Consider the following 72,089-nt stretch of genomic DNA (forward strand, 5'->3'; position numbering starts at 1 on the left):
GAACTGAAGTCATTATTGTTTAGCGCTACGTGCAGGGGTGGAAACCCCCTTGCACAGAAGGACGTACGCTTGGGAAATTCAGTTCTGCTAAAGAAAATCAAAGTCAGTATGTTTTACGGGGATAAATAACTCTGAATGCTGTGAGGATTTTCTACTTTGTGTGGAATAACCTCCCAACAAAAATATTTAAATGCTCCCTATAAGGAGTATATTGCTGCACTTTCCAGATACTTAATTCTTCTCTTTCTCAGTGTTATCAAAACCAGCAGAAGCATTCGCAGGGAACTTAATGGAAGTCAAAGTCATGAATTGTTCCCATGCTAAACACACCTGAGTGGGTTTAGAGTAGAATGTCCTTAAAGGAAAAAGAAGAGAAAGAAACACTTCTACAGAACAGGCCATGTTGTTAACGTTTATAGAGTTCAGAGAGAAATCTCTTCACCTCCCTGTAATGTCAAAACAGACATTTCCAACTAAATGATTATTCTGCTCTCCTTTTGACTGGCAATGGAAAGGGTGACCTTGAAAGCACATAAATGATCTGTTTCCTCAGAGTTAGACATCAAGATGCCCTTCTTACACTGAGATTGCCTTTATTCCTGCAGACTTTGGGATTATGCCGGTCACTGGAGCCCAACAAAGAAAGGATATGAGAAAGCATTATTGAAAATAGGTAAACAAGAAGTTTCTACCGTACAGCACAGGGGACTATATTCAATACCTTGTAATACCCTATAATGGAAAAGAATATGAAAAAGAACATAAATATATAACTGAATTTCTGTGCTGTACACCTGAAATTAACACAGCATTGTAAATCGACTAGACTTCAATTGACAAGAAAGCATTATTGAAAATGATGTTGTATAAAACACATGTTATTCTCTGCTTGGCCATTTGAAAACCCTAGGTCCCTCTTCTCACTAAAGTTGCCATCGCAACTACATCTCCTTCCCACTACATCTCGGAGGGGCGGCGCAGGTGGGTTTGATGGAAGATGGTAAGAACGCAATGAATGTGCCCCAAGCACAATCAGAGATTGCTCAGAGACAAGCTTAGACCTGCTGCCTCATCGTCCCCAAACCTCCCCAACCCAATGAGGAGCCAGTCTCCCCGCTTCCAGCCCTTCCTTCAACAATCCTGATCACTCCAAGAGCCCTGGTGAGGACGACAGTGGACTGGCCCTTCCTCCGATGGTTTCCCTAATCAAATTGTGGGAATGGAAGAATCTGGAATCCCATTCCACCATCCTAGCTGTCAGAAGCATCACTGTGTCAGCAGGAGAAAAACAGGACTTCAGCAAACAGTCCTTTACTGGGCAAAACCTGTCCTGAGGTCACTCCATTCTAAACTGTTCATTTACAAGAATCTGGACATTTAAGAAAAACAAAAACATTAACACTGATGACAGCATCGCTAGGATATGTAACAAATTGTATATTGAAGTTTCCCTGAGAAACGCCGTCCCTCTCTCATGGATGGAGACAAGCCTGTAAAGCAGCTTTGTGCAAGTGCATGTTAAAGTTCCAGATGACAGCTGCGGAGCCAGCATCTTAAAGTGATCGGAAAATTCACGCACGGGGGCCACAGCTGGACCCATCGATCAAACTGTGTTTTCTCAAACGAGACTCAGTAGTCGTCAGGTAATTAAACAGTGCATGTTCTGGACTTGAGAATTTTAGCCTTGGGAGCTGGATTTGGAAGAAAGCCAACATGCAGAGCTTTCACTGCTGCTTTAGCCCAAGATGAAGCCCTTTAAAGCCCTGTGTGATGCTGGGATGATTCACAGGGTCCGCATTCAGAACTGTGCCTGCACTTGCGATCAGCTCCGTCGGTCACTGAGGTGAAGAGCGTTTAAATGTTGGGGGCTGAGTTAAAATTCACCCCAGTGGAAGTAGAGTGTTCAGTATACGTAAGTTTCTCCCTTCTTCCTGAGCAGGGTCTAAACTGACGTGGACAGAGAAGCCCATGGTAGCAGCCTCTCAGGTGTGACGGAACACCAGGTCCACTCCCTCTGCACTGACGGGCAATCCATGTCATCAAGATGATTTTCACTGGAAGGCAGGGAACACCCTGATTGTAGTGGCCCAGGTCATGACATCAGCTTTAAAAATCTGGTGAAAAAGCGTCTCAAGGCGCTGGCAGCTCCACACGCAGTACAAGTGGGCCTCCGCTCTGCTTGCTGGGGCCCGCTGGGGCCTGCCCCCCGCGCTGACGCTTTGCTTCCAGCTAGCGTTTGTTGACACCACCCGCGCACCAGCTTCAGTCTAAGCGCCTTTTACCTGCGTTACTTCGTGTAATCCTCATAAGGGTCCTACGAGGGAGACCTCTCATTATTCTTGTTTTTCACAAGAGGGGACTTGAGATGCTCATTTATCCTCCAAATATTCACTCTCACCCATTTTCCAGAGAAGGGAAAGGAAGCCCTGAGGGACTCCCCACCTGGCAGGAGCCCTCGTGGCCAGCCAGTGGCAGAGATGGGACTGGAAGCCGGCACTCACTCCAAAGCCCGATTCCTTAACCCTCAGGCCATCGGTCTCCCCTCTGCCAGAGGGAAGAGCAGCTGCAGGGATTCCCTCCCCACCTGACTGTATCTAAGGCAGAGGACGGGCTCAGTCTTGTGAGTTTTTTAAGATCAAGAAGCCCTTTGCCAGAAGCCCTGCAGACCACCCCTCAGGTCTCACCCCCAGAATGGTCGCCCTCGCCCAAGCTGATGACCGTCGGCGGGTGGTCAGCACCTTCGCCCCGTGGAGATGGGAAGCAGCCGGCCCTCCCGGATCCTCCTGGAGAAGGACCCCCAGGGCAACGTGGGTGCTCCCCCAGCAAGGACATGGGTGACAGCGGGCAGCCCGACCACGCTGTGTCTGCCAGAGGCGTCCACCAGGAAAGCCAGGGTCTCAGGATGCTCGAGTGGGGGCCACTTATATGAAATCAAAAGGCCCTGAGCCTTAGTCCTTTCTTTGGAATTTCATATCAGGAAGTTCATCATGCCAGACATGCACCAGAAAAGAAAAATGCCTGAAATAGATTCACTTCTCCCCAACCTGGACACTTCTTAAACCAGAAATCCAGTCTTTCCTGGGACAAAATGTGTATTGAAAACCTTCTAGGATGCCGCATGAAAAGCCTTCATGAAAGCAATGGCCCCTAACTTCACGATGTTTAAAATTAAATAGGAAAAAAATTTTTTTAAAGCATCCATATACATAAATAAATACGCTAATGACTTACAAACAAACAAATACTTCAGACGTAGCTTTGTTGGGAGCACACATGCCCTTAGGGCTGAGACTATCACTGCATTTCTTTCCTTGTTTGTCACAGACCCACTTCTAGAAAGAAAGGCAGGGGCACAGTGTATGGGACCGCTCGGTCACAATGCAGAGGAGTAACCACAGGCGTTCCACCCGAGCAGGATCAGCAGGTCTGTGCGTCATCTGCACACGGGACACACGGTTCAGTCCACATGGTAACATGGCGTTTGTCGGAAATGCTCACTGGGAAAATCCAGTTTGGAAATTCCCAGTGTACAGACACCAGGATCCTGGTGCAGGTTAACTGTCTGTCCTTCCCTAAATAGAATCTTGCCCCACAATTGATTTCTGCCCTAAGGACAGAGACACAACTGCTCAAAGTCCAGACAACTGGGCTGTGTAGACATAGCTGGAGGTAAATTATTGGAGTCGTCCTAACGAGATCCAGCAGGCTATTTAAAATACAAACAAATAGTGATGATCCACTTTTTGTCAGTTTAACTGGATATAATTTTTCAATTTCTAGGTGTATTTTCCAGTTAATCATTGTATCCTCTGTTCAGTAAACGCACCATTTTACTAACCATAACCATTCACCAGTGGGTAAATTAGTCAGGTTTCTGCTGGAAGCACACTAGGGCAAGCATCACCCAAAACAATCCCCTTCCACGTTCACATGTTGGTGGGGCTCTGCTGTTGGGCTGACCTCACTTGGGCTCACCTTTTTTCCAAGCCAGACTGGATCGCAAGCTTCAGACTGGTCCTATCTTCCTTCCAAGATCCAGGCTGAAGAAGCAGCAGCTCCCCAACTTGGGGAAAAGTCAGAATGGGGCAATTTAACTGCGTTATCAGGACGACTCAGCCCACCCCCAGCCCCAGGGCGGCTCCGCACCTGCGAGGTCCTCGTGCTCCGCACCATCCGGAATGCGCTCCTGACTCGGGTGTGCAGCGCCCGCTCCACCTCCATCGGGCTTAGTCTTTTGGCAACAATTCCCCAAACAGCATTTCTTGTGGGTTTAGATCTGGCCTCTGCCTCCGATCTTCACTCTTACCGGATCCTCCGTTTCTGCTCACCCAGCCTGGGTCCATGTTCCCGCTGTGCGACCTCCCGCGTCAGTACCCGGCACCCAGAACCCGACCCCACCTCGAGCGCGTCCTGCCTTTGGCTCATCCAACTTCCAACCAAGGACGTTGACTCTCAAAGCCGGCAAGTCACCAATCAATCAAAATGCATCATGAAGTTAGACTATTAATAACATTTAAAGAAAAATTGCAACTCGATTTTATACATTTCATTTTTATTTGAAGCAAAGATTAAATATAAGCTGTTGGGTTTCCTGAATACCAGAGAAATCATGAAATGTGGTAGAATAAGACAGTTTACGTTTTTATTCTTGCCTGTCATTAAGACTTACAATTACTTTTTTTTTTAATTAAAGTACAGTCAGTTATAATGTGTCCATTTCTGGTGTACAGCACAGTGTCCCAGTCATGCATATGCATTCATATACTCATTTTCATATTCTTCTTCATTAAACATTATTACAAGATATTGAATATAGGTCCCTGTGTTATACAGAGCAAATTTGGTTTTCTAAAGTCCATTTTTATATATAGTGGCTAACATTTGCAAATCTCAAACTCTCAAATTTATCCCTTTTCACCCCCATTTCCCTAGTAACCATAAGATTGCTCACTATGTCTGTGAGTCTGTTTCCGTTTTGTAGATAAGTTCATTAGTGTCCTCTTTTTCTAGATTCCACATAGGAGTGATATCACATAGTATTTTTCTTTCTTTTCCTGGCTTCACTTAGAATGATGATCTCCAGGTCCATCCATATTGCTGCAAATGTCTTTATTTTATTCTTTTTTATGGCTGAGTAGTATTCCATTGTATAAATTTACCACAGCTTCTTTATCCAGTCATCTGTCAGTGGACATACTTTTTACATGATGCGTATTCCTGTATTTGATTTCTTGAGAACCTCACTCAAACGATGGCAGAGTGTGCCTCATGTAATCCTACTCAGGTGACACTAAATGTCTGAGACAAGGTCCCAACATTATCTGTGTTAATTAAAGACACACATATCTTCTATTCAAAACTAATCCCAAAGTCACACACATGCAATCCCTCCCATTTCAAAGTGTAAAAATGCTATACAGATTTAACAAATTCATTCAAATAATGCAGTTTCTGATTTAGACAGCACTAAACTTTTGAAGTTTTACTTGATTATTTAGTCTTGAACCGTGTTTGCAAGTGAGCCTCTGATGCGGGAGTCAAGCTGATGAACTACATTTTCAGATTGCTCTTCTCACTGAACCAGAGTCCATCATTTCAAAGAACATCCCATGATGGTCTAGCACATACAGAGCACTGAACACTCCATAAAACACAAAAATCAACAAAATAGATTTCTGCCTTCCTGGAGATTTGTCTGTAGTTTGCAGATATTTACTGCCAGGGATACAGAGAAAGAGCAAAACTAATTGAAAAGACAGCATATTTTTGGAGAGTTTAATGTTTCGTGAAGAATAAGCTGAGAAGTGGGGTTGAAGATGACCCCCAGTACGTGTGCTGCCTGGATCACGGAGGTCAGGGAGGACACCTGGGCTGAAGTCTAAAGGGAGAAAGGGACACTGTGGATCTCCAGCAATGTGGGGGTTGAGGAGGAGAGACCTCTAGGCTCAGAGGAGAAGACAGGATCCCAGTGTGTGGACAGACGTGTGGGTCCGCGAGACCCAGGAACAGAAGGAAAAGATGCTGATGCCCAGTGAGCAAGGGGGAGCATGGTGCCCGGGGGGGCTCCTCATGGGGGGCAGGTCACCAGGGGAGCTTTGACACAGATGGTGGTGGTTTGCTGGGGGGTTGATTGCCAGGGGGTGCTGGATACAGGCCAACAGAGAAGCTGTTTGCTTGTGAGGGAGCAGCGAGGACTGGGTCTTTGGGGATCTTATTTCTAGTAATCACCCTCTCATTTACTAACCACACCAACTTGCCGCATGAACCGCTCTTAAGGGTCGCATTTGTCTTACCTGTAACATGTCAGAGTCTATGCTGTCAAGGTCCCATTATAGACTTTAAGACATTAAATTAAAAATCTAATGATCTAACATTGACTGACAACTGACACTGTTATCTTAAGCCTCTTTATTCTGAGTGAATCATTCTTGGCACCTGTTCCGTCCTTCAGCCCAGACCTATAATATGCACAGCTTGTGGCTGGACAAAGAAGTATCCTAGCAACCAAAATATAAGTACTGCCTTTGTGCTGTGAGACACCCACATGTAGACGGAAAGAAAAGTGCCAGCTCTCCGACAGAATCAAAAATCCCTTCAAAAGGTAAGTAATTGAATTTACATATTCATTCATCAACACATTCTTGTTAAATCCCCACTAAATGCCAAAAATCTGTGACACTTACTGAGGACTCAAGGTTAGTGCCGGCGTAAGGTAGGGATTTCATGTTTAATAGGTAATTTATTAAGTTAGTGAATAATCCTAACGAGCAAATTGTTGTACAAATGACATTCTGGTTTCATCTGAAAATATATCGAAGAGAACCAAAGTGTCTGTACCGTTCAAGGTTCTCCGGAGAAACAGAACCAATATGACATACTCATGGATTGATTGATTACAAGGAACTGACTCACACAAAAATCCCAAGATCTGCAGGGTAAGTCCACTGAAATCCAAAGACCTGAGACCCAGGAGAGCTGCTGGTGACGTTCTGTTCTGAAGGCTGTCTGGCTTCAGGTCCAGGGAGGGCCAGGGTTTCAGGCTGAGCGTGAGTTGAAAGAAAGCCATCATCCCAGGTTGAAGAAGATCGGGCAGGAGGAATTCTTCTCTACTTGGGAGGATGAGATATTTTGTTCTGATCTTGTTGTTCAGCCTTCAACTGATTGCATGGGGCCCACCCACATCACGGAGGACAATCTGCTTTCCCCAGCCTACTGATGTAAATGTTAATGTCACCCAAAAACACCCTCATGGGAACACCCAGAACCATGTTTCACCAGGCGTCCGGGACCCCTGTGGACCAGGCAAGCTGATGCATAAAATTAAGCATCACAGTGTGCAAAGTTCAAGGCTGACGGGTTAATGCCATGGCATGGTAGTGAGGAGGAGAGAAGGAATTGCAAAGAGGTACAGATATGAGGGAGGACAGGGACGTGGGGACAGCAGGACATGTGCTTACTCACCAGGCTGGGGAAGGGGGTAAGTGTGATGAAGACTGTGGGTGCCAAGTTAAAGCAACTCTCCCCCTACAGGCGTCCCCACGATGATAAGGCCACAGGGATGGATTTTTTGCATGTTTCTGGCTGTTTGTGTGTGTTTGTGTACCTCTGTGGCTGAAAGTGGGATGTGGAGAAAAAGTGGGTTAAAAAAAGGGGGAAATTTCCTAGGCAAAACAGAAGAGTACCCTTCCTTGGCTAGCTCCTGCTTCGTGGAGTCGATGATGCAGTTCCAAGGCAACGCACAGGCACAAGGCTGTGAGCAAAATATTAATGACAACCTTGAGAAGTCACATGGTTCGGTCTCCTGCCTCCAAGCACACACGTCTTCTGGAAATGAGACTCTTCCTTTTTATTTTTCTGTTTCTCCAGGAAGGACCATTCCTGAGGCTAATTCATTAACAGAAATATTCAGTTTCCTCTACGATGCTGCCACACACACGATTAGTGCATAATACAAAGTCTCGGAGCACTTAGGTGCTCTGGTGATGCAGTAACCGTTCTGCTGTTGGTGCTGTGGGGTGTTTCTCTGCCACCATCCACAGACATCATTGTGTAACGGGGGACTTGCTAACTGGCCTCTTCAAACCCAGTTCCCCTAACTGTAAGATGGAAGTCTGGATTAGAGAATCATTATGGAGCCTTCTAGTCTTCTTTAATTTTGTACCTGTGATTTCCATAGCTTTAATACTGCTTTCACCCCCCACCACTCCATCCCTGTCTTAAAAGGTGCCATGCTGCCCTCATGTGGTCAGACTCGAACCGTCACACATTTACTAAAACCAGTAAGTAAGTTTTTGTTTTAATGAACAGCAAGTGAAATCCTACACTTGAAGTTAAAATTCATAAATAAAAACAAAATCAGTTTGGATCACCTATCCAGTGAAAGTGTCAAGGTCTTATCCATTCACCGTGATGCAAAATTCTCATGTAGGAATAATGACACAAATACTAATGTGAGTTCACGTTAACCAGCACTAGCTAAGTGCCAGGCAGGATGGTACTTCACGTACCGCATCTCATGTAACTTTTCAAAGATGGGTTGCTTTGATACAGTATTTTTCAGATATAGACCCTAAAACACCCTCGGGGGAAATGCCAGGGAGTCACAGTAAATAAATGGGAATTGGTCTGTCTGCTAGCTCAAACCGTTTCACCATTTCATCATTCACTCTTTATCCAATCATTTTATCTTTACAAACGCTAATTTTCTAACCTTCTGTTATTTCAAGGGACATTGACAAGGAAATGGACAAAGAATTCTTGAAAATATGATGAGATAATATGGATGGAAACTAGAAATGCATTGCCTACTATGAAAATAAGAACTCAAAAATGTTAACTTATTTTTTAATTACGTAGCCTATTGCTAGTGGTACAATACCGCTGTAATAGCTAACATTCAGTACTAACCAACTGTGATGTGAATCAATAGAGACTGAACATCTTACACCCACCATTGAATACTGATTTTCTCAACAATTCAAACCTTATCCTTGGCAAGTGCAAAATGATCTGTTAAGAATTCTGTGCAGACGGGTTGGTGTTTTTTTTTTTTCAGGTTTATAGCTCTATTTTATGACTGCGTAAGGCAGATCATCAGTGGGTGTGTTTCAAGTTGCAAAAAAGAAAAAAGCACAGTTTAAAAGTGGGAGGGCATGTCCACTCAGAGCAGCAGCACAGGATCTTAGAAGAATGACAGAAGCAATCAACATGTTAAGCTCTGCTCTCCAGGGGCTGGCTATGTAAATTTTAGGAGCTCTCCATCTCATTAGGAAATGTCTCTTCTGCAAACTAAAGAGATTAGACTCTAGATATGTATGTGCTGTACATCCCATGAACCTAGTGATCCTAAAACGTCTTGGGTTCAAATCATCTTCATCTTCAGCCTGCTTTGTTTAATAATATAGTCACTCCTTGACTGTGTGGGTTGAGTTTCAGAAAGCCCCACGGTAGGAGGATATGTGTTTAATTAAGCTTCATTTAACTTCTTCAGTTATTTCTCAACCACCTGCCTAAGGCTTGAGGTTAACAGTGTTATCTTGGTCCAGAATAACTCAATGACAGATCAGGTGCCGTTAGATCCTTTTAATGCATTGCACAGACAGAGCAAGCTAGTGATTGAACTTCATATAACATTCCCTCTTCCCACAGTCCACGCAGAAATCACGTTACCTCGATTTTCTATTTCAAATTCCAACAACTCTATTTCCATAAACATCTGTAAGTGAAGAAATAGAAACTTAAACAAAAATTCTCCAAATATGCTGGGTCAGGGGGAATATCTAAGCTGAAGTTACAGCTGTATTTACAAAACCTAAACAAGTTAGTCATTAGGAAATTACCTTATTCCCCTGATGATGATGACAGTAGCTCTTAAATTATATGACTGTGAGTCCACTGTTGAGATCAGTAAGGAAAGTCATTAAGATGCAAAACAGACAGTGGAGAGCTACTGTCTTCAAACACGAAGTGATTTTTGCCTAAGGATTTAACATAAAGACAGTACAGTCTACAAATGTTGGTTCTGAATCTTGTCCCAAAGGGAGATATTACAGCCAAGCAATTACAGCCACTAAGATGAGTCAACTTCTGTGCTCAAGCATGTTTTATCCATTATCTCTAATCCTCATAATGACACCAGAACTAGAAATTATTTCTAATTTATACACAATATAATCGAGAAAGATACATAGTTTCTTAAGGTCACACAGACAATAAGCAAACAAGTGTCAGAACCCATGTTTATCCAAATCCAAGGCTGTATGTTATTCACTATGTATGTCACACCCACTGTGGCATTATTTAGGGTCTTAGCCCAAGGATGACCTAAAAGACTGCAGTGCACAAATATGGTATAAAAATAGTGATCATCAGGAATAAGGTAAAGATATTCCTTCTCAGCACTGCTCTTCAACGTTGTACATGAAGTCCTAGCTAAAGCAATAAGACAAGAAAAGGGAATGAAAGTTATGCAGATTGGGAGAGAAGACATAAACTGTCTTTGTTCACATATGACAGATTCATCAATGCAGAAAATCAGAAAGAATCAACCAAAAAACTCCTGGAACTAGGGAGTGATCATATTGAGGTTGCAAGATATAAGGTTAATATAATAAAGTCAGTCTCTTTTCCAGATACCAATCATGACCAAGTGGAATTTAAAAACATAATGTCATTGACATCAGCAACCCCCAAAACAGAAATACTTAGCAATCGAAGTCCAAGAAAGTTCGTACAGGATCTGTATAAGGAAAACCACAAAACTCTGATGAAAGATAACAAAGAAGAACTAAATAAATGTGAAAATATTCCATGTTGATGGACAGGAAGACTCAGTATGGTCAAGATGTCAGTTCTTCCCAACTTGATCTGTGAATTCAACAGAATCCCAATCAAAAGCCCAGCAAGTTAATTTGTGGATACTGACAACCTGATTCTAGAGTTTAGACAGAGAGGCAGAAGACTCAGAAGAGCCCTCATGACATTGAAGGAGAGAAAAAAAGCCCCAGACCCACCCGGCCTGACTTTAAGACTTAGTGTGCAGTTGCAATAATCAGGACAGTGAGGTATCAGTGAAGGAACAGACAAATAGCTTAACGGAACAGAATAGAAACCCCAGAAACAGACCCACATATATATAATCAACTGATCTCTGACAAATAAGTAAAGGCGATACAATGGAGCAAAGATAATCTCTGCAGCCAATGATGTTGGAACAGCTGGACATCCATGTATAACATAATGAATCTCGACACAGACCTTACACCCTTCACAAGGTGGGTATAGACCTGAATGTAAAAAGTAAAACTGTAAAACTCCTAAATATTGCATAGGAGAAGACCTACACGACCCCAGTGTGGTTGTGACGTTTTAAAACACAATACCAAAATGCACGAACTATGAAAGAAAGAAATCGTAAGCTGGACTTCGTTAAAATGTAAAAGACCCTGGCAAGAGAATGAGAAGACAAGACACGGACCGGAAGAAAGTATTTGAAAAAGACACATCTGATAAAGAACTGCTATTCAAAATATACAAAGAGCTCTTAAAACTCAGCAATAAGAATATAAACAACCCCCATAGAAAATGGAGCAAAGACTTTAACAGACACCTCACCAAAGAAGATAAATAGATGGCAAAGAACATATAAAAATATTCGATATCATATGTCATTAATACATTATTAATTTGTAAAACAAAATAGTGATCAATTAAAAATCATTTAAACCAAGCAATCCTTCAAAGCAATGAAATGAAATCATTCTGCAACCACCTGCCTCCGGAGTTTGGCTGCAAGTAGTTCTCATTTTCATAGGGTTCCTGAGTTACAGAGTTCCCTGTAATTGTTGCGTGTAAAGTTAGATTCATAACCAGGATGAGTCACCCTCATTTATGCAAATTCCACTTGAAGATGGGTCTTTTTATATGCCTGCCTCTTCCTGCAAGTCTTCTTTTTTTCTTACATCTCATCTTTGAGATAATGTGATTTTTTGCACAGGCAGTAGAAGTCAAAAGGCATGTAATTGTTTCAGGCTCCATCTGAATTAAGGGAATGGAGTGGTATTAAAACAGAATTTACATTAGAATTAGTGACATTCTGAGAATAAAGGACACTGGAATTATTTTCTTAGATCCTGAAAAGGGCACATCTCTGCTATTTAAAATGATTACACGAGAGAGAAAGGGAGTTTTAGGCTCCTGCAAAATATTATTGCCATGTGAAATGTGTTGTTTTTGCCTACAAATCCCAGATTTCTGAAATACTTGACTGGAATAATCTAAGTCTATGAGAAGAGAACTACTATTTTGCTATAAGTGGTTAGTAGTGGTTCTAAGATAAACCCACTAGCTGTCTCCATCCACAGTGTGTGCATTCCTCTGTTTACATTTATTCAAATGTCAGCAGAACAAAAATGGATCGAGGTTTCTACAGAAACCAGTCTGGTTTCAGGTGTTTCCGGGGGCATCTTGTCCCAGTGCCTGTTGGAGAAAGGAGGTGTAACGCAGGGCTTTTCACCGGTGACATTTTCCCTCCTGGTTGGAAGCTGGCTGGTGGAGGCACCACCTAGTTCTTTGTTTTGCGCATGTCTGGCGGCCCCTGATGCACCGCCCTCCAGCTGGGAAACTGGAATGAGCTACTTCTAAAGCCTCACAAATCCTGCCATCAGCAGTGGCTGTTCAGACAGCATTTCTCTGCTTCAGCCTTAAAGGAAATTGGCAAGTCTTGTACCCAGAAATGTATGTAACATATTTTCTCATTCAGGATTTATGTAGTTCTGATGAAATGTGGCCAATATAAGAAGTCAAGATGACTTCAACAACAACATGAATCCAGTTAGCAACAACATTCACAAAGGAGATGAGAGGTGGATTTTGTGGCAGTAATAAAAATATCCCTGTAATATCCAAAACCAAAGATAATCAAATATTCCAGTCCAGACACTAGCTGATTAATTGCCTGGAGGAATAGGATTCTCTCCCATAATATAGAGAGAAACATATTAAAAGGGAAAAAAAAGCTCTTCAATTCGGAGGTAGCACAATGACTCAACTGCGTTACTGAGTGTCACACTTTCCTGTAAATCGTATCAGAACATAGAAAGCTCACAGTGGACTACAAAGGATATTGTTGATAAAGAAAAACCAACACAAAATAAAAATAATGAGAAGAAACAACCGCAGGTGTTCCTTGGAGTGACTGAGCCCAGTCTGGGCTCTGAAGTCTGACTACATAGGCTCTCAAGTGCGTTCCTTAATCACCGCAAGTCAGTTTCTTCAACTGCAGAGTAAGGATGATGATTCTGCCTCGAGAGGTGTTGTAAGGATCAGAGGTGAGGGACAAGTGTGAAATCCTGCAGTCATGAGGTTATGTCAGGATAGAAAATTCTTCGTATTGTAAAAAGCAATCATTAAAGAACTAACCTCTTATAAAATTAATAGCCATACAAATACTTCCCCAGTTTAACACTAGCATCTTTCTCAGCGCACGTTCCAGGTTATTTGACTATCTTTAGCTGGTTGTTTAAAGTTTACATCTCATGCAATCCTAGTGCTCACTGATAATGAATTAATAATGCCTATTTCAGAAACTGCAGAATTTCATAAAGCATATAAAAGTGAGGATGCAGACCTGGAGAGGCCGCAAGCCCAGACTGGAGCCAGACTCCATCTCAGTCCAAACCCGAGACCACCATTGTCAGATGCACGGCCTTGAGCGCGCACCTTACCTTTTCTGTGTCTCAGTTTCCTCATGTGTACGATGGAAACAACGATAATACTATCCACTGAAGGATTTGTTAACGAGGATGGAATAAAGGTAATACTTGTAAGGTGCTTAGAACAATGCTGAGAAAATCAGCAATACGAGTGTTTATCCGGCCCAGCCCCTGGACGCACGGACCCCCGACCCAGAACCGGACTCCACCCCACCCCCGGCCCCGCCACCCTGGGCCCGCCCCCGGCCCCGCCACCCTGGGCCCGCCCCCGGCCCCGCCACCCTGGGCCCGCCCCCGGCCCCGCCACCCTGGGCCCGCCCCCGGCCCCGCCCCGGCCCCGCCCCCGCCCCGAGCCCCCACAACCTCCCAGTCCCCGGCCCCTCGCCCCGCCCCGCCGCGGGGAGGAGCCCGGGAACCGAAAGAGGAAATGGCTGAGGCGGGATGGAGCTGAGGTACCTCTGGTTGCTCTGCTGCTGCTGCTGCTGCTGCTGCTGCGGCCCCGGCGCCCAGACCGCGACCCCGACCCCGCCGCGGGGCCGCCACCCTCCGGCCGCCTTCCGGGTACCGCGCAGCCCTGTTCGGGGTCTGGGCTGGGGGGTGGAGGGAGCAAGGGTCGTCTGCCCGTCCCGTCTGGGCGGGGCGGGGCGGAAGGTCCCCGAGCGCAGTCTGAGGACGCACCCGGGTTTCTGGACTGGGCGGACGCGCGAACTTCCCCCTCCGCCCCGGGTGCCAGGGGTCGCTCCGCCCCAGGCCTGTGCCGGCCCGCAGATCGGTCCTCAGGAGAGACGTGTGGCTGTGGGTTTGTGTGATGCGCCCCAGGCGAGCACTGGATGCGTCCCGGGTGTTCCTGATGGGAGGACACACCGCTAGGCGTCCTCCCCGCCCTCCTGAACTGTCCACCTTGAGGTTACGGGAACCAGAAACGGGCGGAGGGCACCTGGCGTCCTTCTCCCGGAAGGGGGCGCTGGTAACCTTCTGTAATCCGAATTTTATCAACGAAGCGTGCATTTAGCAAACTCGGAGAATCCTACCCATTGGTGATTTTCCTGAACGCGGGCTCCGGGAATTAGTGCACCACCTTCGAAGCTCACCTGACTCGGTGGAGACTGATTTACAGAAGGCAGAGGAGTTTTATCTCCTTCTCAGATCATTTTTAAAAGGCTTCATTCATCATTTCAGATTCCACCAAGTTTTAAGACCCAGGAACAGACCAGTTAGCTAGGTATAAATATAAGGCTTTTCCTGAAACCAAGGAAACTGCAAAAGATCGTGATTTAGAGTCCTGTGTTCTGTGTCTCTGGTACTATTTAATAATTTTTTAACTCATGAGATGTCGTGATTGTGGTTTCATTCGTTATCAAGGAAAATCCATTCATGCCTAATCCAGAACGCTGCAACTTATCAGAATTGTAGTTATTACTTTTCCTGGTATGTTCATGAGCTTTCTCATGGGACCCTCGAGCTCCCTGCTCTGCCCTGCAGCTCCAGTGGTTAGAAGGGGCCAGCCTTCCCTGATCCCGTCTCCTCTTCTTTAAACCAAGCCGTGTATTTTCATCTCCATTTTATTGGTCTTGTGTTCCAGTAGCTTTCAAAACCAGAAGCACTGGTACAATTGCTGGAGAACAGTTTCTATCCTGGACTCTACTCCTGCCTTGAGGCTGGTTGCAGATGGTGGTGAAGCAAAGCCCTCAGGGGGAGAATGCTCTCACCTGCACTGGTGGTGTGTTCATTGACTGCAGAAATGAAAGCACGCCATGCGCCTCACAAAAATAATGTTTGAGGATTGGAGGCCAGTGTAATGAATGTATATTTTAAATGTATATAATTTATACTATTTATAAATGTATATGTAGGTACTTATATGCGGTAATTACTCATACTGGGCCTGTGAGGAGGCCAGTCCCAGGAGATGAGTGTCTAGAAAGACAAGTCTTCTCAGGAGAAATTCAGGGTATATGTGGGGGGATGGAAGGTTTTAAGTGGAGGAGGACAGAGGGTCAGGGGTTCTCCGTACATTGAAAAACCTCAAGTTGAAAAAGTCTGAAAAGGTGTTCAAAGCATTTGCTTTTAGTGGGAGTTTGCTTCACCAGACGGAGGCCCCAGGAAAGGAGAGTTTTTAGGGTTCTTGTCTGCAGTCACTGGAAACTTGAGTTTGAACCTCGATGGCTGTTTGGACCTAGGTGGGAAAGCTGGTCATGGGTCAAGGCAGAAAGAGTGTTGCTTGCTGGGTACCCACGAGCATCTTCCTGGCAGGATGCACTAAAGCGCGCTGAGCCTGAAACTCAGTGTAACTCTACACGTTAAGGTCTCTTTAACTCATAATGTCAGATTATGAATCGGTTAGGCTGAGACTGTTTACCTATCAGGGGAAAACGATGAACAGAATCTAGAAAATTTGCTCCACAGTCAAGTTAACATGGAAAAAAAAGAAGTTTAAAACTTAAAGCAGAGTTATAAAGTGATCTGTGTGGAGCGGAGGAGAATCGACCAGCAACAGGGAGAGAGTAGACACATACTGAGGGCCTGGCACTGTCGCCCTCGGATGTCGGTGACCTATTTCGGGATGGCTGAGAGCTCCCGTCAGCTGTGCAGGTGGGGTGGTGAGCAGCGGCTGTCTGAAGCAAGGTGTGGAAAACAGTATTCCGGGAATTGCACTGCGGACACAGTTGGAGCAAGTGTATGATTGATCAGCCTGTTTCTCCTGGCCCTGGGTTCAGAGATTGGTGGCAGGTTTTTGTCCTCCGCGGCTTCTTTATTTTCCTAAGTTCCCCAGGAAGAGCCCTTACGTTGGAAGTTGCGCGGCATCTGTTACATTTGCCCACAAACCACCATCGCATTGTTGTGGGGTGAAGCCCAGGCTCCTCCTGGATGATTGTAGGCTGCCTCACAGGATACCCGATGTGGCAGGAGGGACAGCGGCCCCTCCCTCTGCTCTTTACTCCTTGGAAGTGACCAGAGCTGTTGGATCATGCCTGTTTGCCTTTGTGGTACAACCTGTGCACAGATGCTCAGAGATGCTCATGGCTGGACCACAGGGCAGGTGGTCCTCTTATCCCTTTGGAGACCACAGACCCAACAATGGGCCATAAAAGGTGGAGTGTCTACGTGCTAATACACGTGTGACTCCTGCATAATGTTTCAGGAGTTTCACCTTATAAATTCTCGCCGTGATGTTACATGCTACATTTTTTTCAAAAAGAAAAACTTCTAGGCACGTTTCTTTAGGTCTCAATAGAAGATGATAGCATTTTACAGTGAATGAGCATAACTAATGGGCCACAGGTGCTTGCTAGACACAGCGCCTTACAGTCGTGGTGGTTTCCTCCAGAAAGACTTTATCCAAGGATGCCTGAAAGCACCATTTCTATCTACCAGAAAGATTAAGAGGTGAATGTGACGTAAGGTACTGTTGTTCGAGTGGTGATTTCTCCTGGCTCTAGCTTCACGCGCGCACTCCCAAAATGAAAATGCATCATAGCCTTGAGGTCTCGGGCCAGAATTTATCATTCATTTGTTCACCTGTCCACCGTTTATCCATTACTTTGACATTTACTCTGTATAAGGAGATGGGCTAGGTTTCCTGACTGATTCAGTGGAGAATAAGGCATGTGCTAACCTCGAAGAAGTTATAGCCTCGTATATGGAGATTGTTATGTTTAAACACGGAACTATAATCCATTTTCCAGCAAACAGGAGAATGTGAAGACGGGTACTAGCAAACCAGGCTGTTTTAGGCAGTTCGCCAAAGGGCAACTTTTTAATTCAATCTTTATTTGCACGCACACACACAAATACTAAATGACTGTACTTTTCTTATTTCACTTTGCATGTTAGATATGTGTGCACACTATTTTTATACAGATTCCAGCAGAACATACAAAAAATGCTTTGTCTAGGGAACTTTTCCAAAGTGGTAATTTATAGAAGTACATCCTTTGAAAAAAATTATTTTATTCTAATACTGTTTTCCCCAACGGCAGCCTGTGATATTTGGATTATCGACTGCCCAGGAGTGCTGGCCAGCACACTGCCGTGTGGTCAGATGAACATCGCCATCTAAGGTTTACGGCTCCCAAGACTCCTAAGAACGTCTCAGCAGCACTCCAACACAAACTTTTTACTTTTTGCTCGTTCCTGGACTTACCCGCAACTTCCAGGAACTAAAAGCAGCGACCAGGAGAACGTTTTGAATCTTTAAATCTGTTTGTAAAATGTATGATTTCTCCTCCACCAAACCTCGGAACCTGCCACTGAGGACTCTAAGAGAAAGTCTGAGAAGCAGAAGTGAGAGATTTGGGGCTGAGCGTGCCAGGCAGGAAGTGATCTTACAAACCATGCTTGCTTCTCGGTGATTTCAATATGCAGCTTATCCCGGCCGTACCGGGGGCACATCCCAGGCACACACCAGACGGCTAAGTGCATAGCAAATCACCACTGTTAGAAGAAAACCCAGATACCAGAGGGGAAGATAAATCAAATTCTCACTGCCTTCTCAGCTCAAAAATACTGATGTGCAGCCCAGGAAAGTTTCTATCTCGTCTGAGGATTTCCTGCTGGCTGAATAACTACACCTTCCTCTAGATCCCAGCTGTGCGACCTAAGACACATTTCCTATCCATGCCTCAGTTCAGGCATCTGTGAACTGGAGCAATATTAGCAACTGCCTGGTACGGTGTTAACTTAATTCATATAAAGCACCTAAGAAAACTGCTTGCATTCAGTTTAGCAATCCCTTCAATCCTGCATATTTAGGGTACCCAACAGCTGAAAAATTTCATTTTAGAGCCAAAGGCAATTTGGTCTTAAAGGATTTGCTTATTCCTTTAGAAACAGTTGAGCACCTGCAGGAAGAAAATGCACTGTTTAATTTACTCTCACTTAGTGGCAGTCTGTGAATAAGACTGAACTGGTTCTTCTTCAAGAGGTGGTGTTAAGGACCAACAGATAGCTGAGACCCCCCCCCCACCTCCTACCCCCCCCCCACGGGGGGAATTTTACTCTTACTTCGTTTTGAGGATGGTCATTTTCCTCTCAACTCACCCGACACAGAGAACAACTCCTAATTATTGTTACCAATAATTGGAAAGTTAGGGAAATTAAGATGCCCAGGGAAGAGGAGGCGCTTTCCAGTCATCTGGGAAAAAGGTCAGTTTCTCAGGAATTTTAAAACTCCCGCCTGATCTCTCTGTGAGATTGGCCAGGTCTCTTACTGAGTTATCGTTTATCCTTCTCAGACTGAAACAGTTCTCTTGGTTTCTTGTTTTGAGCAAACAAGGTCCCTCCTTTCTGTTTATGGATTTGTAAGAATTGTAGAGAATTAATGAAATATCCCAGCTGGGCCAGCAAAGCAGCAGATTAGATGCAGGAGAGACCACTCAGAAACATCTGACATTTAATCATTAGTTGGAAAATGTGACTCCTTAAGCGTGTGTGTGTGTGCGCACACAGACACACGCACACACGCACACACACAGGCAACTCTGAGTACATGAGATTCCAGCTTTCAGAAGGAGGGCTGGCTTTAGAAGGCATGATAAAGGTAGCTTTAGGTTCAGGGCCTTAAGGTATGGTTTTGATTAGAGAGACTTAGGGTGTATGGTACATATTACTGTCAGAAGGACACGTTTTCTCTCATTTTACAATCGTAGGATAATTTCCTTAGGTTCTTTGGCCCTGACTCCCCTTCCAGGCAGGAATCTGGTGTGTCTTACTGTAACTCATCCGGTTAAGACCAAACCAAACAAAAATATGTGAAGATGATTATTTGTCCACAGATCTGTTGAAAGTTTGTTTTGATTTATCAGTTCTAAGTGAGCCACCTGTTTTTCACACGTCTGTGCCTTTCAAAGCTAGCAAATGATAGGTTTCCTGTATATCCCTCAAAACCGTACACTTCTTTTTTCATAAACAAAATGAAGGGTCAGTTTCTTATTTAAAATCTTGTTTGGCCTTAGGGCCGTTTCCTGTGTAGTTGACTGGTGTTCCAGCCTCCGTTGCCTTGTATTGAGCGCGTGTGCTGATTGGTTCTGTGACCAAGGATGTTAGCAGGATCTCAGCCTAGATGGACAGGGTGTGGTGTGTCTGTGGAAACCTGTCCTCGCCACTAGAATGGAATTAGACCAGAAAGTCACTCGAAAGAATAGTGATTTCCAGAAGCAAGATACAGGACTTTTTGAGATTTAAGTGATCCAAAACCACCATTATGGAGACATAACTAGAGTCCTGTTGTCACAGCAAATAGGAGACGAAATGTTCTTGGATATCCTGATAATTTTATTTTACTATGAAAGCAGTCTATTACTTTCAGTAGATCCCTGGTAATATCTGATTCCGTGAGACAGATTTGCTCCACATTAACCTAAGAAAATGTGAAAACATCATCTATGAATGACATTTTCTATCATCCAAAAGTTCTGTGTTTAAAGAGGGAAAAGGTAGAACATGACAGTATTTAATTGAGCATTTTTATATTAGACACTGTCATATGTGTTTTCCAAACATTATCTTATTTAATACTCACACTCTGCCGGGTCAGTATTGCCCCATTTGCAAACAAAGACAATAAAGCCCGGAGAGGTTCAGTATATAGCCAAAGATCACACAGCAATGTGGTATCTGTTTATGTGGTAAGACGTTTTGGTTAGTTACAAATTTAAGAGAATAAAGAAATCCACCGTGTGTGTGTGTGTAGACATATGAGAGAATTATGCTTTGCTCAGAATTCTTCGAGGGAGTACTTTAAATATTATTAATGGTCTTGCAGAGTTGAAAGAAGGAGGTAGAGCTGAGAGGTGGGGAGACAGGTGGGTAGAGCCCCTAGGAGTTCAGAGGATTTTTCTCTTGCCAACAAGTAACATTATAAATATCAAGCAGTCTTGGCACAGGCTGGTGACAGCCATAAAATGACAGAAGTCACTGCACCTGAGTCACATGGAAATTCACACATGGGATTCTTCTGGAAGCTGGCCTCTGGTTGAAACAGGCATTTCACAGATTCCCTCAGTCAGGCTGAAGGAGTGTCCTTTCATTCACTGCTGACGTTTTATCATGAAAGGATTGTGAATTACGTCAAGGGTCTTTTTCTGCATCTATTGAAAATATCATATGGTTTTTCTCCCTCTTTTATTCCATCAGCATAGCGTATGATGTTGGTGATTTTCAGATGTTAAACCTACGTAGATTTTTTAATGGACCTCTCTGGGCCATGATGTATTGTCTTTTTATAAGTTGTTGCATTTGATTTGCTAATATTTTGCTAAGGATTTTACATCTGTAGTCATGAGGGCCACTGAGGTGTCATTCTCTTTCACCGAGATGTCCTGGTCTGGTTTTGAAATCAGGATTATACTAATCGCATAAAAGAAGTTGCAAAGGATTCTCTTCTTCTTATTTTCTCAAAGAATGTGTGTATGATTGGCATTATTTCTTTTTTAATTGGGTAACATTCACTCATGAAACCATCAGGGCCTGGAGTTTTCTTTGTGGGATGATTTTCAACGAGGAATGTAGAGCCTCTCATTGCTAAAAAGCTGTTCAAGTTTCCTATTTCTTGAGTATCCAGATCTGGTCATTTGGGTCTTCCAGGGACTTGGTCCATTTCATACAGGTTATGAATCTTATTGGCATAAAGTTGTCAGAAGATTATTCTTCTAGTGCCAGAAGCATCTGCAGTAGCCCTTCTCCCATTCCTGATAGTGGTCCTTGACGTGTCTCCTCTTTCTTTTTCCTTCCTTTCTTCTTCATCACAGGAGTAGTGGGGAGAGTGTCTGGGTGCAGGGCTGCCCCGAGCTGCAGGAAGAGGGGAGACAATGGGAGCTCACCGGCCACAAACCTGCGTCTCCCCGAACAGGCCGGGCTCAGCGCTTAGTCACCAGCTGGGTGCAGCGGGTGGGGACCCCGGCCCGCTTCGTGTAGTCGTGTGATTCAGACACAGCGGTTAAGCCCCTGCGGGTGGAGGCCTGGGAGCCCATTCTCCTGACTCCACGTGCTCCCCTGGGCATTATCAAGGCCCTGCATTCCCAGTGCCTCCCCCATCACTCCACTCGCAAAGATGCCAGTAAATACTACAGAATGAATGAGTCCTCTGAAATCCTCAGCAGTTTGCAGTTGCTGGCTTGTGTCTGTTACGTGGCCTCCTCATACCAGCTCTGTTTTTATATGTATACATCTCCTTTCCAAATTATATTCAAAGCCTTGCTTCATCAAGGTTATTTTTAAATGTGGAAAACTTGATAACTATTGATTATTTCATCAATTAGCAACCTTTCCAGGCATGCTTAATGAGGAAAAAATAAGATTATGACAAGTCTCATTAATAATTTACTTAAAAATAAACAGCTTATTGTCATTTGCAGCAAAATAGATGGACCTGGAGATCATCATTCTAAGTAAAGTCAGACAGAGAAAGACAAACGCCGTATGATATCGCTTATATGTTTAATCTAAAAAAAAAGATACAAATGAACTTATTTACAGACTGGAAATAGACTTACAGACATACAAAGCAAATTTATGGTTCCCAAAGGAGAAAGGAGATTGGGGGAGGGAGAAATTAGGAGTTTGGGATTAACAGATACACACTACCGTGTATAAAATAAATAAGCAACAAAGACCTACTGTAGAGCTCAGGGAACTGTATTCAATATCTTGTAATTACCTACAATGGAAAATAATCTGCAAAAGAATGTATATACATAGGAAAAAAAAATACAGCTTAAAGCTATCAAGGGCACGAGGCTTACACAGTGCAATCATGTATGTATTACTAAGTCTGTCGCGCCAGGATGCACTGAGTGCAGGGAGCTCAGTGGTGATGAGACACACCAGCCTGGCCCTCATTCTGCTCACAGGCTTCTGAGACCGACACACAGGTGCACAAGCCAACGTGGAAGAGCTGGAGTTGGAACTTACCCAGCAGGGGTGTCCTGAAGTTTCACTGACCCACGCAGTTGGTCAGTGTTAGGACATTGGGACACGTCTGTATAAAACACAAGCCTAAGGGAATTGTCACAAAACTCAAAGCTGAGAAATCCGTAAACAATGGTCCAATTTTTCCCTTGGGACAGACAAACCAGACGATCTTCCTGGGCCATTTCAAGGATGAGTGTCTTTCCCCAAGCCTTTTTACCATAAATGAACTAGGGAGCGCTATACAGCTCAGGTGGAATCAGACTTATTTATTCATTCATTTTTTTTTCATACTTTATTCATTGTGCTGGGAAACCCAAAGATAAAAATGACAACCTGTTCCAGATTCATAATTGTTTGATCACAGGAGTGTCCACTGGGGACAACTTCCATTAGTGTCTAGTGTTTATTTGCAGTTTATTTTATTTTTCTCACTACATTAAATAAATATATATTTAATGTTTCAGCATGCTTGGTGAAGAGAATTATAAATGGTTAAGACGTACCTTTCCCAGCCTCAAAAATTATTCCTGAAATCAGACAGTATTTTTAATACAAAACATTTATAAATGTAATCTGATTATTTTATATAATCTTTTACTGTGACTTGCAGGAAATAAATCAGGCTTTGACTTTTACATCTGAAAAGTATCTCCAAGTCAGTTACACACAAATGGCTCTGGAAAGTTAACAAGTGATATAAATCAGCGTGTTTTTTTTTCCCCCTTTTAGGAAAGCCTTAACAGACATCGATATTTGAATTCTTTATTTCCTCGTGAAAACTCCACTGCCGTCTACGGAATAAACCAGTTTTCTTATTTGTTTCCTGAAGAGTTTAAAGGTGTGGTGCGATGGTGGTGCTATTAGATGGTTGGGTTCCTGATTTTAACTTAAGCCCTTAGTTTTTGAGAATTGTTCAGTTGTGAATCTGGTGAATTGAGTAACATTAACATTTATTAAACAGTAAGTGTCAAGCATGTACAGGTGCTGACAGGAAAATAAATTCATGGCCACACTCTTCAAATTACTGCTCCAGATCTAAATATTATGAATACGGACACTTCCCTGTGGCTCTGAGGGACAACAGCTTATCCCTTCTCCAGGTTTCTCTGCTATTTCTATTCAAGACACCATGGTTCCATGGGTTATGATGAAGCAGGTAATGTCAATTATAGTCAGTTTTATATTGACCTGTTTCTATCAAACAAGTCATTTCATGTGACAGCTCCAATCCTATTATGGAAATTTGTATTTCTTGTAGTTTTCAGCTAATCCATCTCATGTTATAGAAAAGCACAAATGGCAGATTTCATTAGCAACTTTATTGCTTCTGTAGAAAAGTTCCTCCAGAAAGAACTTCTATAATATAATGTTGATTGTCTTTTCCATGTTTATATCCAGCCATTTATTTAAGAAGCAGAGCTTCCAGATTTCCCAGATACCCAGCGGACGTGCAGAAAGCCATCCCTAACGTGTCTTTGCCGCTAAGATTTGACTGGAGGGACAAGCATGTTGTAACGCAAGTGAGAAACCAGCAGGCGGTATGTTTTAAGATTTTTTTTTTCTTTTCTAATCATCTCAGCATGGGAGGTCACCTTTGAGGTCAAGTTCAATGAGACTTGCATTTCCGTAGGTAAAAATCACACCCCATCAGCAAAAAGTGACAGTGAAAGGAGAATCCTGCTGGAAGGAGCAGATGTCAAGGTCCTGCCTGTATTCTGAGGCAAGCCTTGCTGGCTGTTTCCCGCACTGACACGGGGACACTGCCCCGTAGCTGTGCCAGGCCACCGAGCCTTCTGCAGACCCGCCGACAGAGGGCTGGGGGAGGCAGACTTGACTGCTAAATGCACAAGTAGTTCAAAAAGAGAACCACACCGAAAAAGTCACCTGAAATCAAATACCTTCACCACCAGAGTGCCCTGAGCCCTTGGGTGCTCATTCCTTGAGCGCCATCAGAAAACTTAGCCCCAGCCCCACCCGGGCAGGATCACACACATTTTATCTGTGATCCTTTAAGATGCAGTCAGTCCTGCTATAATGTGACATAAATGTTCCTAAAAAATCGCCCACTGTACAAAATCCTGCAATAAGGATTGCAGGAGAAGTGAAGTCAGGGTACAGCGCCGAAAAACTGCGTGACGCTTTAAAGAAAACACAGGAAAGTAATCCAAGTGGCAGGGCAGTTTTACACATGGTAAGCGATAAAGAAGTGAATCCGCACAGCAATAAATGCAGCCTTTTACCCTGGAGAGCGAGCCTGTGGGGGTGGGGGCGGGAGGGGCTGCAGCTTGTGAGTCCTTGTGAAGAGTCTCTGAAATCGGGAGTTTGAGATTTGCAGATACTAACTACTACATATAAAATAGATAAGCAACAAGTTTATACTGTGTAGCACAGGGAACTAGATTCAGCATCTTACAGTAACCTATAATGAAAAAGAATATATGCATGTACACATATGACTGAATCACGATGCTGTGCACCAGAAATTGACACATTGTAACTGACTATACTTCTGTTTTTAAAAATGGAAGAAAAAAAGGGTGTAGGTGGGTGTGCGCCTCCCCGGTGGTGAGCCCCCTGCGCTGACAGCTGGTGGAGGGCTGGTGTGCGTGCTCTGTGCCCCCGCCAGGCACACGGAGTGTCTAGTGCTGCGGGAAGTCGGTCCCTGGACACAGGGACGTGGTCTCAACTTGTCTGCATTGGGAACTTCAATGGGTCGTTCAGCCTCCTCTCGTGAGGCCCATGTCCTAAAGCCGGCGCTTCCGTCTCGTTGGGATGATCCTTTTTTATGTCTCAGGTTCTGTACTGAATGTTGTGCATTCAATGCCACCACCAAATCATTTGCTTTATTATTGGATTCATTATCAAATGTGTGGGAGTCTGAAACCATCCAGAAGTGCCTACGTTGTGTGGAAGGGGAACTTTTAACTAGAAATCCCTTTACTAGAGGAAGGCCCTCCTGGGTGGCTCTGGGGAGGTGACCTAACGCTAGCCATCACTTTGGTGTCAGGGTCTGCACTGACATTGCTCAAGGGGCGGAGACCCTGCAGTGGAGTCCCTGAGTGGAGGTCTTGCTCTGCTCCGGGGACAGACACACAGTACGTAAGACTACTTGAAGCCGCTCAGAACTTCACTCCACAGAGACGGCCAGGTGCCCCTCCTTTCCTGCAGCATGTGGGGTTAAGTCGGTTCTGCCCTCATCCCTGCCTTCTCTGTGACCCTTCATTCTTGCATGAAATCCCAAGGACGTTTCCTCCACCTCCCCCCTTGCTTCCAGGACCAGCACTTTATTCTTCTGGTCTTGTTTGTCCGAATTACCAGATCCAACATCAGGAAACTCGTCAGCCAGTATTTCAGGGAGGAAGGATCCGTATGGGTTTCCACTGCTGGGACGTTTCGATGCGTTCATGATGTGCCCGCGCTAGCAACTGGATAGACTGAAAACTCGTTCACGGAGCCCTGTGTCCGTCAGATAAGGACTGCCCCGCGGGCACCTGCAGCCTCACCCCCGCCTCGCTCTCCTCCCGCCCCCGGGGGAGCTGGTGAACCGCACAGCAGCAGTGTCAGGGTGACGCCTGGAGGGGGCGGTGGGGGGTACACTTCTTCAGGACAGAGGCCACCTGTTCAGTGACCTGATCCATTTTTGAAAAGACCTCCAGTCCAAGTGTTTCCCCAGTCTCTAAAACTCACTTTGATTTTGCGTTGTCCGACTTGCAATAGCGACACCTCCCATGTACCTTTCATTTGTGACTAGATTTTGATGCTTCTAAGAGAATTTGGTTTTCTTTTCTTTTTTCCATTGGAAAATCTCCAGGGTCAGCATCTGTGCTCTGCCGGCCTCCAGACCCTGCTCGCTTGACTCGGCTCGCTCACGCGGGACGTCTAGAGACGCGGTGAGCTAGGTCTGGGGGGGCTCTGGCTGACGGGCACCGCTCTGTTTCCCCGGCCGCAGTGCGGCGGCTGCTGGGCTTTCAGCGTGGTGGCGGCCGCTGAGTCCGCGCGCGCCAGGGCGGGGCAGCCTCTGGAGGCCCTGAGTGTCCAGCAGGTCATCGACTGTTCCTACGACAACTACGGCTGCAGCGGAGGGTCCACGCTCAGCGCCCTGAACTGGCTCAGTAAGGTGCCTGCTTTTTTAAACTGCCTGTTGCACGTCTGCTCCGAACTCAAGACAGTTCACTCTCACATACAAAGTAGTGTTTTCAGGTTCGGAAACGTAGATGAGCCAAGCTGGAGTTCATCACAAGGTTTAAGGACAAGTCGCTTTGGTAGTTCTGGGTCTTCTGCGATTCCATGTAAATTTTAGGATTATGTGTCCTAGTTCTGTGAAACTTGTCCTGGGTGATTTGATGGGGATCGTGTTAAATCTGTAGTGGCAGTGTGGCCATTTTAACAATATTGATTCTTCCATCCCAACAGTGTGGGATATCCTTCCATGTCTTTAAGTTTTCTCTGATTTCCTTAATCAGCGTTTCATAGTTCTCCACATGTGTGAGTTTCGGATTAGCACATACACACTACTATATATAAAATGAACAACAAGGTCCTACTGTACAGCACAGGGAACTATATTTGATACCTTGTAATAGCTTATAATGAAAAAGAATATGAAAAGGAATATATATGTATAACTGAATCACTATGCTGTACACCAGAAACTAACACAACACTGTAAATTGACTATACTTCAATTTTAAAAATTTTAAAAACGGGGAGGGTATAGCTCAGTGGTAGAGCGCATGGTTAGCATGCACGAGGTCCAGTGTTCAATCCGCAGTACCTCCTCTAAAAATAAGTAAATAAATAAACCTAATTACCTCCCTCTCTCCTGCAAAAAATAAAATAAATAATTTTTTTAATTTTAAAAACAAATAAAAACATTAGATTATGATATTCTACAGCAGGAAAAAAAATGAAAAAAAAAAAAAAGAATCACTTCTGGGCAGGTCAGCCATGGAGAAATCAAAATGTGAAAATCTTACCTGAAGTCTGTTTTCAGAAAATTATTTAACATTGCTTAATAAATGCTTTTTTGCAGATATATAATAATGCATAATGACCCAGAAAGATGAGGGTGTATGATTATTCAGCTCCATAGGATTTCTGATTAAGGTTAATGTTAAGGTTAAGGTTCTGAAAATTGAGGTTAAAAGGGGCACTGGAGATCAGCGAAACGCGCAGCTCTTTATGGAGATGTGGAAATGAGCCCTGAGAGGTGAGGTCCTGTTGCCAAGCCAGTAGCTGAGACGGAAATGCACCCTGGCCCTCTCCCCTCCTCGTCTCCGGGGGCTTTACCCAGGTACACTCTGTGACATCCTCCAGGATTCAGCGTCAACTGGGTGAGACCACAGAGAGGGTGCTAGTAGGTTGTGTAGACAGGGTCCTCCACACCAACATCCTTCCCCACGCACCCACTGTGTTCACGTCCCCACACACCAGGAGCTGCTCTGTGTGTCACGGGCGGCAGCGCGTAGTGCGCCCCTCACTCCCGTAAGCCCAGCGTTTGGAGGGGAGGATGCTGGCTGGACAGCTCTGAACTTCGTGGTCCACGCCAGACGCAGGAGCAGAGGGAGGTGGAGAGAAGGATGCTTGTGGGGTGGAGTGAGCCTCAGTGGTGGCCGGCGGGCGTGGGTGACACTGTTGCACCTGATCAGTAGATCGGAGGTCCTAGGAAAACGAGGCTCAGGAGAAACAGGAGCAAAGGACAAAGAAAGACATCGAGGTTAATTACCTAGGACGTCCACAAAAAACACCGAAAGCTTGACTTTATAAGATGTTAGTAACTCCAGGAATACCCACATGACGAATGTGGCCAAGCGGAATCTTACTTCACACGTTGTAACAAGTTCTGTTTCATTTTTAAAGCAGCCTTGTGACGGAGGATATGTGCGGTGATTGTTTTCCTTTAGATGCAAGTAAAGCTGGTGAGCGACTTGGAATACCCGTTTACAGCCCAAAACGGCCTGTGCCGCTACTTTCCAGCTTCACATTCTGGATTTTCAATCAAAGGTTATTCCGCGTACAACTTCAGGTATGTGTCTTCTTCTGTTGTGTTCTTCTCCGTGTTTCTTAATTTATTTTCTGTAGACTGTTTGGAATTAATAACTTTATTGACTGCATCACTGCGTACCCTTAATTGTTTTAAAACCGACTTTTTACTGGAGACGAATTGGTGATCACCACAGAGTTCTAGAGATGCCGTTTCTTAAATGCAATCTAATTATTTTCCCATGGATCATTACAAATAGAAACAGCAAACTTAAAGTCACACATTTAAATCCAGTTTAAGGCATAATTGACATTTACATCTCTTTCCAAATTTAAGTGTCCCGGTTACCCTTAGCATGTTTCAATCTTACTCTTGAATCAACAAAAATCACTTTGTGTGGACACTAGCTAATGCCAGGCAGTCTGCTTACCAAGAGCCCCCTGTATTGCTGGCATCTTTCAAGTCACCAGCTGGGAGAAAGGCGTAAACTGAAGTTCTCCTCCCAGGGCCGAGTGGGGAGAGCATGCTGAGGGGTCAACGAGGTCATGCACCCAGAAGCATGAGATGATGCAGGGGTCAGGGGGACTGGAGAGGAAGAGGACCGCGGTGGGAACCTGAAGGTCACGGTGACTCTGGACAGGCTCAGGGAAAATAAACACTAGAAAATGCTTTAACAGCACATGAGAACTCCAAGTGGCTAGGGGTCCTTTATGACCATTGCATGTGGTGCAAAATAGGTGCTCAGGGTGACAAGGACAGAGGAAGATTCACCCAACTCCTGGCTTCTCTTAAAAAAAAGATGAACAGAGCTTTGCACAGTCTTTTAAAACAGAGAAAATAGATTAAATTAAATCCAGCTAAGGTGACAGACTGCCCTGATGCTCACTGAATGTACTCTTGGTCCAGTTGGTGTCTCCCTATGGGTCTGAAAGAAGTCCAGGGTGAGACTGGGTCCTTGTCCAAAATGGACCCTCTGAATAACCATCTGTGAGTCAGGGCACGGGCTGTTGGTCCACACGGCTCCCATCTGCAGGAGGGGCTCTCAGGGAGACGAGGGACCATGTACCAGGCACCTCGGTTCCGAGAGGGCAGGACACACAGAACGCATGATGGATGTGCAGTCACTGAGCACACTGGTCCACACCTCCTTTGAGGGTGAAGGTAACGCACTTTCTAAATGGGAAAGTGAGTTCCTGGAGAATCTAGGTGAGGCGTGTGCAGACAAAGGAGCCAGCTCTTCAAAATGTCATGAGAAAAGACTCAGAGAGTCCCTTGTCCTGAGTAGCAAATTGGAAAATATTAGGAAGAAACAAGAGAAAAGGGATTGGTGTGAGTGAGAGAGACAGTGAGAGAGGGAGGGAAGGAGGAGGGAGACAAGGCAGCAGTCGCTGCACTGGGCTTGAAACAGGAGTCACCCGGCCTTTGGTTAGACAGGAGAGGCCCCTAAGAAGTCCCCACGTTTGGCTGGGAAGGGTTAAGTTTGGAGTTGGGGATTAGCAGACACACACTACTGTGTATAAAGTAGCTGAACAACAAGGCCCTACCGTACAGCACAGGGAACTCTATTCACTACCTTGTTGTAACAAGACAGTTAGAAATGCCTACTTACAGATCTTCAAAAACAGATCTTCACGTTAACAGGTAACATGAGTAAATGTTTCGAGTGAATGTGTGGTTTCTATTTCAATAAATTCCACTGTTTTGCACTTGTGTTTTTTTCCTCATCTGTGGACAGAATATCCCCTTGATGGAAGCTAATCTCTGGCTGGCATGATGAGGGATTACTCACTCTTCAAGCCACTAATTCGCCATGGTTTGCTGCAGCCATAAACTCCCAAATGCTATCTTAACAGCCTGAAATATCAGTCACTTGGTTTCAGTGTCCTGCACCCACATAGCTGACCTTTAAAAATGTAAATTAATGGCCTAATCATGTCCCTGTAAGATCCATGAAGGTGGAGTACTGTGTATTGTCAGACTTTATCAGTACAAGTCCGCGTGGGAAAGCAGTAACTGTATCTCTTGCCATCTTCACAACCTGCTCCTAGTTCTGTGGCATCTTAGCATTCTCTACCCCGTGAGTTTATTCACCTCTTTTGGGTAACCCTTCCCTGTAATTTCTTTATTTGATGTTCACTAACTTAAATTGGCTGGTCTCGCAGTTCTTCCTGGTGTGGCAGAGATGGCGAGATATCTCCACACATCCAGGCTTTCCATTTTCCTTATTAAAGAATCCCCATGTTGCAGCTGGGTACTTTGTAGCCAAAACTTTGTTTCCCATCTTCCTTGAAGCTAGATGTGGCCATCTGTCTGAGTCGTTGCCACTGAGACCCATGCAGATACATACAGAAAGTGGGATCGTTTCTGGGATCTCAGCAGGGATGCAGCACTTCCTTTTCCACTTTCTGCTGTCTGAAATACATGTGAAATGGCTGGAGCTCCAGCAGCCATTGTGGACCATGAATTGACCTGGAGAATGGAAACCTCATATACAACCAGCTGGGTTTCTGGTGTTCTGGACTCCCACAGCCACCCTGGATTGCCAACCTTACAGACTTTTTTTAGCCTCCATCACTTAAGTCTTGGTAATTGCCACCAAACCTAACCATGTTCAGATTAAATAGATCACTTTGATAAAATATTTTTACCTTGAAAATGAAACTTCTTAACCCAACAATTCCTCTTTTGGTAGTGACCAAGAAGACGAAATGGCAAAAGTGCTCCTTACCTCAGGCCCCCTGATAGTGATAGTGGATGCAGTGAGCTGGCAGGATTACCTGGGCGGCATCATACAGCATCACTGCTCCAGCGGGGAGGCGAATCACGCCGTTCTCGTGACTGGCTTTGACCGAACAGGTGAGTGCTAACAAGACTTGATGGCTGCTTTCCAGCTTGACCTGCAGTTTGACAAGTGGTTGCTATCCTTTAAAATGCTGAAATTGGTCCTATATAGATATAACCTATAACTTAGGTTATAGCTAAGTCCTCATAACCTTACAGTTTTTCTTTTTTCTGGTTTTTTTTTTTTTTTGGTTTCTTTTAAAAAAAATTTTTTATTGAAGTGTAGTTGATTTACAATGTTAGTTTCAGATGTACAGCAAAGCAATTCAGTTATACATACACATACATATATATTTTCTTTTCAGATTCTTTTCGTTATAGGTTATTACAAGAAATTGAATACAGCTCCCTGTGTTGTACAGTAGGTCCTTGTTGTTTATCTATTTTATATACAGTAGTGTATTTTACATATAGTAATGGTTACCAAGGGGAAAAGGGCAAGGAGGGATAAATTAGGAGTTTGGGATTAGCGGTGCACCTTTTCACTAGACCTGCAGGAAAAAACACCTGTGGGTTCCCCCAATCAACTTTGGTGGATGCCTTGTTAAACTGGTCCTAAATTCTTGATGTAAATAATGTGCCTTCTCAATCTGGAGCATTTAGAATAACTGTTGGGAAAATAAAGTGCATGTTGTATTTATCTAACGATTAATTTTTTTTCCTTTTTCAAATTCCCTGGAAATGTGTGTGTGTGTTTATTTTGTGCAGTAACCATATCAAGGAAACAAATTCAAACATATTTTCCATTGATTGGCTTGTGACTCTAAGCACAGCTCGTGTTTACTTAGCTAAATTTGGCATAAGTTACATTCTTTTTTTATCTTTTTCTTAGAGTCACTATACTTTTCCAAAACCAAACTTTAAATAAGCATTCTTTTACCACAAATATATTCTCTGGGGTTTGTTACTGTTCTGTGTTTTGTAGGAAGTCCTCCATATTGGATTGTGCGGAACTCATGGGGAAGTTCGTGGGGAGTTGACGGCTATGCCCACGTTAAAATGGGAGGTAACGTTTGTGGTGAGTCATGAATTTACATGGTACACTCCAGGCTGAGTGTCAAGGAAGGGACTTGGAGTATATGAAAATCACAAACCTGTCCAGTCCATCTTGTGTGCCCAGGGTACCCAAGTCACCTTCACAGTAATAACCTTCATCCTTTAGCCAACTGATAAAACTAAAATCATGTTTTAAAAAAAGACACTACTGCACATATTCCTGTTTTAAAAGAGGGGAGGGACTGTAGTAAAAAACCAATATAATGAGCAAAGCACTGTAAGATACAGTAATAATTTACCAAAGTGAACTACTTTGAAAACGAGAAAAGTACTCGACTTGGGGGGCTGAACTTCTCCAAAAATGTCTCCGAGTTCCAAATTTGCTTTATATAACTATATGATTTTCCATTCTTTTATGTATGATAATACCTAGTTAGGATCATCAAGAATCACTTTTTCTTTGTATCAAAATGGATGAAAATCTGAACATTCAGATTGTTTCTGGTTTAATATGCCCCTTGTCACCTACAAACTTCTAGCCAAGCACCCACTGGAATAGAGAGGCTCAAGCCAATAGCAAACATGCTCTTTTATTGAATAACAACATTTTTTTGTTAATTAACAACAAGCCAAGTTAAAAATAGCTATTTATGTCTTTTCAGCATATTCTAAAATCTGTACTCAAACTGTATTCTAAAACTTTTGATCTAGAAAATAGCATATTTTCCAAATCAGGCTGGACTCAAAACTATACTGTGTATGAGAGAAAGCATTTAATTTCTCGTTAGCTCTAACATGTATGCAACTTTTAAAAACTTTACAACACTCCAGATGGCGATATTTATGATAGAAGAGACTTATGGAAAAATTTGAGAGTTTATGTTTTGATTCAGTCAGGTGAGGACTGCCCAATTGTTCGATAAAGTGGAATCCATGCAATTTAATACATGGCCTGTCCCATCACCCCAGTAAAACATGTTCCATAAACTATGTGTTGAAAGGAGTCAACATCCTAGGAATCTTTCAGCCAGCAACCCAATCAGGCTTTGACTTTTCAGCATCACTGGGGGGTTGACATCATCAGAAAATGCAGATGAATTGATGCTGCCACTCCTTGAACCCCCTGCCACTAGCCACAGCTTACCTCAGCACGAAAGGACACAGACCCCAGTAGCAGGGCGGAAGCGATCAGCATCCTTCTCCAAGACAGGACTTCACTGTGATTGACTGTGTCTCTGAAATCTCTTGGGGCCATGGAAGCCCATCTGCCTTGCGCCACTGTCCATAAAAGTGATGTGGTCACCGTCGAGGACTGAAGCTGTGGTTGGCGCGGGGTCTGGGTTAAAAGTTGTCTCCCGTGCGCCTGCAGTGCCGGTTCTGGGCTGAGGGCAGCCGCCTTCACAGCCCTGGCGGGAGAGTTGCAAGAATATAATTCAGGCTCATTATCGCCTCAGTTAAGTCCACAGCCTCTTCCCCGGCCCCCAGCTACAAAGGGTGAGTTCAGATAATTTCTCCTCTCCACCCATTTCCCGGTTTCAGTCTCCATCTCCTGCCTGGTTGATTAGTACTTACACAGGAACTCAAATCCTTTCCTTAAGTTAAATCTCTGATGGTGATCACATTACTCTTATACACAATGGCCCTGAGAGATTTCAAAGACACAGCTAATCACAGTGAAATCCTGTCTTCAGACTGGATGTTTAATCACTTCCACCGTGATGCTGAGGTCTGCATTCTTTTGTGCTAAGAAAACGGTAGCAGGCTGGTAATTTATTGAAAGTTTATTAGACTCCAAATCTTAGAATATGAATCTTCAAATTGTATTTAAAATAATCCTAAAAATAATTTTACTGCCTCTAAGCAATATATATATATATAGATATAGTGCGATACATTTCAGATACATTCACCTGTTCAGTTAATAAGTTGTTTGTTTGTTTCTTTGGTAGTTTCTTGAAACAAAAATATGAGGCATCTCTTCTAATACCTGCTTCTGAGGTTGCCGTGTTTACACTGACAGGTGGTTGTAACCAGCAGATTACTTTCTTGGTAGATATTAACTCTTTCTGAACCTAAATGAAAGCGGCTTCAATTTGCCGTTTGAAAAGCGGGTGAGGAAGAACAGGGCGGTACCGACCATTTCTTCTCCTCTTAGGCATTGCGGATTCTGTTTCTGCTGTGTTCGTGTGAGTTCGAGAGACGGCTGCCAACCTGGAGGTTCATGGTGAGGTGTGGCGTTTCATTCTCAGCGTTTTTGGCCTTCTGGGCTTAACAACTACCCACTGAAGGTTCTAGAACCTCGCAGCATTCAAACTGACTTGTAGGGTGTTCTCTTCTCACGGAGAGAGGGACAGCCCGGGTCGGTAGGGAGAACGCCAGCATCTTGTCCGGGGAGCAAGTCTGTGGGAAGGTTTCCTCCTCGGAGGAAGGTCAGATTGGGGATATTTTAGGTCTCCTCGCTTTGAAGGGGCTGTTACCTGGTTTCGTTTGACGATTGCTTTGGTTGGCTGTTTGTTTATTTTTAGTGGCATACTTGCGGTAGGATTGGAGAGGTGACAAGAACTTCTTTTCCTCATGGAATACAGTCGCCAGCCCCAACCGCCCATGTACATGAGAACAGCCAGCCTTGAAGGATGTGTGCCTCTCACAGTTGCATGCGCGGCCCTCCGAGGTGAAATCTCTTAAGAATTTTCAAATGCCAGTTGTTTTACCCCAACAGACGGTGCTTACCCCTTGGCCTGTGCAGAGATCACGTAGAAAGAAGCAAAAAACAAAGCCACTTTGAAGAGAAGCAGCCAGCCCGACTGAAATTAGATGACCAGTATGGCCGCCATGAGACAGGAAAGTCTTGCGTAGCTTTGCCTCAGAGACAGAATGCTGTTTGGAACTTTTCCCTGCCAGTAGGAGTCCAATAGATCTTATTTCCTCCTTTGTTCTCCCTGGATTGAAGAACAGCGTGTCTGCCCGTATTTCTCACTCTTTCTCTTCCTCTTGACTGTGAAACCTCTCAATTTTCCTGGTGGTCTGGCCCCCCTGGCTAAAGAGGGGCTCATTGTTTACTTTCCATTTCCATTTCATAAGCATTTATTTGGCTCCATCTCTCCAAGCCTTTGTCCACCTCAGGACCTCACTCAGTTGTTCCTGCACCACTTGGAGGCACCACCCCTTTCAAAGTTCAATCTCATTAATCTGGGGTGTCAGCCAATATGTGAGTTTCCCAGCCTCTGTTTTCCCAGTTCTCCCCAGAGTCCCATCTTAAAGGAGCTTTTGATGCTCCCTTTGGCTGTCCCCTGGTCCTGGGTTCCTGATGTCCATCTGTCGCTTCTTTGTCACCTGTGTGGCTGTGTAGGAACGCAGAGCATGAAAAGCTCTCTTCTGGAATATAGGTGCAAATGGTACCATGTGCACGACTGTAAGAAGGTTGTATCAAGTAATACACGTACACGTATCTCTCCTCTAAAACTCATGGTTGCGTTCCAATGTAGACCATCTTAGAAGCAAAGTTGTGAAGGTTGCAACAACCGCTGAAAAAACAATTGAGAACATCCCATTTTTTCTCTCACTGTTGGCCTTTATTTATCAGTCTTCTTATTAGAGAAAGAAAAGCAAAAGCAAACACTGTATTTCTTTTCTTTACACCAACTGAAAGCAATTTTAAAAGAGCGTGTGTTGACTCAGGTTTGGAGATGTTCCAGAATGACAAATTGATATACAATTTGGTGAATGTTCTCCTTATCCAAGTATGCCGAAAAGGAACTATGTCTTGGTTGGTCTAGTTTGTGTTAATTTACTGATTTCTGTAAAATATGAACTCTTTTCTGGTAGTCTTTTACAAGCGATAGATATTTTTAATTACAAGGTGTGTCCTACCTCTCAGCTCTTCTGGATTCTGAAGACATTTATAATAAAACAACCTGCATTTGATGTTGGGTTAAGAAGCCTCTGTCCACAAGTGTAGGGCTGACATTTCGTGAACACAGTGTTAACGTGCTTTACATTCACACAAGAGTTTTCTCAGCTCCGAATCCATATATTTAATTTTTGGTTTTCTCCATAGACACCTTAACCTTCCCTTCTCCCTTAACTTCCACAAAACAAACAAACAAATAAACAACAACAACAAAAACTCCTGCACCTCCTGGTGTCTCCATCTAGTCCAACAGTATCAACGTGATGTCATCACTGAATCGGTAAAATTGAGGGAACTCTTCGATACTGTGTCAGGTCAGCCGTACCTCAGCCACCCCTCAGTCACCTGCCCCCTTTCTGTCTCTCCTGTCCCTTCCTCGGGGCACGTTCCTTCTTCAGTGCCTTTCACCTCCGCTGCTGTGTATTCTCCCTGCTAAAGGTGCGTCCCTCAGTCCAGAAGGTCTCCAGGCACAGCCCCAAGACCAGGACTGAGAGCACTGAGAGCTCTTTGTTTTGTAAGCCCTCCAGGTGATTCCGATGGGTGTTACACTCCGTCTGCTAGATGTCCCCTGGACTTGCATTTCTAAAAGACACCATTATCATGGTTATTCCTCTGTTTTAGACCATTCAGCGGCTCCCATGCCCGAAAGATAACATAGCAACTCTTTTAAAGGAGCTTTCAGGAAGAAGCCCTGCCCTCTTCCCCAGCCTCAATAGCGATAGTGTTCGGTGCGGGCATATGCTGTGCTCCAGCCATAGAAGGCGTGTGACGTTCACCCAGCGAGGCTAAGAGGAAAGCAGTGAAATCTTCCCATCATGATTGGGAGTAAGAATGAAGATAACCGAGACGTTCATGGGTGTGATTTCACAGGGGTCTCCAAGTGAGTCCTGAGGTAGGCAGCCTTACAGTGGTGCTGTGAGTCACTTAAGAATTATCTGAAGTCGATTGCCAGGATTAGAAGCAAAATTAAATGTGGGCAAGATTACTAACTGGGATTATAAATTGTTTTGACATTTACATTAAGAATCACTGCTACATCATTTGGGGGGATAAAAAAACTCTTGCAACTATATAGTTTAGTTGCACCAAGAAACATAGATAAAAATAGCTAAATCAAATTATTTAGTCTTAATTATTAAAAGAATAAGCCTTGAATAATGGCATTTATTCCAAGATCTCAAGGCATCTTGGTGACAGAACATCTATTAACATATTTCTTCATTATTTCTGTGTGTGTGTTAGCTTAGTTTATTTTAAAACAAAGGCAAACTATAAAACTATAGTATGAAATAATAGATTATAAATATAGACATATATGTGTCTGTCTTTCTATCTTTTTTCCAGTTTTATTATGTAGAATTATTACAGTACAACTGCACATACACATTATATTGCATGTAAATACGTATACACAGCACACTGCACATTTTTTTAGTTTTCATATATGTACTAATTATTGTTTCTAAGAACAGATTCGATCTTTAGCTTTTTAAACGTACGTTATCAAAGGAATAAAGCCAACTACAAAATAAATATCAACAGAATGCAGTAAAAACAAAGATGATGAGGTAAGTATGTTTATTCTCATTATACTGGTAGGAGACTGGGGCTTAAGTTGGTGGTTTGTACCAAAGCAGAAAATTAATAGATGGTTTGCTCTCAAGTTTGCTGACTTATTTCAAAGTGATTGCCTTTAGCCCCCATGTTACTTGTCCCTGTATTTTTCAGCTTAACCCCCATTGCACTCTTTGTACATGTACGTACACACACACACCCTCAAAGCCATGTAGGCAAAAGCAATTATATATCATTTAGAGACGAATTAGACAATGTGACCCATAAGAAAAACTTGTGATTGAGACCAAAGAATAGCTCGGTTCCACCAAGAACTTGCTGCTTGCCGTAGATAATCACCCCAGAGCAAGGCTGGTGAACACTCCAGCCTTTTTGATGAGATTTTGTACTCCCCTCATAACAGAAATTTAACTAAGGATTGCCGGACCAAGCTAGAAAGAGAAGAATGAAACTCATGTCTGATCTAAACTCTCAGTCTAACTCTCTTTACTACAAATGAACTGGATCATTGTCTAGTCTGTCCACCTCTCCGTTCTTCTGGAAAAAACATTCCTTGCTCCCTCAATTCTGCTGTGCGTTAGGGTGGCTCTGCCTCCCAGACCCTGAGCCCTGGGGCTGGGACAAGCACTTTCCCTTGTGGGGGTCCAGAGGTGCTGGGAGCGGGCACCCAGCCTGAGGGAGGAGCCCGTGTACCACAGGGATGAAGAAAGCCAACACCTGCAGAAAAGAAGAGGGGAGACAGAGGGTCCTCAAAGTTCTAGGAGTGCCATTCTCCAGGAACTGAGTCCATCCCTGTGGGCTCAGAGCTCCCCAGGGGCCTCCCAGTTCTCGGAGCTGGTGGCGTCATTGTCCAGTAAATCCCTCCCCCCGCCCCCAGGTTAGTTTCAGATTTCTGTCGTGAGCATCAAGTCCTAACATACACAAGCAATGTTTCCAAAAGATCGTATGTCAAAAGACTAATTTTTATTATTTAAAACTGTTAATTGAATAAGCCTCTGTACAGGATGCACATTTTATTGCATAAAATATTTGAAATAGCTGAAGTTTACAAGGTTATAAAGTATGAAACAATGAGATGATAATTACATTAAATGGTTACATTGAAGTGTGTATCCGAGACATTAAGTTTTTAATAGGGAAACACTCTATGTATAAGTTACAATTTAACTGGGTTAATTTCTTATCTTAATGCTTAGTCTCATATCCTCCCAAACAGGAGGCAATAAAATTATTCCTAGGATTGAATCAGAGCACCACAGTGCTCAACTATGTATGTACATATATCACATTAGGACTCTATATTCATGAAAATTCATAGAAAATGAAAAAACCACAGACTGAGAAATCGGTGTTCTTCATAGATTTCTGCAGGTGGTTTTAGTCTGATTCATCGCTGCTGAAGTAGGAGCTGTCACAGTACTCAGCCGTGTAAAGGAACTTATGAACAATTGGGTTCATCTTCGGAATCCAGTGTCGGGGAACCAGATACGTCGAAAGATTAAATAAATCTACAAATACCTTGTACCTGTCACTGGAAAAACACATGTATATAGATGTTTTAGACTTACTGGCATGGAATATGGTAAAATTTCTCAAATTATTATTATTTTGCTCTAACATTCAATGTTACAGTCTGTATTATATGTTACATGTTGTGTATATCAAATAGTATTAGTTTTAATTTGCTTCATTTTTAGTCCACATCCAAAGGTCACACTCATAAAACAATATTACATGTTTCAGTGATCTGGGTCAGGCTGTTACAGATTAGAACCCAGAGTTGTTTTATTGTCATGCCACCTTCGTAAAGATAAAGGTGTGTCCTCAATTTCTCACTTTTAAAGGATGGTGTGCAAAAAGTTAAATGTAAATCATCAGGGTTCCTAGTTGTTTGTTGGAAAATATGTCCCACCTGTAAAGAAGCTGTTTATTAATAATGCAAAGGCATTAAAAAATTGAAATACCATCTTAGATTTATAAAAAGTGTCACATTTAAAGTTGCTTTTGTCTTTGTCAGTCAACTCTTGGCAGTTTTATAGCGGAAGAACACTTGTCTTTGGAGTCAAAATTGGATTCAAATTTCGCTCTGTCCCTTACACCTCACCTGACGTCACCTGGGACAAGTTGTCTAAACCGCAGTGTGTGTTTGGGTTTCTAACTCTGGAAAATAAAATCTAAGGTCCGGCCAGGCCTCCGGGGAGATTTAACGGGGCGGAGACACTCTAGGGACGCCATCTGTGTTCATCACCCCCACCGCCCAGAGGTGTGGCTCCTTTTGTGCCAACGGTCATCTACGTCTCACGCTTGCAGAGTATATCCAGGGAAAGTGACAGTGTATAAAAATGATGAGAATGCCGCCTGTGCATAACGTGGTCAACCTGGTAGTAAGAGCAGGGATGAAAACAGCGCACCGTAAAGAATTTGGGGGCCAAATGTGCGCATCTAATTTATTCCGCAGCTGAGTCCCCTTTCCCAGGGGGCCTTGTAGTTTTCCCAGTTTTCGACTGTGTCTCCCTGTTCGTATATCCATCTATTTTTATAATATTGTGGATCCTAAGTAAAATAAGGACACGGATGTCCTAGAAATCTCTCTGGCACATGTTAAGGTCTCAGCCCACGTGGACCTCTTTTCCTTGTAAACAGTATGAAAAGGGCACTGTCCGGAGTGAACGGGAGCAGATTTTATGCTCTGACGTAGAGTCATATTGGCAAACAAGGGACAGTTTTTCAGCTGTGTCATTCGTCTGGCCAGGAGGACATGAGTGGAATTAGCGACAGCTGTCTTAGTCTTGCCCAGACTTGAGCCAGAACGAGTTGAGAACGGTTCTCCTTGGATTAACTCGTTCGCATCCGCGTAGATCATGCGGCCTTCGGTACCATGCCTGCCTTTCATCACAGGACCAAAGCGATGACCGTCTGAGCGAAGGATCTTTACCATGACCTCCGAAGGCTCCAACAGGAATACTTAACCCAACTAGAAGTGTGTCTCAGCAGTTCAGGCCGGAGCAAGTGTAAATGAGGTTCCCCGATGATGCACGTGGACTCCCCCCAGATCCGGAGGTGAACTCCCCGCTTACCTGACTGTGGAGCGCAGGTACTGGTAGCCCGAGGACCCCCCGGTGCCGGCTTTGCTGCCCAGCATCCGGTGCACCATGCACACGTGGTTGTCTAGACAGACACACAGACTAAGTCCCTGGACATTTTCTGCCGGATATTCCACGTGGCTCTGAACCCGAGGGCTGGCGGTGATTGCTGCTCCCGAGAGCAGGCTCGCACCTTATCGCCCCGCCGCGTGGGAGGTGCGGTGGCGCCCCAAGGGCCCCGCAGGTGCGCAGGCTGCCTGCCCGTGACTCCAGCCACCCTCACATCAGTCTGAACACCGCGACTTTCATGAGCCCCTCCTCACTCTGCCTTTAGGAGACACTTCGTCCATTTGAAAAAAAAAAAAACAAACAAAACCCAAAACTATTGAAAATACATTTTAAAATTGTATTGACACAAAATGAATAAATCTCTATGATCTATTAAAGCATTTTCTTTGACCTAAGGTTTACTGTTTTCTTCTGATTATCTGAAAACATTTTCATGGACCTCAAAGTCCCATGAACCCTGGGGGCTGGGCCGGCTGGGTGTGCGGGATGGGTCAGCCCTGAGAGAAGTCGCTGAGCTGATTTTGCACAAAGCAATCGACAGACACACAAAGGGGTGGAGAAGGGATGAGGGAGGGAAGGCTGGGTGGGGGAGAAGGATGGTGGGGTCCGGGAGGAGGGGGGACTTACATCTCCACTTGGTCATGAGGGAGTCCACGTCCATGAGGGAGGTCAGCAGCTGGAAGGGGACCTGGAACCTGGGCTCTTCCCTGGAGGAGAAATAATCATAATCATCATGATAATAACAATAAGAGACCTGAAAATCCAGTGTGTTAGGAAGATAGTGCATTCTATCATCTGTTGGAAGGGAAACAAATGTCCCCTTTGCCTCTGAGGGGCTGCAGCAGCTCCGGCTCACTCCTCAGTCTCCCTTTCCTCCCCTCAAAAACCAAGAGGATACCACACACCTTACAGCACGTGATTAAGGAATCTAAAACATTCCTTGACTTACAGGAAGCAGCTAGCCAGAGTCATACCTGACTCATTCTCATTAAAAGGCAGACTTGAACACTATCTCAGAGTTTCTGGTTGATAAGAGCCAAAAACTCCTTCCAGACAAAGATAGTAAAACATAAAAACAAAGACTGCTCCTTAAAGTGTCCTCTAATACAGCTGTTTTCCCTTTTTCATCTAAGCCTTCAACACTCAGTACATTTTCTGCTGAGGACACACGAGCTTGAATGGTACATATTTACTAAGAGTTTAGGAAAAGCATCAAAAGGTTTTTTTATGCTGCCATTCTGAAAAACAGATTTGAGAGGATTTAAAAGTTAACTCGAAATTGACACAACATTGTAAACTGACTGTACCTCAATAAAAAAAATTAAATCTTTAAAAACTTAAATAAAAAGTTAAATAAAAAATTAAATACAAGTAAGACATCCAATAAAGATAGGGTTTGGGGTTTGTTTTGGTGGGTGTTTTTGTTTGTTGTTTTTCTGGGGGGGTTTGCTTTTTACTAGCATGCTATCTGTTGCTTTGACACATTTAATTTTTGAAACACAAAGATGGGATCTACACATGGAGGAGGAGGACGTATGTGGACACCTCAGACACTTGAGACAGTGAAGCGATTTGACTTGAAATTACCAAATAAGTAAATTACCAATAAGCTTTTATTCATCCATTCTTTTTCATCTTATAAAATAGGACTAACAACATTGTCAAATGACAGAACACATTTCATGGCTGAGTTTCTGAGACTGATTAAACTTTGGCCCTACAGGACTTTCAGTGTCACACGACACTTCGCAGAATTTAATCAAAAGGATATTTGATTAATTTGTGTGTATTTTTTTTTTTTGCCCACTATAAGGATAAAACTGAACCTTTGTTATTTAAATTAAAAGAAAACCCTCATGAAATGTCAGTTTTTTCTAAGCTTTCCCCCAAATCTAAATGAGTTTCTTTAAACTACGACTGCAATTTATAAACCTTATACTTGATGCATTATCTGTATCTACTCCTCAATTTTAACTTCGACTTGCCCTCTTTTGATTTGCTTTTACCTGTAAAAGTAGATCATCAAAGCCCCCTGAAGTGCTCTGTAGGACAGCCGTCTTTCCCCTGCAAGACATGTAGCAAGTGTTCATTTAATAGGTAAACTAAGATACTCTGACTAATGTGGCATCATCACCATAAATAATTAAGTGTTCCATGTTTTTAGAAAGTAATGCAAATGTTACTTTAAATATTTTATCCCTTAGCTCGAATTCAGGAAACTATCATTACATATATACACTTTAAATTCTCCAAATCTTTAAATGTCTTGTTAGGAAAACCTGATATAGAATATACTTAACTTCCATAATAAATAAAAAATTCCCAGATTCTCTCAGGGGACGTAACATTCATTTTACTTCCCCTGTGGAAGGTTTGATACAGTAACGTTCCAGGGAAGGATCCTTGGAATAAGAACACCTACCTTTACTAAGAAGATGCTCGTGACGCTTCTCATCGAATAAGGACAGTAACACCTCTTTCTGTTTCTGAAATTCAGCCATTTGTTCCTCTTTGTCTTCTGACTCTTCCTTAGCCTTGGGGGAGGGGTAGAAACACTGCATTGACATTCCCGAGAGAGAGAATAGATTCTCCTTTTAGGAAACATTGCTTGTGAGGAATGGACCAACCGGATGCAGACAGGGAGTACTTCGAATATTTACTGCATCAGCTAACCCTACAACTGGGAGATGATGGCTTACGAGACGGGCTCTTCCTCATATCCACCGGTTCTGTCCTTTTGTTTAAGGTTATGTGATCTGTTAAACTCAAATGTTCTCCATAAATATCATGAGAAATGGACTCGTGAGCAAAACTGAAGGTAATAACAAGTGGTCAGTCAAGATCTACTTTTAGACAGTGATCATTTAATGTAAGAAAATAAAGTAATTCTACGTGGGGAAAATTAAGAATTCCTAGTCAGAGAAACTAGTCATTCTGTTCAAATTCTATATTCAGTAGAGTATTCTGTGAATACAATTTCTTAGATGTTTTTCACTGTTATGTTTTTATTCATTTGACCCCTATTGATTCATTTAAGGAAACTCTTATTTGCCTGCCTAAACACGTGCTCTCCTTACAACCCACTTATTTGGGCGGGAGCAAAAATCAGCCACCCCAGCTGTATTCAGTTTATCAGAACAGCCATGCTGCGTGGTAAGTAAGGATGTGTAAGGATGCTATGGCCAATTCATTATCCATTTATTCATTATCAACGTATCACACTATCCATAATGTGATGGAGATACAGTTGTGAGCAAAAATGAGTTTCCCAGATCTCCGCCCGGTGGGAATAAAACATTGAAAAATTAAACCAAGTTGCAACCACGGACAGTGGTGTAAAGGAGCAGTGTAGCGTCCTAACAACTTACAGTAGCAGAAGGTCAGCAAAGACCTTCCTGAAGTCTTCCTTGAGCCGAGACTTGAAGACTGGGAGGAAGTTACTTGGGGAAGAGTACTCCAAGCCCAGAGGATGACACAAAAAAGACTCGATGGTAATAAATTCAAGGAACTAAATTCAGCTTAAAGGAAATTCATTATATCTGGACCACACGAGACCACGAAACACATTATAGACTATGGTAAGAATTTTTATCTTTATCCTGAAAACAATGGGAAACCATCCAAGAGTTTTATGCAAAAGGCAAATGTGATTAGATTTGCATTTTGAAAATATTACTCAAACTTCGGGGCAGAGAATAAATTTGAACGGAGCTGAAATGGGAGATGCATAGAACAGATGAGGGGCTGGGACTCTAGTCCAGGTAAACAACCATGGCGAGTGGCCCTTGATGGGGGTGGGTAGGAAAGGGCGGGACTCGAGAGCCATTTCGTAGGTAAAATCAGTAGGATTTGGTGCTAGCTTGAAGAGGTGGCTGAGAGATGGAAGTGTCAAGGATCAAGTGGGTGTCTGTCTTAAACTAAATGGTTGATAGGAGAAAAAGTTCTTCAACTTGGAGAAGACCAAGTTGATTCAAGAATGGGTGGAAGGGTGCTGTACACCAGAAACTGACACATTGTAACTGACTATATGTCAATTTAAAAGAAAGGAGAGAAAAAAAGATTAGGTAGAAGGGGAAACTGAAAGTCTGGTTATTTTCAGTGTGCTTTTGAGCATAGCAAGAGGCAATGAAAATAAGGTGTGACGTATATGATCTGAAATTCAAGGAGCTGTCTAAGCTAGAAGTAAACCTTTGCGAGTCACTGGTGTCCAAGCAGACGCTGAAGCAGTGGGTACAGATGAGCTCACACAGGGGAAGTGGGCAGAGGGAGAAAACAGAGGCTCTGAGCCCACGCGCTGTGAATCCCCGACGCTTACTGGTTTAAGAGAGAAAAATAAGCCCATGAGGGGACAGAAAACTCGAAGAAGACGGCGCGCTGGTACCAAAACCTCGAGGGAGAGGGTTCAAGAAGTGTAAGTAGCCATTAATGCTGAAAGCCAGGAGAAGAGACATAAAATGGAGATGAAAGATGGCCACTGAGTTTGTGCACATGGAGGCTGCTTGTAATGATGGGGTCAGCCTGTGTCAAGGTGAAAATCCGATGGGAGGAAAAAGGAATAATCATGCCAACTGCTGTCCTAAACACTCTACAGCTGCAAGCCCAGTGGGATGTCCGTAATAATCATGCGAGGTAGACACTCTTATTTCCTATTTTGCCAGTGATGGAAGTGAAGTGAAGGGCGTTCAGTGTCACAGGGTCGTAAGGAAGTGAAGGTGGGGCTGGAGCCCAGCAGGGTGACTTCCAAGTCCGCGCCTTAGATACTGCCCCACACAGCCTCCAGAGAGACAGCACTGAAACAACCCTTTCAAGAATAGATACTGCCCCACACAGCCTCCCGAGAGACAGCACTGAAACAACCCTTTCAAGAAATGTAGTCGTGAAGAAAGGTGAGGGGCTGTGACTTGAGGGAAATGAGGGATCAACAGTACTTTTTTTTTAAGTGAGAGAAGCTTGACATTGTCTGAGAGCCAAAAAGAAGTACCCAGCAAAGGCAGACCAGTGAAGGGAAGCTGTAGGACTAAATACATCGGGTTGACTGGTCCTCTGTGAGCCTGCTTCTATCTTGAATTGGTCATGAGGTGAAATTCTCAATAGAAATGAAAAGAGGTCTATTAATCTCATCTGTTCCTCAAAGACAAAATCTTGTTGACAATGAACTCCTTAATTTATTTGTAGTGTTCATAAATAAAATTAAATCAAGCATGTAATATATACCAAGCAGGTGTATTTGTAAAAGAAAAATGCTATAAGGAAAATGACAGATTAAGAGAAAATTGCTGAAATAAAATTCCCAGGACTACTTCTGAAGGAAGCCGAGTTTACTTTGGTGTCATAATTACCTGAATCCTGGTGAATTCTTCTTCCAGGCCTTTGACAATGTTTCTTTCAAACTTTCCCCAGAAGTTAAATCCATGTGGCTCTAAGCCTGGGGTTCTTTCCAGCCATGCCTTAAGAAAATATTTTTCAAGTGAATACATTGTAAAATTTAAAATATATAAGACACTTTGTAACTAACATTTATGAACTTGGAACAGGAAATTTTCATAGTTTTGAGAAATATGTCAGTAAGGATTTTTTGTGTGTAAATATTTTCTCTTTCCTTTCAAGCATATTAATAATATTTACTCTTTATCAGGAAATATATTATTACAGAAATCCCAATTTTGTCCTGAAAATCTATGAACGTATCTATACATTGTTTTAATACTGGTTTTATAATACTGTTTTATACTGGTTTACTCCCAAAATAGTTTATGTCTTAGGAGTTGGAAGGAATTATGACATGTAGAAGCTCTGATCTCTTCCACATGCAGGGACGTTGTATACGCAGCAATGTTGAAATGAATGACCTTCTCAATTATTTTAAGATTCCACAAGATTTTTAATCTAAAAATAAAACCAAATTCATGCATCTCTATGGGTTCTTATTTAGCCTATTTTTGTTTTGAAATCAGCTTTGTGATTTTTTTCTCTCCTTATTTTTGCAAGTAATTAAACGGTATTACCTCTCTTCACCTAAATCTGCATTTACCATAGCCAGGGGATTCATGAGCAGAGTATAATTCACTAAAATAAAAAAAAAATTAACTTGCAAAGGAAGTCTTTGTGAAGGATAAAGATTCTATAATCCTTCTTTAATAATCTACTTATGTAGAAGCAAATTAACAAACCCTCAAGACTATTTATAGACCCAGAGAGAATTAAGACACAAAAGGGGAAAATTCTAAAGAATAGAATCTTAGTAATTTAGTTTCATTAAGAAAAATGCACAACTTGTGGAACTTTTCAATCATGGACTATTTTAAAGAAATAAAGTTCATTAAATAAATAAGCATACCCAATTTAAAAATCAGCTAATTAAATGTTGCTTAGCAAGAATGTTTAAAAGGATTATTTTAATAACATAAGGAGGTTATTAAATATTAACAAACACGTGATTATATAAATGTTTCTGGAGTTCTCAAGGGAGTTCTTAAAATTTTAATTAGTTGAATTTACAAGTTTAAGAATTTCTATAAATTCATTCTTAATGACAGTGAATGCAACCCAGTTCTGATATGGGCTTTAAAATTCTGGTCCAGCAGAAGCTACGTGAACCTGAGGTATCGAACCAGACCTTAGAAATAGGGGGCGGGCGTAGCCCAGTGGTAGAGCGTGTGCTTAGCATGCACTAGGTCCAGGGTTCAATCCCAGAACCTCCTCTAAAAATAAATAGGTAAATAAATAAACCTAATTACCTCCCCCACCCAAATATAAATAAAAGAAAAAGCCTCAGAGGTGTACCTCCACCAGCTGTAGGAGCGTTTGCTCCTGCTCAGACTTAAGCAGGAGCTCGTTGTCTGCACCTCTGAAGTTGTCACGGTAATGTCGCCTGTTATAGGGAACTCTCAGACTCTGGAGAACCCCCATCTTGTTCTCTAGCAGTCGGAACTGCAGACTCTGGAAGCCGGACGCTGGGGACAAGTACTCTCTATGCGAACAGGCGGGGAGGGGACAGAAGCGGGGAGAGATGGTGGATACTGTATGTTAGTCGCTGGAGCAGTCCTTTCTGTTGGGAGAGCTGGTGGGTTTTGCTCTCCTAGGCGTGTGTCTGTAGAGCTGGCCCCATGGCTGGGACCTCACCCAGATGAGGACAGTGAGCTACTGGAATATCACCACGGCTGCCGGCAACTTAAAGTTGGAATATTTGTATAGTTTGCCAAAGGCTGTGTGTGTGTGTGTGTGTGTGTGTGTGTGTGTTTACATGTATGTATATACACACACATAAACATATATGCACCTGTGTGTACTAAACTGCCTCCTAAGATAAAGGCAGGTGAACACTGAGCAATATTTTTTATTCGATAATGCTGAAAGCTTCTTTAGAAATATTTTTCAATTTCTCTTAAAAGTTCAAGCCATTAATCTCACCACCTAGAACTGTTATGAGCACCAGCGAGATCCTACAAGCACGGCGAGTGGGCTGTGGCCCAGCACAAAACAGGCCCTCAACAGGTGTGGCTGTCCCCCCAGCCCCCGGGCCCACACCCTTGCAAACGTCCTTCCTCTCACTGCCACTGAGAAGTCCCTCTGTTAAGTACGCTACAAAGGAATTCGACTGCTCTCTGTTCGATTCTCAACCGTGTAGAAGACCCTGCCTGTTACATTGTTAAAAGCACCTGACGGTCTTAACATTTCTTCTCAGCCTTTGGTATGAAAAAAAACTTTTATATGTATATGTGTGTGTGTGTGTGTGTGTGTGTGTATCTCATTCTGGAAATATACAGCTAAAATTTCTACTTGACCCATAACTTATACTGACAATTTTGCTGACATGCTTCTTTAAATATCATTCCTGTTTCTCTTTCATTTTCAGTTTGGAATCATTTAAATTTAGCTGTGTGTATTCTATCAGCCTTTTTAGCCATTTTCATAGGTTATCTAAGACCCTTTTGGGGTAAAATCAGGGCACACATGATGAACTGAAATTAATGGAACTTGTTATGTGCCTAGGTAAAAGTGAGGGATAAAGTATCTTCAACAGCGGCTCCAGTGCTCCTGTGGTCTCTCCCAGGTGCTCCTAGTGACAGAGTGTCAGAAGGACAGGCTTCTCACGCCCATCAGAAAGGAGTGGTGACCCCCCCACCTGTTTACGAAGCCACGTGCTCACCTGAAGTCATTGAAGTCCAGGGCCGTCATGGTCTCCAGGACGGAGAACTGCTGGACCAGGAGTTTGAGAATCACCACCACTCGTTGCATTCGGGTGACAACCTTCAGCATGTTCCTTTCGTCCCTGACCTGGTGGTTAAGACACGAAGCGCTGAGTGATCGAGCCCCAATTCTAGAAGACACAAACTAGACTGTAAACGACGGTGCCTCCCTACTGATCTTCTCTGTCTTTTAGAGAGGAACGTTGGGACTAAAATGTGCCTTAAATGCATGTTGAACTCAGAGCAACTCTGAATTGTGCGCAAGGGATGTCTGCAAAGTCGAAATCATGTTCTCCTTTAAAAATAGAAAACTACATGGAAGCAAGGAAATTGTGGCACATGCCTCCCACTGATTTCAAAGTAAAGGTGTCTCTTAGTTTTGCTTTAAGGAATAAAGGTCACGTGGGGTCTCCTGGGTGAGATTAACACTGAGGAGGTCTGCTCTCTACTGAGGCTGCAAGTTGCCATCGGCGTAAGTGGGAACTCTGTCCACAGATACAGGAGGATGGTCTGTGGACCCGCGTTCTCTCTCCCAGCCGCTCATGTGGAGCAGGGGTTCCGGGTGGAACGACCCAACCTGTGTCCTGTGTCCTCCAAGGATGGGAGGGGCGGGAGCAGGAGGCGGGCTTGGGAGGGGCAGTGTGGGAGCCTCCCCGGACCCTTGGCTCTGCCTTCCTCCCTTCCTGCTGGTCCTGGTCCTCTCTGGCCCCTCCTCTGCCCCTCATGTCTTGTCTCTTCCCTCCTCCACCTCCTCCTCCTGTTTCGCTTTCCTCATCCTTGCTCCCAGCTTCTCACAGCAAACATTCCTAGCAATACAACTCTGGTTCCTGTTCATTAGAGAATCTACACTAGCTGTCCCAGAAATCTACCGTCATTCGTAAGAACTTCTTTGAAAGGGAAAAGGTTGAGTCTTAATCAAGGGGCTTGAAGCAAAAATTTGAAAGGAACCTTAAAGCAAGGGTAAGGTAATCATGAATGTGGGTTTTTTATTTTCTCATTAAGCAATAATTCCCCCATTTGGTATTAAACGTTTACTATTAATAATATTTTCCACATTCTCCCCAAAAAAGCATGAAAAGAATATGGTGACATAACAACTCACATGGCCATTCTGAAAGATCTCACGGACAGAATCCAGCTCCCAGAGGATCTGCTTAAACCAGAGCTCATAGGCTGGAATGAGAGAATCATTGTCAACCGGAAAGTTACAGGAGCCTTTTGACCACAATGAGAGGAAAGACATGGTTAACACATCAAAAGAGAAATAAAACTGCAATTTAAAAATCAGTAACTCCCAATGTGGCCCCATTTTATGCTACAAGCAAATATTAGTACTAACGTTATAAAAGCCTGCCTTTGTTGACTGGTTTAATACGCCAGGCATGTGACCTACAGGCTTTAGTTATTATCGTGTTGATTTCTCTCAACAAAATATTGTTTGTGTCTCGTAGGTTATGGCCCATGAACTGATTCTGACTGCCCAGGCTGGGGCTGTGCCGAGAGCAGAAGTGATGCTCAGCTTCATCTGGAAGACAAGACATCAGCATTCATTACCCTAACGAAGAGGACAGGTTCTTGATTCTAGGGACTTAGACTATCACGAGGGGGACAAGCTTCTGAAGAGTCTAAAACTCTGTCATATTCATCGGTTTCCCTTGGTTCCCAGCACAGTGTCTGGTGTAATGTAAACACTGGGTGATGATTTTATAAATAGAGGAATTAAATGGCTAATGCAGTCATTAGAGGAGCATGGAAGATTAGTCATCTTAGCGATGGCCAGCACATTCTATTCGGGCTTCTGTACTAATTAGGGGAGTCAAACTATGCCTTTAAATTACAGTTAAGGAGACTTCGGGGGATCTAATTTTCATATTTGGACAAAGAGCCAGTCCAATATTTCTTGATCAGTTTATGCATCCATTTTTCAGGTTTAACTGTGTGGCCAAGTCCCAAGACCCACTGACGCGTGTCTGACGGAAGGATGGAAAGAAAGCCCCCATCAAGTGATGACAGCTGCCATTCCTTGTGTGCTTAGTGCCTACTCTAACTGGGGCTAAGGGCTTCATGCACGTTGTCTCACGTCGTCTTCACAAGGACTCCATGAATGAGGGGGTGCAATCATTCTTTCCATTTTATAGATCGGGAAATGGAGAGCATTTCTGGTCCAGAAATCTCACCAAGGTTACACGATCTTTAATGGTAGAAATGGGATTCTAAACCCTTTTCTAATTCCAAATCTGTGCTGCCCTGCTGTGATTCCTCCCCTGTTAATTTTGTCTTGGTGTGAGTCACCAACAAAAAAATAAGATAAATTTAAAAAAAAAACAAAAGAAGTAACACATGAAGCTAATCATTTTCCATTAAAAAAATTTTTTTTAACACAAAGGTGTTGATCATTTCAGCCAGACAGTAAGGAAAACAATCATTTGAGGAAAAGACACAAAGAATTGGGAAGGAGAGAAAGCATCTATAAATGGAGCATTGACTAGCATGAGTCCTTGGGCCTCGGAACACGGTGCTATGACACAAACAAGCTTTTTTTTTTTTTTTTTTTTTTTTTTTTTGAGCAGGAGGAGGAAGACAGCCCTTGGCCCCCAAACTTTCCACTTCTGACACGAACAATCTTAGAGTAAATCTTAATGTTTTGGGGGGGTCACCTTTGTAAGATAGATATTCATGAAATTCTGCACACAATTTCAAAGAGTTCAGGGACTTCCTAAACCTCCAAAATCATGGACGCCTCCATTAAAAACCACTACCCAGAGGTTAGAAGTCTGGGGAGCATAAGCACACATTTTAGACAAAATTTATATTTCTGTTTAGTACCAGGTTTATACAAGCCATGTGCAATTATAATAAATCTGAGTGATCTAGTTTTTGAAAATAGTTTGTTAAAGTTCCAAGTTGAAAAATAATAACATCTTAGCTTACAAATTCTTGTGAATTCCGAGTGATGGAAAGTCCCCTTGGATTTAGGACAAAACTAAAGTCCTACCTGATCCAATTAGCATTGAGTTAACAGAAAGAAGACTGTTCTAAATCCCGGAAGGAGGGCCTATGAGAATTTATCTGACAGCACACTGTTCATTCTCAAGGGCTGCTAACAAAGGCGAGCCCTTGCCCCACCAGCATCTTGCAGTTAAAAGGGCTGGAACTTCCCTCATTACTGACGGGAAGTGCCCGCCAAGCACTTACCGCCTAACCTTTTGGGCCACTTACCTTGATGAGTTATGATAAAAAGATGTTCATCGTGGATTTTATTTCCTTTTATTTCACTTTGAAGTTCCTGTGCATTCAGAACTTTTTCCAGCTTTAAACAAGAAAAGAGCAAGACTAGTTGTGTAGAAACTTCCAGTTACAAGAGGAATCAGTTATGCGGATCTAACGTACAGCATAGTGATTACAGCTAATGCCGATGTATTATCTACTTGAAAGTTGCTAAGAGGGTAGATCTTAAATGTTCTCACCACACACACACACACACACACACCCAAATAAATGGTAATTACGTGACGTGATGCAGATGTTAGTTAATGCTACAGTGGTGATCGCTTTGCAATATATAAATGCATCAAATCACCATGCATGCACCTTAAACTTATGCAATGTTATATGTCCATTATAGCTCAATAAATCTGGAAAAAAAGAGTACAAAAAGGGCTGATTTTAAAATTGAACGACTTGATTTTCACCAACTTTAATAAGTACAATACAATACTGAAAAAGTCCCCTGAATCCCAAATTCTCAGGAACCCATTTATAGTCTTTTAAACAATGAATGTCCCCTCATAAAGCGTCAGTTGGCTTTATGATTTTTATTCTTTTCAGAAGAAATTATATTTGGGAGGATTCTACACTAGCAAAGGCTAGTGAACTCACTGAGAAATCACATCCCTTCTATCTCATGAGGTATCATGAAATCTTGATAAATTGTTTAGCCTCCGGTGTATCTGCTGTTCTTTTCTTCTCTGCAAGAGTCCCTTCTTGGGAGATCTTAACACTGCTTCTCAGCTCATCCTTAGAAACCCATCAATAAGGACATCAAGGGCTCTATCATTTCACGTCTTAAAAATAATCTCCAAATACCTCTTTGTAACATCCTTTCATCTCCTAATGATTTCAAGAAAGCATGTGCCTTCCACACTTCTACTTTATGATAAAGAATTAAAAAGAGAGATTTTCTGGATACATTTGCCATTATGTAGCCTGGGATTTAGCAACCGTGTCTTACTTAAACAAGTTGTGCAACGCCTGCCAGTAATCTGCGCTTTATCTTATCACGGGTACACCTTGCCCGGATCCCGCACTCTCCGCTTTTATTGTGCTTCTGTCGGACAGGTGACCCTTCCCATATGAGCCTCTTGGGTTGTTCTAGCAGAACTTGAGAAAGCATAAGTTTGTATGAAAAGAGGTATCTTTAGGACCAGAGAACTACTTGGTGACTGAGGGGGGAAAAAAAACACCCACCAAATATGAAAATGTCATTTAGCTGAATTCAGCGCCTACAAGGCCCAGTTAGCCTGGCGAGGACGCCGCCACTTACGTGCAGGTAGTTCCCATAGATAAGCCCTCCTTTACTGGCTCTGTTCACACCGCTTTGTGATTGGTCATCTTCACTGCCTTCTACAGACAGTTTTTTCAAAGCATATCTGCCGATAAGAGAAGAGAGGAGGAAAAAGTAAAGCTGGACAAAGCACAGTAACTAACGAGATGAGACACAAAAATTCCCCTTTGGTAAGTTCTTACAGTAGCTTATTAAACATGGGAAGAAGGGTGACAGTTTTCCATGCACTTGAAATTCAGAAGTTAAAGCATTCGTTCTTGGCAGTCCCAAGAGCTTAGCCATACTTCAAACAGAGGGCAATACTCACCCAAAGTTGTTTCCTAAAAATGGGCAGCCACTCATGGTGACAGCGCAGTCGGAGGAGCCCTGAGCTCTGACACTGTGACAGCACTGACCTTCCCAGATGTTCTCAGCTGCCTTTTATGCACCTGCAGACCCCGCCCCAGCCAATCAGCCTTCTGTGTCTCTTAGCCCATTTGCAAATGGTATAGAGGCTGAACTTCGGTAAACCTTAGAGCACATTTGTGTTTGGGACAGTCTGTTTGCTAAAAACGTGAGCCAAATCTGAATATTTGACTTGCCAAGTTCTGCTTTCAAATGCAAAGTAACAAACATTAACTAAATCAATAGAAAAAATGTTAACTATTCTATTCCAAGAACACCTGTAGCAAAATGTTAGCATATATAAGAGGATGAGCTTGTAAAAAATAAATAATTATTCTCTCCATCTCAGATTTGGATATTCTTATGACTCCAAAGGCAATCATTGAACTTGAATGTCTCTGCGGAAAGAAATTCATTATATGACAGGCAGGATTTGTGCTTAAACCCCATTTCCGTCCCATCCTCCCAGTTCTTCTGGCCTAAGTTTCATCTAATAATTAGCGGCAGTTAATTGTTGCATTGGAACTTCCACGGACATGAACAATTTACTGGCCCCCTGTGGCGTACTGCTCACAGGGCAGTGGGAGGCATCCTACTTTGTCTGCAGATAATTTGAAAGCAATAATAATATGCCCACAGTTCCAAACAATGTCAGTGCTAACATAGTCTTCCCAGAAAGCATTATTCATTGGTCTAAGTTCTAACCTGTTGCTTTGAGGACCAGGCGGCCAGGACAGAGGCGCCACCCCTCGTCCTGGGGTCCACCCTGTGATGCGTTAGGACCCACCGGGGAGACGGCACTTCTGCATACTTCACGCTCCAAAGTTGTTGAGCTGTGTCTAATTTACCGAAGTCATTAGAAGTCAGAAGCTTCATTTCAAGTCTTGACTCTACCACTGGCTAGTTGTGGGATGTGGGAAATTAATTTAACTTCTATACAAATAGACTTCTCCATCAAAAGAAATGAACGTGTTCAAGATGGACTGTAATTTCGAAAATCTTGATCCAACCTACAATTCTGATTTTTATGATTCTACAATAAGTTGTAGTGTACATGCAGTCTTGCAGCAGGAGAAACAACGTGCAAATGTCGCAAGAAGCCTAGGAAATCGTCTAAACCACATCCTAGATCCCTCATATTCCTTTTGGGTCTTTATAGATCCCTCTGGCAGTTGCTTCTACCCAGGACAGGGGTTTGTCAGCAGGAGAAGCAGTGCCCTGGCCCAGAGCCTTAAGAAAGAGCAAATATTTAATAGCTTCTCTTTCTCCACTTGGTTATTCAATTGGGCATATGTGTTTACAAGAATAAAGCTAAATACTTTATTCTATTCTCATTAAGTCTTTCAAGTGAGAATTGTTCTTCACTTAATGGTCCACATACTAGTGGAAGAAATAAAGAAATGTTTTTTGACTGTGAATTAGAAAAATTAAATATTTTAAGAAGCAAAAAGATTTTCTTTCTTTTCTTTTTAATAGCATTCCACTTGGATCTCCTAAGTACTGTCAATTCCTTGGCTTGCCTGAGCAACACCGGAACTGATTACTCAAAGGTTTGAATTCAGAGCATCAGGGAAATTATAAGTTAATGAGGAAAAATTTGGTTCCTTCAGCCAGGACAATAAGTAACAATCGCAACCCCTCAAACACATGTATTCCCATGAATTTTTGCGATAGAAAGTATTATGAAATGTATGACTGGTGATAGTCTGGTCAGTATCTTGCTGATGCTTACATGTTGCCTCTTGGGCACCAATTTGTCAATCGGATATTCCCCTCATATTGAAAATTTCTTCTTCATTATCAAATTTAAAATTTCTTTATTTTAAATTGAGTTACAGTCAGTTTACAATGTTGTGTCAATTTCTGGTGTACCGCACCATTCCTCAGTCATACATAAATATACATATATTTGTTTTCATATTCTTTTTCACCATGAGCTACTACAAGATCTTGAATATATTTCCCTGTGCTATACAGTAAAAACAGATTGAAAATTTATTTAACCAATATAGTGTTTACTGCTCCCAATATATGTTAGCTACTAGGTATTTTATATGGACCTTCTAGAAGTATACTTAAACTCAGAGAATCAAAGCTCAGGGTGAGAACCTCGGGCACTACAGAAGGTAAAAAGGGGAGAATGTATGGGTACATGCATGGCTGGTGGTAATCCTGTAAAGTCATTATGTCTCTTTATGCACACAACTCTGCGTACACGCAGATTACAGAAGGAATACCCGGCAGGCAGAGCTGGTGGATGAGCGTGCTTAGAAGGCACAAATCATGCCCAATTCTGAAAGAAACCCTAGAAAACATCTAATCTGTTTTAGAAGTAAAGACACTGAAAACCTGGGAGACACAATGACCTTTTTTTCCCCTCAAATGTGTCATAGAAGAGTATTAAAAGAACATCCAAAATAAATTAAGATTTTTTTCAAATAAAAACCTATGTTTCTAGCTCTTACTTTGTGATTTCTAAGACTAGGAGATAGAGAAGTGAACCCATGAGATAGAACAAGAAAAGAGAATTAGCAAGAAGTGGGGGTGGGCTCGATTTACAAAGCAACAGGAATTTACTTCGTTCTTTTAGCCATTGCAGTGTTGATTTCTAACAGAAGCACCTGTAATCTGTTGTGGAACGTTCCATTCCCCCCTTCACATAACCCTCAAAGCTCGGAACTGCTGCAGTCCCCCACCCTACCCTGCAACCCAGTTGTTCTTACTCAACAGTGAAAGACTGTGGCAGACACAGAAACACGAACCCAAGAGGGGAGTTCTCATGGATAAATGGCCCAGCATCCTATTTTTCAGAAGATAATTCTGAAGGCACCCTGTACCCTTCTCGAAATCTCCAGGAGGAATCCCCAGTTGTCTACAGCATTGATCTCGACAACGAGTCCGATTTTGGCTTTTCCCCCTTCCCTTCCTGACTCACACTCACTACCTCCTCACTGTTTCCTCCTTATTTCCCAAATAAGTTCCCTCTGCTTAAACCCTTGTCTCAGGATCTGCTTTGGAGAAAGTCAAAATAATATATCGAGCTCTTGTTCACCATGAGATGTAAAACATTTAGGAGCTAAATAGTTACTTTTTTGTTTTTCAAAATATTCTTCCTTTCCAAGCAAAGGAAGTTCTCCAAACACAGCAGCCATTCAATAATCCATTTTCCTTCATTTATTTGATGTGATGAGTTGCCATTTGTTGTATAAAGCAGTAATTTGTTGCTGTTTTGTTGTTGATGATGTTTTGCTTCACTCCCATAGATGGGAATAAACACCTTAGCTGGCATTTAAACTTGTCATACAACCAGGAGCTTTGCAAAGTCTTTTTGATAAGACTGGAACAGCCGTCAACAAGTAATGTTTGCTCAGTTGTAATTATCATGGCCGGACCCAAGAAAAGACGCTGACTTCAAGGGAAGGGGTACTCATGTTGCTAATTATGGATCAATTAAGGGTTTGTTTCTTTCCTCTGTGTGGGTTTAAGGTAACTAGTGTCTACCAAAAACAATGCACAAGGCTGTAATTGAGAAAAGAGTTTATTTGGGGTCTTAAGGACTGCAATCTGGGAGACATAGGTTTGGGTAAAACTGAGAGTGTCCTGGGAAGGAGGAAGTATCAAGGGCTTATAAAACTAAAAAGCCTTGAAGTTGTTAACGTTTCCTGGTGAGAAGGTGACTGACTCTGACTTGAGTCAGGAAATGCTTGTTCTTAAGGAATCACGAGTTGTTTCAGGGCAGGGACCAGATAAGAAGACAGACCGTCACAAGGTATTTTAGGGTAAGTGTCTGATAATTATCTTGAGTTTCTGGCAGATGTTCTGGATGCCTTCCTTAGGACAATAAGTGGTCAAAAGGTCAGATCCCATCCAGGCTAATGTGCATAATTCACACTTCCTTGATGGCTTCCGGGCTCCGTTTTAGAGCTCTCTCTTAGCAATACCAGCTCCGTTTTGATTTCCCCTCCATATTTCCTTCTTTTGATCAAGGTCTTTCATTATAAAGCACTGATGATCAACCATTTGGTTATTTGTCATTGGTACCAACTCCCTTGGCACTGGGAAGGCTCATTTCCAGAGAGTCATGTCCCACGGAGGAGGAAGGAGGTGGTTGTGCGAGAGGGACGCCTTCAGAGAGTTTATGCCCACAACTGAGCAGCAAGGAGCCACGTAGGAAGTGAGTCTCAGGTGGTGTTCAAAAGGCACAATGCTTCATCAGGGGGAATCTTACAGGAGCGGTTAGCCACCTCCAGACCCCAAACTACCATTACTCCTGTGGAGGGCATCATGATACAACAGCAAAAGATACAAAGCACAAACAGTTTAAAAACAACAAAGAGACAATAAAATAGAACAATGATTAGTATAACTAGTTGTAATTGAGCACAATTAGGTACCAAGAGGGGAGCTGGATGAAGATTTCTAGATGTCAGGGTCAAAGCATCTCTTGCAATGTCTCTGATGATATCATTGGGTGTTTAGGTAAACTTTCTGAGGGGCTCAGACAACAAGAGGCAGGAAGGTTGTCTGTACATGAGATGTTATGGTGATTTCTCTGAAGTTTATATCACATTGCCCAATTTTAGTTTGCATGGCTTTGGGAAAATGGCAGTTTTAGTTCTTAGGGATTCCAAGTTTACAAAAAAACAGAGAGAAACTTAAAATGTTACTTTGATGTGGTATATTTATACAATAGAATACTATTCAGCCATAAAACAACAACAACATGCCATTTGCAGCAACATGGATGTCCCTGGAGAGTGTCATTCTAAGTGAAGTAAGCCAGAAAGAGAAAGAAAAATACCATACAAGATCGCTCATATGCGGAATCTAAAAAAAAAAAAAAAAAAAAGAACATAAATACAAAACAAAAGCAGACTCATAGACATGGAATACAAACTTGTGGTTGCCAAGGGGGCAGGCATTGGGAAGGGACAGCAGAATAGATAAACAAGATTATACTGTATAGCACAGGAAAATATATACAAGATCTGGTGGTGGCTCACAGCAAAAACAAAATGTGACAATGAATATATGTATGTTCATGTATAACTGAAAAATTGTGCTCTACACTGAAATTTGACACATTGTAAAATGACTATAACTCAATTAAAAAAATGTAAAAAAAAAAAAAGGTTGGTTTGGAGAATTATAGCCAGATATTGGAGGAAACTAGAAGAATCAGGATCTAGTCCAGTTTACAGGTGAGCAACAAAACCTCAAAGACAATTAAGAATAATAGCAAGTAATACTCACAAAGGTATATTACTGAAACATACTTTTTCTCTCTCAAATCATCCTCATTTCTACGAAATATTAAGGCTAATTTTTTTTGCAAAGTAAGTCTGGCTTAGAAAAGCTTGGCCTGATTATTTACGTATGTATAACAACAATAATGATTGACCATATAGGCTTTTTAAAATCTGCTTTGCTGGAACTTTTCATAAGGAATCTCAGATTGAAATTTTAGAGCCCTCTCAGGGCTGGGAAGACAACTCAAGTTCTTTCCATCAGACTTCACCTGTAATGCCTACAGATCTGGGTGATCTCTTTTCTTGAGGTCCCCAAAATATCTTGAGTTTTCTGCACCTGCTAGGAAGTTACCTTTCTTACTTAGTTAGGCTGCTAGGAAAGTAGCAGGTGGATATTTCCAAGAGTCTCTACTGGCTCCATAAAGTCGATCTTAGTTCCTTAAAGCTGTCTGGTCATATCTGAGTCTATGCGTGTCTCTTTCAATATGACACTGCAGTCAAAGCCTCGCTAATATAATATTTCTAGTTGGAGAACAGATTTTTATTGAACTTATGCAAATAGCTATATTGCCATGAAAATAAGAATGATCACTAAGAGTTTCTGAATTCTGAAGGGATCAGGTAGGGAGAAAAAGATAAACGTGTCATCTTTGTTTACAAAGGTATACTTTATCAAATTGCTGCAAGTCACAGAAAGCTTGAGGGATTTCCTTAAATCTGGAAAAGCAAAACACAAATGGACTGGCAAGGTTTACAATGAAAATTCATAAATATTATAATCATCCTCATCAGTCCATTCAGTCCTATGGAATTCATTCTTGATCTTTAGCTTTTGTTAGCAGTTATATTAAGCCATCTGTTTCTTCGTTAGAGTTCTGTAGATTCTTACCCAGTTCAATGGTATGATCTGAAAGTGTATCAGAAAACTGTACTCTAAAGTAAGTACCAGAGTCCTTTCCATGAATCTCTTTGAAGATGAAACATATTTGTAAAAGAATCAGCGTAAACCCAAAACTGACTATAAGTGACAAAAGACTTAAAATAACATCGTTAAAGAGCTGAGTACAATGCAATTGACAAAGGAAACTGGGCTATTATTTCTGTGATATACAACATTTGGAGATAATAAATAGAATGAAGACTGATAACAGTTTTACCAGAACATACCAGATTTCTAGGAATTTCACAATTTCTGAAACACGTGTACACCTAGAGAAGGCGTAGTACTACTTCTTATTTGATCATTATGCCCATGTAATTTAAGGTAGCAAATAAACCTAGATAACGTCTCCTTTTCATAAGTAGAGAGCAAATCTTTGAGATATTTCAGAGGCCCTCTGAAACATATCTCAAAGTTAGTTCTGAGTCAAAGACAGTAGAATTTGATTTGGGGACGTTTGTCAAAAATATCAAAAATGTTTAAAACACTTGGTAAAATAAGATCATAGGTCACTGTGAAGCATTGCTTACCTATCCGTTTAACCAACAGAACAATTAAGACTTCCTAGGCAAATATAGAAGCTTTCTTAGTTGTAAAAACCTTTGTTTTTCTAGACAGATTGCATTAAAGGTAAAGAAAACCTTTGTTTACAATTTCGCATTAAGACCAGACCAATTATCTAAGAAAACTTTCTTTTCACAGAGAAAAACAAATTTTAATTTTGCACCAGATTACTCTTGATATTAAAATTCATTTACTAACTTAAAATTATTCCAATTTTATCCAGATTGGCCAACATAAAATTCCTTTCTAAAGATTCCTTTTTCCCCAAACATTTTACAACTTTCTACGTCCATTTTATTTGTCCCTTGTTTTCTTGCTTATTTAGAAATAATCAGTTTTAGGTCAAAATCACTTTATTTCCCTTAATAAACTGCATTTCCATTCTTTATAACTTTTTAAAAAAACTTCTTTGCATAAAAAGATGTTTTATTTTTTAATTTTAGGAGTTTTAATTACATATGTTAATTAGAATTCTTAATACTTTGAAATCCTACTTTTTAGTAGAAATAAAGAAGTAAACAATTGTGAATTGTATTGTTACGTGACTTGGTGAACTTATAAAACATTTTATAATTTTTAGAAATATATGTTACTTTATAGTACAACCTTTTAATAAGACATAAAATATACATATTTACTCATATACCCAATATTTTTAGTCTCTCTGTGCTAAGAGGTCAGAGTAACCCATTTTGTAGGTAAAGAGCTGTCAAGGCTCACACAGCAGAAGTATCAGGAAGGAGCCAGGGACCAGGGGAAATTTTTTAACCCAGGTCCACAGAATGCAGTATTTGTGGAGAAATGATTACAGGTAAGTTCATATTTTCTCCTTTACTTTTCTTATTTATTAACAAGCATGAACTTTATAGAAATATTTTCATTGATATTTTAAATGTAAGTTGTAGCAATTTCAAACACAAGGTTATAAAAGTTACTTTTGCCCACTATCGGTGGTGTAACTTGTCATGAAACTCCAATAAATGTTTTAATATGCACTCCTGCCCTAGGTCAAACACGATATATTGTCATTTTAAATGTCCCCAAATCACGGGTTTCGTTATATAACTTAGTAGAATTTTTTTATTAATATGGTATTTATAAGTGAGAAATTGTTAAATATCATCTATATAGTATGAATTGTATAAAAACATACTGTATATAATTTTTATGTGTTACATAACTTTTAAAGCACCTTCATAATCAATCATCTAAAATCAATGATAAAAAGGTTAGAAATGTAATAGTCTGAATCATACGAAATTATTGCTTTGTAAGTCAGAATGGTTGAATATCAGCAATTTCATATGGTTCATCTTACTACTGTTACTGTAATACTTAATAGTAATAAAATATTATTAAAGGCAGCTTGTGAGTGAGGAAAATTTGCAAAATGCTCAAATAGATAATAAGTCTGTTCTGTTCTTTAAAAAGGAAGAGGGAAGCAAATTCTGATGCTTCCAGGATAAACTTATATCTTTAAACATTCAACAAAATCTGCATAATAATTTATTTGCAGAGAACCCAAGATTCCACACCTTGAACAACAGTTTATGTAATTTTCAGTTATCATTTCCATCACTTCCAGCCCAAGTATCGCTTAATAAATCTGAACCATGGTGGCGAAATTCTGGAATCTCCCAAACTCTCGGTGCTTGGTGTGATCTCCCGGCCTCTCCTCACTGACGTCTTCCTGGTTCTTCAAATTAGCACTTCTGGCTTCTTTCCATCCTTCCGGAGTAACCCCAGGTGGAGTGCTGTCTTCCTTCTCCCCAGTGAGTCAACAAGACTTTGTATTCAAACTCCTAGGCTCATTGCGTTTGCTTGTTACCCCTGGGTTTTCTGCCTGACACACTCACTAGGCTGTATTTCCTGCAGGCAAGTACTGTGGTCCACCTCCTGGAATCTTCTGTACCCAGCACCCCCCAGGGAAACAAGGACGCAACAGATGTTTCGGCAAAAGCCAGCCTCCTCTTCCCACAATGCTTTGTTCAGCAGAGTCAAAGACAAAGTTTAAAACTTAAGTATTTGGCAGAGAAGGAGCCTATTGGTAGCTTAGAAACGTGGGGATGAACAGGGATAACCTATGAAGAAAGTCAATGAGCTTTGTTTTAAAATTCTGAAGCCCAGGCCCTGTGGATTGTCCATTTATAGCTCATACTTGCACACAGGCAGGTCATGAAGTCAACAACTGGGCACCGTCTCAATAAAAGTTGTTCAGGTGCAATTGAGTGTCTTCTGTGCATTTTGAATGCTGCTGTGTCCGAGATTGAATTGCTCATTCTCAAATAACTGACGAGTATTTGGGAAATGATTTGCACACATGGAGGGAGAAAATTCCATAAGGGGAAAAAGAGCATAAGTATGTGACGTTTGTGACGCCTTCTCTGAGCCAGACACTGCTGGGGCTGTCTCATGCATGTCAGTCCCCTGAGAACCGGGGATGCGTATGCGGGCCGCTGACAGAGCCAAACTTAAACCAAAGACTCTCACTGTTTCCCTTTTCTCCTGCACCAGCTGCCTTGGAACTCCCAGCCCTTAGACTTTAACAACGTTCTGTGAGATAGGAGAAAATATATGCTGGTCTCTGCCCAGAGCTCTCGACATCCTTGTAATTCTTAAATGACAAGAGTACTAGGTAAAATGGATTAACAACAAGGACCCACTGTACGACCCAGGGAACTAGATTCAATACCTTGTAGTAACTTATAACGAAAAAGAATATGGAAGTGAATCTAGGTGTGTATATGTCTGACTGGTACATGATGCTGTGCACCAGAAATTGATGCCACATTGGAAACTGACTGTACTTCAATAAAGAAAAATGAAAACAAAAACAAACAAACAAACAAAAAATCAAAAAAAAAAAAAAGAGTACTCAGAGCAGCTTTTGTTCTAATATCTGGTGTTTGACCCCAGCTCCTGACACAGCCCCTGAAACCCTGTAATTTGCTGGATGACTGGAGTGTCTTTTTAAAAAGCCACAGAAATATATCAAAGGATTAGTATGAAATAGAACTGATTTGGGGAATCGGGTACTGAAAATCCAAAATACTGCTTTCCTCTCATCAGAGTCTTGACATCTCACCTGGGAAATCTTTGGTGGAAGAGTTTTTCTGTGTCAAACGTGTAAAACAAAGGAAATAAAGGGAGGAGACGTGCTGTGATTACACAGCATTCCAGGACGGGTGATGGGGCAGCGGGGTTTTCATCCAGAGGCAGGAGGACCATGTGGGTCAGGGGTCTTCGCTGGAGGAGTGGGAGTCTCTCATGTTCGTGGAAGGAAAATCTGAGTTCATCGTTTCCTTTGCAGCAGCGAGTAAAACACCCAGCTTCGCAGGAAGTCATCACATGGTGCAAAATGACAAGGACCATCTCTGAACGCAGTCCTTTGTTCTCAAGGCTGACTGACATCCTCCCTTTATCGTGATGTCTTCTCGCAGCGCTGTCAGCCCACAGGGAACTGATTCCCTGTGACTTCGGACCCTCTGTTACTTACAAGATTCCTCTGACAGGTGTTTGCTTTCTCTCTGCGTCAGAGAGCAGATTTCACATCCTCCAAGGAGCAGGTACTTACTTACTCATCCTACTCAAGAGAGACCCTATGAGTTCTATGAATTTGGTTTAATGATATTATTACAGGATGGATTTGATCACTAAAAAAATAGGTTTTCTTAATGACCCTAAAAAGCAAGCAAACAAACATACAAACAAAAAGACTGAAGACTGTATACGACTTTGAAAATTGAAGACATCTTTCTATCCAACAATTAGGAGCATATGCTTGTAATTATAATTATTGTCAATCTTACAGCAAAAAAAAAAAAAAACCTTGTACAAGTGATTCCTAATTGACAACATGGGCTAATCCATAACGGTAATTGTTAACGTGCATTGAGTTCACCCTGCAGCGGACGCGTTACTTAGTTTAATTCGTGGACGACTTTATGAAACACCATTGCACTGACTGTGGGGAAGGAGAAGCCGAACCTTAGCGACCTCTCCTGGCTACGCGCCCAGTTAGTGGTTGAGCGGGTCCATTGCCAGCACCATGCTGTTTCTACTCTGTCACCCTGCCTTCCATTAATAAACTAACTTTGGCTCCTGTGAGAGATTATTATCTCGATATTTGTTCAAACTGGTGGACAGAGTGTAACCAACCTGATGAATTGTAATCATCAGTTCTGTAAAAACAGACCGAAAAAGAACAGCAATTATAAGCTTTTGGTTAAGTTGAATTATATCTGATTTGAGGGAGCGAACACCTTATACCAACGGAGTCCCTCTGTGTCAGCCGCCTGCGTTGGTGTCTGGGCTGAGAAATGTGTTTGTCCTGGTGGAGGCTGGTTTCAGCTTCGTGTTCAGTGAGCGCTCAGGACAATGTCCTCGGGGAGGAAAACGTGTCCCTCAACCCTCTGAGGGTCCCTGGCTGGGTCTGAAAATGAAACTGACAAAGACCAAGAGGAGAAAAGTGCGCAGATGTTGCTGGATTTGTACATGTACATGGGAGACTTCATTAGAGAATGAAGCCTTGAAGTAACCAGAGCAGGCAGCTCTTACATTTTTTAGACCAAGAAACAAGTAGTGTGTGAAGAATTGACAAGACCGAGGGGTTGGCGGTGGTAATGTGAAGCAGTAACTGGGAAGGTAAGGGTGAGAGGAATCAGGTTCGTTTGCAGACTCCTCTGGTGACTTCTCTGGGCTGATAAGGATCTGAATACAGGAAAAGGAGAATTTGTTTCCTGCCTCAAGACAGAAAATGGGGAGCTTTTTCTACATTTATGTAATTTTTTTTTTTATCAAAGCAGCATATTTGAGGTGATATACATCTGGACTTTCCTTCATTATTGACTATTTGATCACCTTGGTTGTCCAAATTTGCTTATCACCTAACTCAACATTTAACATAACACACACACACACACACACACACACACACACACAGAACAATCTCGTTCACTTAGCGATTCTTTTGAAAATCCAATGTTTTCTTCAGGACAGAGGTTCTATCAAATTAAAAGACCTCCAGGAAAGAATAGGTCTCTGCCTTTTTCTTTATTCAAACAAGAACGTCATGTTGTAACACAGTATCAGCACAAGCAGGCACCAAGCCAAGAATGAAAGTTACCAGGGCTCCACTTCCCAGAAAGAACCAGTCACTGGGTCTTACGTGCCCTCGGTTTTCCCATGTCTAGAAATCAGTTGTCTTTAATATTGTAAATTTAGGCAAATCTTTCTTTACTTCCACTGAAAAATGTAAATACGTGTATATTTGTCAATTTCTATTACGCGGTATTTTCCCCCCAGCAAAGACACATCCCTTCCGAAGAGCTGCAAGCAAACCGGTAAGTCTCACTGGACTGGTCGGTTTCACGCTGCTGAAAACCTCCCCCAGGATACGCACCCCCAAAGGAGTCCCCTCCAACGTGCCGCTTTCTCCCCCGAGCCCTGTACCACGGGGAGCGAGGGACAGTCCACTCACTTCTTATTCCTGTTTTCAGACCCTTCTTCCTTTCTTCCTAAAGGCCTCCTTTCTCCTCAAGGGGTCTTTGCTCAGAATCCTCCTCCACCCTCTCCTGTTTCTCAGTGACTTCACCTACCTGACTACTGTCATTCTCGTCAAAAGCCCTCCTCTGTGTGCCCTCAAAATGTTCTGTGGATCCCACCAGCAGCCTGGCGGTCCAGTTCCCCAGCCTCTCCTTCCTGTCTCACGATCTGGAACCCACTCCCGCAGTCAGCCTCTCCTGCAGTCGTCACTACGCCGGCACCACCAACACAGTCGCTGTTAGACACTTGTGGCTACTGGACACGTGAAATGTGTTTGGTCCAAACGGAGATGTGAGTGTGAAACATACACCAAATTTGGTAGAAAAATGGAAAAATGTCTCCTTAATACTTCTTACGTTGATTACCAGTCCAAATAACTCTTTGAACTATTTTGTTTCATAAGATCGATTATTAAAATTAATTTCACCTCTTTCTCCTTTTTTACATCTACAAAAGAACTTAAAATGACAACTGTGTCGCATACTTTAGGTAGTTAGATGAGTGGGGCACCGGGCAGACAGGAGGAGGAGAGGGAGGAGGGTCCAGAAGATGGTGTTATTCCAGCCTCCAGCAAGAAACGAGTGCCAGCAAGAAACCAGTTAGAACCCGACAGTCACAACTGTACGGTGGTGACAAGGACCTGAGCACACATGACCCAGTGCTCACTGTATTATAGTGAACACCGCGGCTTGGCCCCACCCCCTCCACGGGCTTCTCTGCGTGCACCATGGCTAAGGACAAGCGCCAAGGGGCAAACACGGCTGAGCACTCCAGGGGCAAGAGCTGCCAATCAAGCAAGAGACCCCCCTCTAAGCCAGGGTATGGGGGGGGGGGACAGAAACCACCCTTTCCCCCTCTCGGATCAGCCCGCCTCCCGTTCTTCCAGGTGCACTTTTCCTTTCCTGAATAAATCTTTCGCTACACAATACACCGGCTCCTGACTGTAATTGTATCTTTCAAGTGTGACAAGAGCTGGGGTCTTTCCTCTTCTTTTGGGGGTTACAGTACTAGTGCCATGCCACTGGATTCACTTCAGAATCACAGCCCTGAACCTCAGGTGGTCTGTGCACATTGCGGGAACGTCAGACGATGCATTCCCAGACCATCCGCTCTACCCCTCTCTCTCAGCCGTCTGCCCCTCTCTCTCTCCTGCCCCATTTATAATCTCAGCTGATGATTTTAATCACATGTTCACTGAGAAATCTGAAACACTCAGAGGAGTATTTCCGTTTTGACTTCCATCCCTCCTGACGTGTCTTCCCACACACTCTGTCCCCGCCCCTTGCTGCCCAGACCAGAGTCCTACCAGCCTCTCCACATGCATGTTCCGTCGTCATCCACCCTGACTCCTCACAAACTTTGCTCCAACTGTCAAGCCCTCTTTCTCCCACATCCTCACGTTCTCACTCCTGTGTGTGGTACCTGTAAGCTTTCAAGGGTGCTATTATTTCTGAAACTTATGAGAATTTTTATCCATCACACCTTGCGTGTCTTCACTGTTTTCATCGTTCTGAAACTAAAAGTTCCCAAGAGAGTTGGTGATGTGCACTGTCTCAACTTTTCTCCTTGAATTCTCTCGGCACTACTGGAATGGTAGCCCCATCGCTTCTCTAGAGTTGCCACGTTGCTAAACTCAGGGGTCAGTGTTCACGCCTCATCTTGCCGGAACCATCAGCAGCATCTGACACGGTTTGTCACTCTCTCAGCAGGATTAGCTTTCCTCATTTGGCATCAAGATTATCTCACTCTCACTGGTCACCCCTGTTGGCCTTTCCTTTTCCCACAAATTTTAAAATTGGAGATTCAGGGGCCACCCTGTCTTCTCTAGAGAAGCTCCCTGCCTGGGTGACTCATTCTCATGGCCTTAAATACCACCCATCTGCCACTGATTGCCGATGTCTATCTCCAGCCCAGACCTCCTTTCTGAACTCCAGACTCCAGTCCTCAAATGCCTACTCAACATCTCTACATGGATGTCTCGTAGACATTGCAAACTCAGCAGATCCAGAACAGAGCTGGGCTTTCCCTGTCCACAACATCTACTCTACAGGAAGCCTTCTTGATCTCATTGGGAGCAATTCCATCCTTCTAGTTGCTCAGGTCAAAAATCCTCACATCATCCTCAACTCTGATCTCTTTCTTACAACTCACGTGCAATTCACAAGGAAACCCTTTCGGCTCGACCTTCAAATATGTATGAAGAATCTAATAACATCTTGCACATTTTCCATCACCCACTCACCACCTGTTCCTCTCCTCACAAAGTCTCTGTACCTTAAGGGAGAATTAATGCAAATTAGACCATGCCACTCATTTTTAAAAGACTTGTGAAAATTCTCTATCTCATAAACATAAAAGACGAAATCCTGACAATGGCCTACAAGCACAGCATTGTGTGTCCGCCACCAGCCTTCTCATCTCTGCTTTCTCCCTGGAGCAAGGAGCTTCCACCCGGGACCTTGGCTGTAGCTACGCAGTGGCTGGAACGTCCTTCTCTCCTTGAGTAACTCCTTTCCTGCCTTCAAGACTCTGTTTGCATTTCACCTTCCCAAGGACGCCTGCACTGATCACCTCATTCGTTACCATAATCCATGCCGTCTCCTCAGACTGAGCACCCTTGACCTCTCCTGCCACGTTTTACTTCCTTTTCTTTTTCTAGCACATTTCACTCTGTAACTCATCAGGTAACTGCTTGCTGAGTAGGTTTATTGTCCCCTCCTGCCATACTAGCAGGTCCACAAAATCAGCATCTCTGTCTTGCTCGTGGATGCAGCCTATTCAGCTCGAAGCATGTCTGGACCACATGAGGTACTCTGTCTTCATTGGATGAAGACAGTTATCCCCAGGAATTTAACGCTAAACCCAAGTACAGCGTAAAAATATTGCCCATGATTTTTGACCTGCTGTAAACATGACAAAGATTTGGGCCTTATGTGGTGACACAGATTTCATGAATTATTTCTGCCACCTTCTGCCTCTGTGCTGGAACTCTTCCTCATGGTCATATGTATTCTGCATAGAGCTGCGGAAAAATTCCATCTCCCACAGAAACTCACTTTTGAAAACTAGACTCTGTCATTAGGCTTCAGATTCCTTTTTGTTGCCAAGGAAACCCACAGCTTTTAGCAAAACCTCAGTTAAAAATACACCTCATTTCCCTCCAGTGTGTGGCCTCGTTTCCTCGTTTCCTGCTATACCGATTTACCCCAAGTGTGACGGCTTACAACAATAGAAATAAATGTATTCTCCTCCAGTTCTCCCAAAGTCCTAAATGCGGGCGCTGCCGGGACCACACTCCCCCAGGCTCCAGGGAAGGTTCTCCCAGCTTCTCCCAGCATCTGGTGGCTCGCGGAGCTCCCTGACTAATGAGAGCATCACTCCAGTCGCTCCTCCATCTCCACACAGCTGTGTTCTCTGCAAGTCCGTGTCCAAATCTCCTTCTCTGTTCTCTGTAAAGACAGCAGTCACTGGACTTGGGACCCACCCCAAATCCAAGACTACTTCACCTTGAGATACTTCACTAATCACGTTGCCAGAGACTCTGCTTCCAAATAAGGTCACATCTGAGGTCCTGTGGGGGGACCTGAGTGTGGGGGAACACTGCTCATCCCACTGCAGTGTGTGAAATCCACATGGGAAAACTCAGTCATTTACGTTACATGATCTCTGACGGTCTGTGCCTCTGGAATGTTCCACCTTAAACATGTGCCACCTTGGAGTTCACTTCGCTTTCTTTTTGGAAGATGCACTGAGCACACAACTTCTAATCCTTCTTTAGTGTAGTCCCCAGAGGTAGGAAAATGATGGCAAATCAAGTTCTAAGTAGTTGGAAGGCAGGCCCATTTCCCCCAAATGTCCTGTGGCACAAACAGGTAAGAGTTCAGAGCTGAGAAAACAGACAGGAACATAAAAGTGCCAGTAGAATGTTTGGGTAACTTGACCCTTTCCCGGCAACCTTGACCCACTGTGTCATGTACGGTGCAGACACAGGATTTTGCAACCTCCGGGGCCTGCAGGTTAAGCATTAGTGGAGTCCTTCCCCCTACCTAGGCCAATTACAGGAACATTTTCAATACCATGAGGAATACCGCAGAGGTGTTTAAACAGAGGCTGTTTCCCTGATGGTGTGGCAGCAGGAGGGCAAACAGAAACCTCCCACAGCCCCGGCCAATAGCCGGTTCCAGCAGAGACTGGAGCGGGGAGCGCGCAGGCAGGATCCCCAGGGCTTTCATTCTCAGAAGGCTGAACACACCAGCTGGGGTGGGCTTTTTGAATGTGTAAACAGTTAGGCTATATCCGATGTTCATTTAATATACGTCCGCTAATGAGGGTGTTACAGATATGTACATTTTCCTGTGTATATTTCTCCCATATGTGTTACCAGACAGTTGCTTCCTGTACTTAAAGGTCCAAGGATGAACATTCATTCAGTCAGCCCATGAAAACACAAATCAGAGCGATTCTGTTTGGCTAACAAGTCCAACACCTTATTGAAGACACTCAGAAACAGGATAAACAGAAAGTCTGGGGGTCACCTTCGTGTTGACTCAAGAAGTTTTGTTTCTAGATTATCTGCTAAAAAAGTATGAAATAAACATAGTGAAGGAAATTGAGTTACTTAAAGGGAAAATCCAAAAGTTAGCATGTCTGCATGTTGTTTTACCCCACTTTTTATAAATAGCCACCCAAATAACTGATCGCTAAAATGATCGTAAACCAGACCTTCTCTTCCACAGCTGAGTATTTTGGTGATTGGAACTGAATGATTCGAGTGGAAAGCATCGCAAGTTTATATCATCAAAGTAACAATGCTTTTCCTCTAAGATTCATGTTTTGAGTTACGAACTTTTAATAGCTAACTGTGAAAAATCTGACAGTAGTAGAAACAGTAAACTTATTTCCGTTAGTCCCTCCAGAAAGGGTGCCAATTTAAAGAACTGTTTAAAATAGCAATCACGGGGATAAGTTTTAATGTACAGATTAATAAAATAATTCATTAATTTAAAAAATAAGAGAGATCAGAAGTTAAGCTCTTTTTTTATAACATTTTTTATTGATTTATAATCATTTTACAATGTTGTGTCAAATTCTAGTGTTCAGCACAATTTTTCAGTCATTCGTGGACATATACACACTCATTGTCACATTTTTTTCTCTCTGAGTTATCATAACATTTTGGGTATATTTCCCTGTACAGACGAGTGCCAACAAAAATACAGAAGGAAGATGGAGAATAGCATGCTTTTGTGAAGGTCATAACAATTACTGATTCAGATAGGATTCAGTGATTTACGCTAAAATCACTGGGTGAAAGGTTGGGAAAAAGATACTCTAATCACAATGATTACTTATTAATTACAAAAGGGAAAAGGCACATTTACAAAGGAGAACTCAGACTGACCACCTACGCCAGGAGATAAGACTTAACTGTTACCAACAGTAGGGGAAAGTGAGGTCACAGCCTCTTGAGGACACACGTCGCCTGCATGGTTCTCCAGGGACCTCAGACACTTGACCTGAGCCTGATTATGACGCAGGAACCGGACAACCCCGAATCAAGGAGCATTCTGCAAAAC

General features: G+C 42.7%; 2 protein-coding genes across 3 annotated transcripts; one reads left to right on the forward strand and one right to left on the reverse strand.

The window, feature by feature from the left end:
- Window positions 1-14,100: 14,100 nt before the first annotated feature.
- Window positions 14,101-41,414, forward strand: CTSO (cathepsin O). Of its 2 annotated transcripts, XR_004314403.1 has the most exons (10): window positions 14,102-14,273; window positions 23,352-23,460; window positions 24,021-24,160; window positions 26,572-26,739; window positions 28,526-28,647; window positions 31,298-31,461; window positions 32,372-32,464; window positions 34,598-34,666; window positions 34,968-39,509; window positions 39,945-41,414. XR_004314403.1 is itself a non-coding variant. In XM_032466221.1 (9 exons), the coding sequence occupies exons 1-8, from the start codon at window positions 14,154-14,156 to the stop codon at window positions 34,630-34,632; spliced, it is 951 nt and encodes a 316-aa protein (XP_032322112.1). In that variant the 5' UTR covers window positions 14,101-14,153; the 3' UTR covers window positions 34,633-34,671; window positions 34,968-36,366. The 2 variants fall into 2 exon arrangements, 1 of the variants encoding a protein (XP_032322112.1); XM_032466221.1 differs by lacking the exon at window positions 39,945-41,414 and having other exon boundaries at window positions 14,101-14,273; window positions 34,598-34,671; window positions 34,968-36,366.
- Window positions 38,869-54,275, reverse strand: TDO2 (tryptophan 2,3-dioxygenase). The gene is made up of 12 exons (XM_006175432.3): window positions 54,140-54,275; window positions 53,812-53,917; window positions 52,488-52,578; window positions 50,371-50,441; window positions 49,229-49,356; window positions 47,863-48,049; window positions 46,419-46,526; window positions 43,502-43,613; window positions 43,086-43,143; window positions 41,707-41,786; window positions 41,005-41,095; window positions 38,869-39,458 (listed from the first exon to the last, which is right to left on the reverse strand). The coding sequence occupies exons 1-12, from the start codon at window positions 54,172-54,174 to the stop codon at window positions 39,305-39,307; spliced, it is 1,221 nt and encodes a 406-aa protein (XP_006175494.1). The 5' UTR covers window positions 54,175-54,275; the 3' UTR covers window positions 38,869-39,304.
- Between the last annotated feature and the right edge of the window lie 17,814 nt (window positions 54,276-72,089).

This window comes from Camelus ferus, chromosome 2 (genome assembly GCF_009834535.1).
Source record: "Camelus ferus isolate YT-003-E chromosome 2, BCGSAC_Cfer_1.0, whole genome shotgun sequence".
Lineage (NCBI taxonomy): Eukaryota > Metazoa > Chordata > Mammalia > Artiodactyla > Camelidae > Camelus > Camelus ferus.

Coding starts and splice junctions, on each gene's coding strand:
- CTSO (XM_032466221.1), top strand. CDS start 14,154: ATGGAGCTGAGGTACCTCTGGTTGCTCTGCTGCTGCTGCTGCTGCTGC. Junction 24,161..26,571: donor AAGTGAGAAACCAGCAGGCG/GTATGTTTTAAG, acceptor CCCCGGCCGCAG/TGCGGCGGCTGCTGGGCTTT. Junction 31,462..32,371: donor GACTGGCTTTGACCGAACAG/GTGAGTGCTAAC, acceptor TGTGTTTTGTAG/GAAGTCCTCCATATTGGATT.
- TDO2 (XM_006175432.3), bottom strand. CDS start 54,174: ATGAGTGGCTGCCCATTTTTAGGAAACAACTTTGG. Junction 41,787..43,085: donor TTGATGATCTACTTTTACAG/GTAAAAGCAAAT, acceptor TTTCTCCTCCAG/GGAAGAGCCCAGGTTCCAGG. Junction 39,459..41,004: donor TACCTGCGCTCCACAGTCAG/GTAAGCGGGGAG, acceptor GTGTTTTTCCAG/TGACAGGTACAAGGTATTTG.